Consider the following 61569-nt stretch of genomic DNA (forward strand, 5'->3'; position numbering starts at 1 on the left):
ACTGAATGTTTAACGTGTGTCCTGTGGGGGTTTGTATGTACACTCTAGCTGATTGTCAAAGACAAGAAGAGGATATCGGGCGAGCTGGCTGAAGACATTGGTGAATATGATTATAACAACGCTAATGACACTGCAAACTTCTGTCCACGGCTGCAGGTACACACACACACGTGCACACCTTTACTATATAACTGATTAACTTTGTTCAGCCTAACATCACTAATGTAATATTTTTTTCTATCCCCATGGTGAAATCTGTCAGCTGGAGGACAGTGATGATGATGTGGGTGGCTTCGCAGGATCAGATGACTCTCAGCCCCTGACCGACAGGCTGGACCCCGACGGTGTCTCCACATACGGAGAAGACTGTCTGGTGCCCGAGCCACATAAAGTAAGAGTAATTCCCTCTGAGGTGTTATTATTAATAACATAAATCTAAACCTAACAGACAGAGTCAACTTTCTCACTGTTGGGTTCACTTTCAAAATATTATTTCTACATGTTTATTGTAAATGAACGAGGCGTGTAGTTAGGGTCGGCTTCCTGTGAGGATGAGAGAAAATATTTACTCGAGGGTATTATGTGCTGGAAAAACAATGTAAAGGAAACACACCGTAAGACCTGTGAATGGCTGACATTTCTCGTTCTCTCTCTATCTCTCTCTGTCTCTCTCTCTCTCTCTCTCTCTCTCTTTTGTCCAGATCAACATCATTGAGATTAATTACGCCAAAACGGCCAAGAAAATGGACATGAAGCGCCTGAAGAGCAGCATGTGGAGTCTCCTGACAGATAGCCCAGAGAAACCGGCCAAGGTATCCTGCTACACACACACGGTGTACATATCAGTAATAATAACTCCTCCCTGATCTGAGCTGTCCTGTTCATTTCATTTCACTTTTTTTTTTTTTTTTTTTTTTTAAGGATTCTGAGAACGATCAGCCTACAGAAGTCCCGGGAGAAAAATCCTTCAGCCAGTCTACCAGAACACTCTTACAGAAGTAAGCAGAATAACATGCTACACAACTACAAGTACACAAACGACCCATGTTCCCTGCTAACGAGCTGCTACTGTAGAGAGTCATGAGGACAAATCTGAAGGCATTTGATTGAAAACAAATCAGATAAACACAGGATTAATCCTCAATTCCACAAAAATCTGTTGCATGTTTGAAGGAGGTACTGCTCAGTCCCTGCCCTGTGCCGCCTCATCCATTAAATCTCACAGAACATAACTCGGGAGAGGAGACATGACCCGTGCTGCAGGATCCTCATGCATCTTTCACAGTCCTCAGCCCTCTGCAGCATGACCCGCAGCTCTCCTTCACACACTCCGCTTAATTATACATGACTAGAAAATCTATAATAATTCATGTCCTTGGCTCGTTTCCTGTTCCAGGCTGCCCAACACCATGGCCAATAACCTGTCTGTGCCCTTGGCGTTCGTCGCTCTTCTGCATCTGGCAAACGAGAAGGTGAGTCCTGAAAAATAAGCCACAGCTATTAATTTTGTGCAAATTTCCACACAATAACGTGTAGCGTCGGCCTCTCGCTTAAATTAAATTTGTCAACCCTTTCTGCAGTAAAACATCAGCACTTGGCATCAGTGAAAGTCGTTACAAATAAGAAGAATTTAAATAACCTCATCAGAAGTTGTTTTCTTCCTACAGAACCTGGAGCTCCACAAAGTGGACGACATGTCGGACATCATCATCAGACAAGGACACTGAGGACACGCCCACATCACAGGATATTTTATTGTTTTAGGGATTTTTATTTTTTCTACAGTGCAGTGTTTTATTCCACATGTAAGGAGTAGCTGTTTTACAGTAAACAATGTTTTTGTAATTTTGTAATAAAAAAATTTTAAACTGTGAATGAAGTCTGTCATTCAGAATCATGTGGAAAATGACCTAAAGAGAGAATTGGAGGAAGCGGGTCTTCATAGGGAATAAACCTGATCTTTTTATCATGTTCACACTTATCCATCAGCTCTAGGGAAGTCCACTTGTTCTGACACTTTTCTACTCTTTCATGTCTCATCTTTTTAATTTAAACCGTATGTTACATTTTGATGTTTTTTCCTTTTATCTATGTTTAAAATATCATTAAATCTTTGAGTATTTACTCGCATTTTCATTGTGTAAATTACTGTGTTTCTAAATCTGCGTAAATAAACAATGTGTTTCAAAGCCGGTATGAACCGGTAAGCCGTTTTATTTGCTTGTGCTAACGGTAATAACCAATCAGAAGCTGTTGTTGTGCTTGCGATGATTGATTTACCGTTTATAGTGCTAAAGAAAAGGTATCTAGCCACCCAATCAGATTAATGACTTTTACATATGCTAATATAAAACCTGTTACAGACCAGAAACCAGTTAGTGACAGTTCATCTTCATATTCTAATTTGTTCAAACTAGAAGTTTATGAAACAGAAGCAGCTCATTTGCATATTCTAACGAGCACCTACGACATCGTTAATTAAAAAGCAGATTCTGCTTGTCACAACTCATTTGCATATTCTAATTAGTTCTAACTACATCCTTTATACAAGTTCCTCAAAAGAAAACTTATGTACAAAATAGTTTCAGGATGTTTGCTTAATTTGCATATGATAATCTTCTCAGCGCCGCAGCCAATAGAAATCATTTCAATGGATGCATGTCGTTTGCATATTTCTAAGGCTTCTGTTCCCTGCTAAGCAGACTAACGTAAACGATCTTGTCGAGGCAAATCTTCTGCACTGAAGAGCACGGAATGGTGACGTGTTAGGAGGCGTGGCGTGATGAAGTCACCGCAGGGCAGAAGACTCGGTGACGCAAACAAGAGGACATTAATTAGTTTTTTGTTTTTTTGTTTTTTTTGGTAATATATCCGTTTCTCTGTCCCGGGTGGAGTTACAGGTTCCAGCTTTGTTTGGGTGTGGCGTACCACCTAAAATATTTATAACATATTAGTAATACGTATTATAAAAGTAATAAAAAAAACAAAACGAATGTCTCAATATTCATATTTTTGCCTATTTGCTCATATTCAGTAATTTATTCAGTCGATTATTTGTCATCTGTAGAATGAAAACATCATATTAAAAATAATCTTCCTGGTTCAACCTGTTGCTCAGCCGGACACTCGCCTATGGGGTACTTTATCTCCTACCCGTATTTCGTTATGTGCGCTGCTATTGGCTAGTTTGACCATCCAGTCAGCGAACCGTAAGCAAGGAGTGCGAACTTTGAGTCAATCACATATAAGAAGGCGGGATTTTGGGCGCGAGAAACTCCTTCTAGTGGCTGAAATTGCACCCGTTTAGCGGAGGAATTCAGGCGGACGAGGTAGAACGCAGAAACCAGGAAGTTTGCGACGCGCTTTGAGTTTTTGATAAAGTGTTTAAAGTTTGACGATTTGTAAACATTTAGCCGGTGGAAATCCGGTGTTTAATGTGTTGTTTTGCTGCACTTTACTGAATCAGCCGTGTCGTTTGGTTTAGAAGATGGGAGTTGGAGATCCAAACAGTATGGTAGGGCCACATTTTAACTTTTACTGCTTATTATTGTGATTATTATTATTTTATTGTTATCATTATAATTATTATTATTTTTGTGTTTGTTTGCTTGCTTAATTGCTCGTTTTTCTTTACATTTGATGTGTGTAATCTTGCAGATTGTGAAGGTTTAATGTACCTTCAGGGTTTAAGGGAAGTTTTGCTGAAGTTCCTGTTTTGTCTTCATCGTGTGTTAACAACACAAATCAAACGGCCCATTTTGTCTCTCAAGTGAACAAAAAAGTAAATCCGAAGTTCATTTCCGTTTGACACTTTAAATAAAGAGAGATTTGTTTACGCAGGCAGATTGTGCGCTTTGTGTGGAGAAGGAATATTTACAGCAGGTGTAAGGCCTGTGTGTGTGTGTGTGTGTGTGTGTGTGTGTGTGTGTGTGTGTGTGTGTGTGTGTGTGTGTGTGTGTGTGTTTGCAGTACTGTAGTAAAAGTCTCCTAACAAGACTATATCATACCGAGCCATACACTTGTATGGCTTGTCTGTTTTTGTTTGTTTGTTTGTTGTGTACAAAGCAGTGATGAAACCACGCCTCTTTTTCACATAAAAGTAAAAAGTGACTCAGCTATTTTTTTTCTTTTTCTTTTGCTCAGCTACCAGATCATCCGCCCAGAACATTAAACCACACTCCTGTAATTATTCACTAAAATGTCTTTAATTATATGAAGTAGAAATTGAATCTTAAACTAATTCAAGCAAATCAATCTGCTGCTGGTTCTGTTTGTTTGGAGTTTTTACAAAATTCATACAAAAGAAGTCACAAGAAAATTGATGACGTGAACTACAATTTATCTTTAATTTTATCTTAATGTTTTCTTAACGGGGTAAATCTTGAGATTCAATTATTATCTAGTTGGATTTTTATGAATGAATGAATGAATGAATGAAGCAATTAATTAATTAATAATCCTAAAATATATTTTTTTAAATTATACAATTGTGCAAGTCATGCAAAGGTTTTCTTGTTTGTTTGTTTGTTTAATTCTGTATTTTTTGTTACATTACATTTAACTTGTAGCTGTTTGTTCTGTTTGTTGTTTTTTGTATTATTTATATAGTATTTCAAAAATAATATTTTTCTCAGATCTAAACATGAATAACTCTTCTTTCTAATGTTTTATTTTAATTTATTCATTTGGTCCTGACCCTAACATTCCACAATATTAATCTAATGTGGGTCATGTAACACTAAACATGCCTTCTTTGAGATCTCTGTGTATTTTTTTTGACACCTTGTCCACACACCTGAGTTTCGTACAACTTTATTCATTGTATTCATTCATGTGTTTGTTTGGATAACAGTTGCTTTCACAGAGACATTAGGTACGGTGTATTGCCTATCTTGAATTAACGTTTATTCCAGTTTCATTGTAACACAATGTGTTTTTTTTTTTTTTTTTTTTGACGTTTTGACCTCAGAGTCTCTGCTCATTCATGCTGCTCATACGCAACATGTCTAACCTTTATATTAAAGCCTTCATTTCTATAGCAACAGCTTGTACACAAGATCTCAAATAAACCTACTAATAAACAGATTTCACCTTGTTGCTCGGGTGAAGTGTCTTTGAAACACACAATGTTCGTGTATCAGTTATGGAAGAAGTCTACAGTTCCAGCGCTTCAGTTAGTCAACTTCTCCTTCACACCGAGCTCTAGAACATCTCAGCCGAGTGTGTGACGACTGCTCTGTGGTTCTGTGCTAGAACCCATGCAGATCCGTTCCTGTTACCAAGATCCTCAGAGGACAGGCCTGAGTTGCCATGGCAACAAAAAAAAAAGAATGTATGAGAGTTAGTGCTTGTGTGTACAGGAGAAGGAGCAGATCAGTGTGTGAGCTTGAGGAACAAGTGCTTTGTAAAAGCAGTGATGACATGAGGTGAGTTACGTGAATCAGGTGTGCTACAGACCAGAAGTAAAGGAAGAAATGTGGACAAGCGAGCTGCATCTCTCTCTCTCTCTCTCTCTCTCTCTCTCACATTCTCTACATTTCACTGTAAAAACACTGACGTACATCAATACATCACACTAAAAACTTGATAGATTGAATCGAAGTACTTAAATGTTTTGAAAAGATATTTAAGGTGGATTAAAATTTTATATATATAATATATATATATAATTACATACACACTACAGAACATTTTAACATTTTTTTTTTTTACTCAACACATTCTCTCTGTCACACTCTCTCTCATGCTCTCACACACGCACGCACACTCAGTATCAGATGTTAGACGATAGCTATGGTATTGACACACACAGAGCTGCAGGTAGTGACGTTTCTGAGCTGGTTGGTTTCCCGGTTACTTGCCCCTGTTGTTTACAAAGGCTCGGCTCGGTGTAGATTGTTAAACACACTCTCACGCACACACCATCATGTTCTCGCAAAGTGCGTACCTGGAGAACCCATATGCTGCTACTGACCCGGTAAATAAGGAGCTTTTCTGTGGTGTGTAACTTGAGCGCTCACCTTTATGGCTTAGTAGGTAATCTTGAGTGTGTGTGTGCGCGCTAAATGTTGTTGCTGTCAGGCCTGAGGAAATATATCGGGTAGCTTTGAGTGTGAATTTCTGCTTCAAGCAACACGGTGTGAAATTCTCAGCTCTTTAGCTACATAACACTTGTGCGTCACACCATCACACATGGCCTGTTTGTCACAAAATGGTTTTATTATGTGTCCAGTAGTAACTGCGCGCACACACACACACACACACACACACACAAGATGTTGCTGTAAGTATAACTGTAGTCAGTAAGAAACAGACAGAAGTGTCCCCTCTCACGTTGTGGTGCCAATATTTACACTCAGTAAATAAAGTTCACTTTCTTTTCCCACCATGTTAATTTATCTACATGAACTTTGACCTCGGAATTTGTGAGCCAATAAAAATACAAAGCAGAAGAAGCCGTGCTTTTTAGGCATTTTACATAATTTTTTTGGTTATTTGAGACAAATAAATATTTTTGGTTATTAGTGGGAAAATAACTTTCATGTGCTTTTCACATTATCGATCACATCATTATGCTTTCGCCATGTTTTCTTGACACAATGGACCATCCTGTTCCTGTTCTCTCCTGCCCTCTAGTGGACAGGGCTTTAACTCCTCCACATGGAAGGAACAAATGTAGACGTACTGCCGACTTTATTTATTACTGTCAGTAGAGTTGAGCTTTGTATTAATCAGAGAAAGTATTAGATTATTATTTATTTAATTGTTTTTTGTTTTTGTTTCTTTTTTCAGGAGCAGGGGGCATCGGCTTCGGTGCAGGAAACAGACCAGGTTAAGTCGTTGCAGTCTCAGGTGGATGGTGTGAAGGACATCATGACTCAGAATGTGGAGCGGATCCTGGCACGTGGAGAAAGACTCGATGACCTGATGGACAAATCTGAGGACTTGCAGGCCGGGGTCAGTTACATCAACCTAAGGACAAACTGACACAATAATCTTAATAATAATGATGATGATAATGATCCTGGACGTTTTTCTTCTACAGGCGCAGAACTTCAAGCACACATCTCAGAAGGTGGCTCGCGCTTACTGGTGGAAGAACGTGAAGCTGATCGTGGTGATGGTGGTCCTGGTAGCCCTCGTCGTCCTCATCATCGTGCTGCTTGCTACAGGAGTGATCCCCACAAGTTCCCAGGTTGGCCCCACAACCAAACCACCAGGAAAATAACCCCTTCACACTTGCTCATACACAGACCTACACATCATACACAAACCTGAAAGCACACGCACACTTAGATTAGTCTTAAACCAGTCTCACTCGGACCCAGCGTCTTGACCGCCCAACTCACAGGACACAGAGTTTTAAACTTCATGCAGCCCTGAAACGTCTCGGATCAAAACCCTCAGGAGTCAATCTCCACGAAGATCAAACAAAACGTCCCAAAATTCCTGATGTTGATTTTACGATGAAGCTTGTAGCATTGAGCATGTTTCCTGACTCACGTTTATTCCTTTACATCAGCATCTGGTCATCAGGTTTCCACAAAACAGTCAAGTTTTTTCACCTAAGTAATAAAATGACACACAATAACATGCTGATTATTTGTGGAAAATAACTCCACTTTTTTCTTTCTTTAAACATCCAAAATTTTATAGAAATACCTACTAATGAAATCTGAATCTGAGACACAGATTTCTAAGATTACACTTTGAAATGTCTTGAATTTCACACAGATAGCTGGAATTGAAGATTTTGCACAAAATTATATGTTGAACATATCTGGAATCTTTAAATTCATGAAATTACTGAAATGAAATTTGTAACATACAAAGTAATAGCTGGGGATTAAAGATGGTTTAAAATGAATGCACAACAAATTAAATAACTTTTTTTAATTCAATTTTAAGATTTAAACTTGAAATAAAATTTGAAATTGAACAATTCAGAAATTTCTCATGATATCAAGGAATTTAAGGATTTTTATTTGAAGTTACAGTTAAAAAATATCCAGAAGTTCTAAGATGATAAATGAAAATTTGACCATTAAGCGATGGAATTTATAATGAGTTAAATACCCTTTAATTAGATTTGACTGATTTAAACCAAAATCTAAATGAATCGCTAATGTTGAAACTAAAAGCTAAAATTAAGTTTTGAAAATAAATGACTAATAATTTGAAATTGGAAATGAATCCTGAGGGCTGGAAATAAGTTTCTTAAGATTTAAAGTGTTTGTCATATGTGCAGTAAGGAAACAAGTTTCCCAATACAATGACATTCTTTCCTTGCTAAATCTTTCTTTCTCTGCTTATTAAAACTGGAGGGAAACTGAAGCTATTTTTAAGTTAAATGTTGAGCATATTGTCACTTTATGCTGAAAGGTCACTTGTAAGGTGTTACATGTTAATAATTAAAAAAGAAAACCCATAAATTCAGAAATTTGTACATTTTAAACATCAGAAAGTTTTAATTTTGTGTCTTTGCTGTGGAAACCATTTACTAGTGATTTGAGTGTGTGTGAGAAATTGTCAGAGGTTTGCCAGAGTGTGTGTGTGTGTGTGTATGTGTGTGGGGGGGGGTTTAAAAGGAAAATGTTTTTCCCCCTAACAGTGTGTGTAACGTTTGAAGGCCGAAGTTAAAAAGATACGAACAATAGCGCAAATGCACTTTGCTTCAATGTAGAGATTGAATATTGTCTCCGATTTTGTTTTAACATTCCAACCTCTGATGTAAAAGGTGATCTTTCACTCATTTTTGTTAAGTTATAGTTTTAAAAAGAGGGATCTCTAAACAGTTCATATTAGTGGCAAGTTTTGATTTACAGCTTTGATTTGAAGATATTATGGCTACATTTACTATTAATAATATTCTATATTAGTAACAAACAATCTGATTAGAGATCGTATCAGAGCTACATTACATAACAGTAGAGTCTTATTTTCCGAGCTTATATTTTTCTATATTTCTACAAATCAGTTCTTTGTGGTTTTACTTTCGATTTGTGGAAATCCTGTGAGGTCAAAATGACTTCTTTTTGTAAATATGTAAGTCTTTTTTTTTTCTGTTGCAGAAAGATTGTTTTGCCTAAATCTCTTACTGTAGCATCCAAGCTAGTGTTAGTATCTTCCATCTCAAAGGTTATTTATTGTTCCTGTTCCATATAAATCTGTTTTCTGTGCCTCGTTGACTTTGTCATGACTCGAATCAGACACATGATCATCAGTAAGACACACTGCCTCCACACACCTCACTCTGACTGAGTGAAGAGTTCAAATGTTAACGTTAATGCCCGACTTCATCACTGAGATGTGTGTGAGTGAGAGAGAGAGAGAGAGAGAGAGATCAGGTAGTGTGTTAAAGGTTCGAATTAAATACTCAACCACTTCTTTTGATGGGTTTTTGTTGTAAACCATTAGTTATAAAAACAAGCCTGTAGAGCTATTTAAAAAAAATAAACAATCAGTACGTCATTAAAGCTGAATCCTGTGTGTTCTTTCTCATATTTATACAAATAACTACACAGAGACTCCTTCCTTAAATAAGAAATTCAAATGAAACGTTTCATTCATTCATTTCCTACCAAACCTCTCTGGTTACGGGGAGCCTGTGCCTATCTCAGGCGTCATCGGGCATGAAGGCAGGATACACCCTGGACGGAGTGCCAACCCATCACAGGGCACACACACACACTCCCATTCACTCACGCAATCACACACTACGGACAATTCAACCAAATCAACCAACCAACCATGCCAACCAAATCAATCAACCTACCATGCATGTCTTTGGACCGGGGGAGGAAACCGGAGTACCCGGAGGAAACCCCCGAGGCACGGGGAGAACATGCAAACTCCACACACACAAGGCGGAGGTGGGAATCGAACCCTCAACCATGGAGGTGTGAGGCGAACGTGCTAACCACTAAGCACCGTGCCCCGAGAATTTCTCTGTATAGAAATTCAACAGTAACACACCTTTTAAGTAAAGCATCCGCTTGAATGAATTCATTATTATTGAAATGGCAATGAGTGCTTTAATCTGAGTTGATCTTATTGAAAATGATTCATGACCAATCAGAAGCCAGAACCCACTGATGAACCCATAACAGACAATCAGAATCAGGTTTATTGGCCAAGTGTGTTGACATACACAAGGAATTTGTTTCCAGCTGTAGGTGACACTCAAAAGTACAGACATAAATAACACTATACATTTAGCTTGGACTATACAAGTACAAATACTGTACAAGTCCTGGGGAGTGGGCACGGGGCACCAATTATTTTTTCTGCTGCTTTAACTGTGTTTTCCAGTCTATTTTTGTACTGTTTTGTTGCTGCACCAAACCGGATGATGATGGATGTGCGCAGGACAGATTCAATGACTGCAGTGTAGAACTAAATCAAACAGCTCCTGTGGCAGACCAGACTTTCTTAACTGACATCCTCTGCTGGGCTCAATAGGCCTACCTGTAGGCCTATCTCATCACGCTACAGACTGCAGTGATGACCTCCTAAGCAGCTGTATTCTTTAAGCACCTAAAAAGTAACCTTACTCTGAGAGCTAATCATACTTACTATAGTTAACCTATATCTGTAATATTACTCCTCTCTGTTATTAGTGATAACTAACCCTTAAACATGTCCGAATTTGGAAGGAGAAAACAACTTACCCGAGACGATGAGTGAGCGCTTGGATGCTGATCCGCCATTTCGCCAGTGGTTTAAAAGAGGGCGAATTCGTGGAATCGATTCATCTTCCCTCGGATAGTAATGCCTGTGAATGTGATGACGTATTTTTGACAGTTGTTTCGCAGACCGTTTTCGTATGTGAAAAAGAGGTGTTGTGAAAATAAGCGTTGCGTGTGTAAACTGTCATAGTCATACATTTTGGAGTCGTATTTGAACAAACACACAAAATCTCGTATCTGTCGTGGCCGTAAATTTTGGGATCCAACTCAAAATTAAAATTTACACACAAATGCTTTGAATTACGTACAATTATTATTGACAGTGTTTTTATTCCATACTTTCCCAGTACATCTCACCTACTCTGCACACACGAGTCAGGTGTGTGGCTGAGGCTCAATTAATGTTCAACTCCATTAAGTAGGGGATTTTATTCACTTTAAATAAAGCGATTCTCTTTAATGTATGCAGACTCATACATAAATTAGTTGCAGCAAAAATGCTGATTACCGATGTAATTTTCCATGAATCTGCTATATTAGCGATTAAAATCTTACTTATCTAGCTAAAGTTAGTAACTTAGTTACTGTAACTAACACACCAAAGCCGTTTTGTTGTTTTATACATAGAGCAGTTACTGTAAATTGATTATTTAATAATTTTGTTACAAAACATATATTTTTCACAATAACAGTCATGTTTATATTTTATTGTACGTTGATGGCTTAACTGTAAACAGCACAAACAATGCAATAAATATTTTTGAAGAAAAATCTGCTTTGTCATTGAACCTGAGAAAAACTTTGAAAATAACCATAATGACACAGTCTCCATGCTACAATAATAATGATAAAAGCAAAGTTTTTCACTGTGGGGACTGTATTATTTGTGTCCCCCCTTCAAAAATTGCTCATGAGAAATTTTATATTTATTGTCCCCCCCACTGTTAAATGAAATTTACGCCCATGACGTCACTGACATGGAAACAAACAAAAAAAACAAGCAATAATGAATATTGTTTTAGAAGGATAAATAGATTAAGTAGTCATGCCACAAGTAAGAGCACAGCACTGAGCTCAACATCTCGGAGCATGACGTGAGGAGGGCATTCAAGAGAGTGAATACCAGGAAGGCAGCAGGACCAGATGGTATCACAGGTCGGGTTCTGAAAGCCTGAGCTGACCAGCTAGCACCGGTGTTCACTGAGATATTTAACCTCTCACTGGAAGTCTGTTGTTCCCTCATGCTTCAAACAGTCCACCATTGTTCCTGTCCCGAAGAAACCCCAGCTTGCCTGCTTCAATGATTACTGCCCTGTAGCCTTGACCTCAGTAGTGATGAAGTGCTTCGAAAGGCTGGTCAGAGATTTCATTACTGCATCACTATGAGACACACTGGATCCACTACAGTTCGCGTACCGACAGAACCGCTCTACTGAGGATGCCATTGCTCATCTCCACACCACGATGAGCCACTGGGTCTGCAGAAAAGGGAATTATGCAAAAATGCACTTTGTGGACTACAGTTCAGCGTTTAACACCATAATTCCCTCCACACTCACCTCTAAGTTGGAGGTCCTGGGACTCAGCCTGCCGCTGTGTCAATGGATCTCCAACTTCCTGACAGACAGACCACAAGCTGTATGGGTGGGCAAACACACCACATCCACCCTCACCCTCAGCACTGGAGCTCCCCAGGGTTGTGATCTGAGCCCCCCGGTGTACTCACTGTATACATATGACTGTGTGGCCACTTCCAACTCCACCACCATAATCAAGTTTGCTGACAACACTGTTGTGGGGGTCCTGATCTCCAAAGATGGCCTACCTACAGGAGACTAAAAACCTGGAGAGATGGTGCCAGGAAAACAATCTTCTCCTGAACGTCAGCAAGACTAAGGAGTTGATAGTGAACTTCAGCACAAAGAAGGAGCGATCATACCAACCGCTAAACATCAACAGGACCCCAGTAGAGAGAGTGGACAGTTTCCAGTACCTAGGTGTTCACACCACATACTGTAGGACCTGTCTTGGTCCTGTCACATCAACACCCTGGTGTACCACCTGGGACTTCAAACTACCCTCTTAGGTGTTAAAGACTTTCTACACCTTCACCATTGAGAACGTCCTGACGGGTAGCATCTCTTCCGGGCTCGGGAACAGCACCATGCAGGACAGGCGAGCCCTCCAGAGGGTGGTGCTGTCAGCTGAACGTACCATACACACCGAGCTCCATGATCTGCAGGACCGGACCAGGGCCAGGAAAATTGTAAAGGACCACAGACATCCCAACAATGGGCTCTTTTCTTTGTTGCGTGCAGGGAAACGCTTCCGCTCCTTGAAAGCAAACACAGAGAGAATGAGGAGAAGCTTCTTCCCACAGGCCATTCAGAGTTTAAACCAGGAAACACTCAGGATCTAGTACTGGACCTCTACATCCATCTTCACTGTTTTTCTGCACACTTTTTTTTGCACTATGACACTTTAACTCTGGACTGTCACTTTAACTCTGGACTTACACAGCACAGTGCCACTTTATACACACCATACTGAACATAAACACTTCACAATCATTAAAAACCATACGCATTTATGTATATTTATGTATATGTATATACACTTTTTTCACATATATTTTCATATTTTATATAGTTTTTATATAGTTTATACTTTTTATTTATCTATCTAGTTTTGTTTTTGGTTTTATTTTTTATCCCTAATTGCATAACTTTTATGCTTAAATACCGGACAGATGCAAAAATTTCACTGCATGTCGTACCCTGTATGTATGTGTATGTGAAAAATAAAATTTGATTTGATTTGAGTTAAAAAAAAGCAAGATGTGTTTGATGGTGTGATTAAATTTAACACTAAATGTAAATTTAAATTTATATTTAAAGTTAAATTTAATCCACATGTTGTGAACATGATGTTTGAGAAGTGGTGTGAGCCTTTAGAGCTGTTTATACACCCGAAAGGTCAGCGTGATGTTTACACTGAAATAATGTTGTTGTTTTTTTCCCCCAAACTAGACACAGTATTTGTTTTGTCCACTAGATGGTGTGCAAGTGCTTATCTAAATCAGAATCAGAATCGGGTTGACACACACAAGGAATTTGTTTGCAGCTGTTTGTGACTTTCAAAAGTACAGACATAAATAACACTATACTATACAAGATAATACGGACTATACAAGACAATGCAGATGTGATACAATAGACATTATGAGCATTAAATATGAATACAGAATATATGATTGATCAGATATGTACATAAAATGTGGAGTGCAAATAACAATATTGTGCAATATTGTGCTTTTTGTACAATAGTGTGTGTAACATACACAGTAACATACAGCAGTAGTGTGTGTAACATACACGGATGATGTGATGACTGACAGTTCTAATAATGCAGTACGTATGCTATGAAGCAGGGAATATGATTATGGTGAGTTGTTAATCAGGGTGATAATGGGCCTGTGGAATGAAACTGTTCCTGTGTCTGGCAGTTTTAGTAAGCAAAGCTCTGTAATGCGAAGGGTCAGTGGTGATTTTTCCTGCCTGGTTTCTGGTTTCTTCGTACAAGTCCTGGGAAGTGGGCAGGGGGGCACCAATTATGTTTTCTGCTGTATTAACCGTGTGTTGCAGTCTGTTCCTGTCCTGATTTGTTGCTCACCAAACCAAATGGTGATGGATGTGCACAGAAAAGATTTATTGACTGCAGTGTAGAACAGCATCAACAGCTCCTGTGGCAGACCGTACTTCCTTAATTGGTGTAGAAAGTACATCCTCTGCTGGGCCTTTTTGATGATGGAGCTTATGTTGAACTCCCATTTCAGCTCTTGGGAAATGATATTAACCAGAAACTTGAAGGCCTCCACAGGTGACACCTGGCTGTTGGATATTGTGAGGGGGAGTAGTGTTAATGGGGCTTTCCTGAAGTCCACTATCATCTCCACAGTTTTGAGGGTGTTTAGCTCTAGGCTGTTCTGACTGCACCATAGCACCAGCCACTTCACCTCCTGCTGGTATGCAGACTCATTGCCACCTTGGATGAGACCGATGAGCGTAGTATCATCTGCAATTTTCAGGAGTTTAACAGTTTGGTCACTTGATGTGCAGTCATTAGTGTAGAGGGAGAATAGAAGTGGGGAGAGGACACATCCCTGAGGAGCACTACCGCTGATTATCTGAATGCTCACCTGTTGTCACTGCCACTGACAGATGGAAGGGGGTATAGTGAGCCTTAGGAGTTTGGAGTGGAGAATTTGGCCAATACCAGCTGTTCAAAGGTCTTCATGACAACAGATGTCAGAATGACAGGCCTGTAGTCATTCAGTCTAGCACATGCTTTGAGACAGGAGGGGGAGACCCCGTCTGGGCCAGGGGCGTTCCTTGTCTTCTGTCTCTGAAAAAGCTGATTCACATCCTCTTCACAAATCGTGAGTGCAGCTTGAGTGCTGGAAGGAGTTATTAATGGGGTTCCCAGAGGTGTGATGGGGGAAGTCAGTGGGCTGGGTTGGATGGGAGGTATGAAGATGTTGTTCTCAAAGCTTTTACATGTATAGTTCTGCAAATGGAAGATGAAGTGAAGTTTTTATGAAATTCTGTGATGCTTGTTCTCCAAACATTCCTTTGCACACTGTGGCCAAAGAGTTCTATTTAAACCTCATCTGTCCACAGGACTTTTTCACAAAATGTTACTTCTGATGATTCTTCCATGAAGGTCATATTTGTGCAGGTGTCGCTGAACAGTTGAACAGTGTACCAATTCCCCTTTTCCACCAAAAAGAACCGGGTGCTGGTTCAGAGCTAGTGCTGGTGCTGGATCAAAGTGGGTTCCACTGGCGAACCTTCTAAAAAACCGGTTTGCTTTTCCAATGGCTAGAGAGCCGTCACAGAGCCGAGTCTGACGTCACTGTATACGTGTCACATGTCCCAGCAACTTTAGCGCAGCGGCGGCAAACACAAACACATCAACAATAGCGGATGTTGCTTTACTGTTAATGCTCATGGCTTTGTGAACCTACATTAACATCCAAACGTGGTGAATCCAACGTGTACGTGCAGCTCCATGTAATCTGTATAAACGGAGGTTGTTATCGAGAAAGTACATAACATTATATTATGATTAACACAGAAAAAAGTTAGCCATAGCATGTAGCTACCTACTATCATGTGTGCTGATAATGTGTCATATCGCGGTAACGTAAAAGTGTATTAAAACATTAGTATACTTAAGGTACATTATCAAATGCACCAACAGTAGCCCTGCCCACATCCCCTGCCACAAGCGGTTCTTAAGTCTAGACCAGCAACATTTTGGTGCTACATAAGAACCACTTTTCCTGGTTCAGAGCCGGTGCTTTGGCGGTCGAAAAAGAAAGAACTGGTTCTAAATTAGGCTCTGGCTCCGAACCAGCACTCAAACTGCCTCAGTGGAAAAGGGGCACAAAACTCCTGTCTGCCAAAGGTTCCTGGAGGTCTTTTGCAGTCAAACTGAGGTTTTGCTAGACCATGGACAGGTCAGGACATCCAAATTTACCCTAAGAGCAGACCGCAGGATGGCTAAAGAAGTCTTCAAAAACCCTAAAATATCATCACAGGACCTTCAGTAAGCTCTTGCAGTTGATGTGAAAGTGCATGAATCTACTATTTGAAAAATACTGAACAACTTTAATTGTCATGGGAGGTGTGAAAGGAGGAAACTCCTGCTGTGAAAAGCATGAGGGCAAGACTGAAGTTTGCCAAAGAACACAAAGACAAAGGCCAAGACTTCTGAAATAATCGGCTTGGACAAATGAGTCTAAAACTGAATTATTTGGAGACCATAACCGAGGGAACAGTTTGGCTTAAACCAAGTACAGCATTCAAGCAAAAGAACATCATACCAACTGTGAAACATGGAGGTGAAAGTGTTATTGTTTGTGGAAGCTTTGCTGCAGCAGGAGCTGGTAAGCTCATCATCATAGGATCCACTATGAATTCTACATTGTATCAGAAGAAGCTTGAGGAACATGTGAGAGCATCCGTCAAAACAATTGAAGCTGAAGCAGAACTGGACCTTGATGACAATGACCCAAAACATACCAGGACTCGCTGAAAAGTAAAAAACTGTAATGGCCGAGATCTAAGTCCTAATTGAGATCATGTGTGGTGATTAGAAACAGACTGTGCATGCAAGAAACCACTCAAACATCACACAGCTGTAAGAATTCTGCATTGAGGAGTGGAAGAAACTTTCTTCTAGTCCAGGTGTCGGCAACCTTAAACACTCAAAGAGCCATTTTGACCGGTTCCCACAGAAAAAAAAAAAACACAGGGAGCCACAAAACCCTTTTGACATCTAAAATGAAGATAACACTTCATATATCGTTTTTTACCTTTAGGGAAAGTATAGAAAAAACTGTAGTGTGTTGCATTTATGAAATCAATGAACTGCTACCGAGTAAACAAAATTTTATTTCTGCAAGCACACAAAAATATATTGAACAGTTTGAAAAGATTCTGGGTTGAAGGTTACTTTCAAATAAAATGTTCAATGACTAATTGAGTCTTCTTCATTTTAAACACGGTTTATTTTAATGTTACAAGAGCATCATAATCTTAGAATTTCATTTTTTTTTTTAAATCAACTAACTAAAATAGAATAAATTTAAATTAAATATTTATTTTCCAAATCTACAGGGAGCCGCAGCAGAGGGATGGATGAAAGAGCCACTTGCGGCTCCAGAGCCACAGGTTGCCGACCCCTGGTCTAGTCAATGTCAGAAAGGTAGATGGCTACAAGAAACATCTCACTGAGGTTGTTTTAAGCCAAATGGGGAAACACTAGCTATTAGGGCACAGGGTATCCGAAACTTTTCCTCATTTTTGTTGATTTCTTTTGTTTGTGAAATATATATACATATATACATGTATACATATATATACATATATACATCAAACTGCCCACTTAGGAAGCAACACTGATTGGCAATCATTTTCACATGCTATTGTGCAAATGGAAGTCGTCACTTTTATTGTCACATCACTACAGCACATGTGCCTTGGTGAGTGAAATTCTTAGGAGCAAACTCCAGAAATTGCAGAACAATTATACAGATAAAGATATAGATAATGAGTTGACATGTGAAAATGTGCAATTTGCTCATACATATAGTCAGTACAATATGTGTGTACAATATGTACAATTAACAAACAGATAATGAAATCAACAAGTGAACATGTGCAATATGCTCCTACATATAGTCAGTACACACAGTGTACTATTGGGCATCCTTACAGTAGCACTACACAAGCAATATGTACTTAAATATGTATGTGTAGATATTTACATAAATTATATATAAAATACTGTAAGGTGCAACAGGTTGTACAGGTACAGAAGTGACATGGATGTGCATCAGATGGTATCTAGTGGTAACAGATGGATTATGCTATTTAATGCAGTGTACACGTATAGTCCAATGTGTATAATGCAGTATATATGTATAGTCCAGTGTGGATAGTCCGAAGTTACAGTGTGTGGCATACCATATTGTGAAAGTATGCTGTACGGTGTATTAGTTGTGACTGTTAATTAGTCTGATAGCCTGAGGGAAAAAGCTATCCCTCAGTCGGCTAGTGCGGGATCGGATGCTGCGGAGACGTCTTCCTGAGGGAAGCAGAGAGAGCCGTCTGTGGGATGGATGGCTTTCCTTATACACCACCTGGTGTAGATGTCCTGAAGGGAGGGAAGCTCACCTCCAACAATGTGGCTGGCAGTTCGCACGACCCTTTTCAGGGCTTTACGGTTGCCAGTGGTGCTGTTTCCAAACCAGGCAGTGATGCAGCCCATCAGGATGCTCTCTATAGTGCAGGTGTAGAATGTTCTGAGGATGCTGGGGCTCATTCCAAACTTCTTCAGCTGTCTCAGGAAGAAGAGGCGTTATGTGCCTTCTTCAGTACTGCGTCAGTGTGTGTGGCCCAGGCGAGATCCTCGCTGATGTTAACGCAGAGAAACTTAAAGCTGCTCACCCGCTCCACAGGTGTTTTTGATGGTGATGGGTTTGTATTCATCCTCTGTCTCCTGAAATCCACCACCAGCTCCTTGGTCTTGTCAATGTTGAGTGAGAGGTGCTTGTTTCATAGACAACAGGTGGAAATTATAGGCAATTAGCAAGACACCCCAATAAAGGAGTGGTTCTGCAGGTGGTGACCACAGATCACTTCTCAGTTCCTATGCTTTCAGGCTGAAGTTTTCGTCACTTTTGAATGGCAGTGGTTTCACTCTTGTGGTAACAGGAGACGGAGTCTACAACTCACACAAGTGGCTCAGGTAGTGCAGCTCATCCAGGATGGCACATTGATGCGAGCTGTGGCAAGAAGGTTTGCTGTGTCTGTCAGAGTAGTGTCCAGAGCATGGAGGTGCTACCAGAACTGTCTTCTTCCAGTACACCAGGAGACATGGAGGAGGCCGTAGGAGGGCAACAACCCAGCAGCAGGACCGGTACCTCCGCCTTTGTGCAAGGAGGAACAGGAGGAGCACTGCCAGAGCCCTTCAAAATTATCTCCAGCAGGCCACAAATGTGCATGTGTCTGCTCAGATGGTCAGAAACAGACTCCATGAGGGTGGTATGAGGGCCCGACATCCACAGGTGGGGATTGTGCTTACAGCCCAACACCGGACAGGACATTTGACATTTGCCAGAGAACACCAAGATTGGCAAATTCGCCACTGGCGCCCTGTGCTCTTCACACATGAAAGCAGGTTCACACTGAGCACATGTGACAGACGACAGAGACTGGAGAGGCCGTGGAGAATGTTCTGCTGCCTGCAACATCCTCCAGCATGACCGGTTTGGCAGTGGGTCAGTAATGGTGTGGTGTGGCATTTCTTTGGAGGGCCACACAGCCCTCCATGTGCTCGCCAGAGGTAGCCTGACTGCCAATAGGTACTGAGATGAGATCATCAGACCACTTGTGAGACCATATGCGTTGCGGATGGCCCTGGGTTCCTCCTAATGCAAGACAATGCTAGACCTCATGTGGCTGGAGTGTGTCAGCAGTTCCTGCAAGACAAAGGCATTGATGCTATGGACTGGCCCACCCATTCACCAGACCTGAATCCAATTGAGCGCATCAGGGACGTCATGTCTTGCTCCATCCATCAACACCATGTTACAGCACAGACTGTCCAGGAGTTGGCGGATGCTTTAGTCCAGGTCTGGGAGGAGATCGCTCAGGAGACCATCCTCCACCTCATCAGGAGGATGCCCAGGCATTGCAGGGAGGTCATACAGTCACGTGCAGGCCATACACACTAATGGGCCTCATTTTAACTTGTTTTAAGGACATTACATCAAACAACTGTTTTGTGCTTGTTGTGATTTTTGTCCTTACTCTATTAGATTTAGATTTAGCCTGGGTGTAGGACCGAACTGCAATAAGTGTCACATGTTTCAGGATGCAGATTCTACACACCGTCTGTGACAAAGAAGGACTCGTGAAAATCCATGCACTGTTTGAGACGCTTCGTATTCTGTCACTCGTGGGAGAAAGAATAAACCTATTGTTCCAGGAGGATAAGTAGCTTTCACAATGCTGGTGTCATGCGTTGTCTGTGTGTGTCTGTGTGCGTGTCTGTGTTTCTCCCAAGAGATTGTATGAGACACAACAGCATGATTCAGATATAGAATCATTTACTGTAATTTCATTAGTGACATTTCTGGAAATCCCATTTACACACTCACTTGCTGTGTGTGTGTGTGTGTGTGTGTTTCTTCCAAGAGAGTAAATACACCATTGTATTAGACTCAACAGCATGATTCAGATACAGAATCATTTACTGTAATTTTATTAGTGACATTTCTGGAAATCCCATTTACACACTCACTAGCTGTGTGCGTGTGTGTGTTTCTACACTTCCTGACTTACCCTGAACTTTTCTCTTGCCCTTTTTGTTTTCTCATAAATAGTGGATTAATATTCTTTTTGTATTAAAAGAGAAAACAGCCTCTATGACCCAGATTCCGCTTATGAAATTTAGACAAACTTTGCCAGTTCACTTATTTCACCACATTACAGTCACTTCCACACTCACACACACACTACAGCATGTCCACGTTTTGTAATAATGTTACTACACAACCACTTTCTGAAGAAACCACACATCTATAAAGGAAAGCATGCATGTTTCTTCTAACTAACATAGCAGAAGGAGTTCACATGAAAATGTTCAACATAAAAGACTGAACATGGGCGTAAATTTCATTTAACAGTAGGAGGGACATTCATTCATTCATTCATTTTCTACCGTCACGGGGAGCTGGTGCCTATCTCAGGCGTCATTGGGCATCAAGGCAGGATACACCCCGGACGGAGTGCCAACCCATCGCAGGGCACACCAGGGTTTTTCCTACATCGAAGATTTTCGGCGGTAATTGGTCTGTAATTGGGTTTTGTGAGTGAAGCAGGCTACTGCTTCCGTCTTCTTCTCCGTCTTCAGTTCTGTCTTTGCTCTCTCCCTCGCATCAAAATCAACTGATCCTAAAGGTCGGAAGACCGAATCCATGTTTCACGTGGTGCATTCGGAGAATATTTTTGCTGAATTACCGCTGGGTGTGAATTGCAGTAAAAAAAAAAAAGTTGCCTTATCTTCTCTTACAACTTGTGACAAGCATCCCGCACATGCAGCTGACATAACTTTAAATAAATGCAAGAAAAAAAAGAAAATCTACCCAGTTATGAATTGTTGTGTGTGTGTGTTGACAAAGCTTTCGTGATGTCCTAACAGCCAGGATTCCCACACAACACGTCCGCTAAAGTCCGATTCGCGACCTAATGACTCCTTTGAGCCGATTCATTATAATGAATGTGTAGCCGGTCTGCCCTTCTGTGTCGTATCTGGCTACCGTTCTGCGTTGTGTTCTTGTGCAATGTATAATAAGAGGCCGGAGTCGTCTGCTGATTCAATGTGGGCTTTATCCAAAATTGCTGCATAAATCAGACCAAAATTGCTGCATAAATAACCATTGCACACTCGTCGCCTGCCCCTGCTCGCTCTGCTCAGTTCTCATTCAGACTGAAGCAAGAGCATAATACAAGAGACATTGTATTTCACAACAACAATATATAGATATAAAATATAACAATAACAAATACCATATGTAAATTATCTAGGAGAACTCAATTACTTATTACATATGTTTCAGAAATAACAAAATACTCATTAACAATATGAAATACATTAAGTCAATTCAAATCATCAACATCTTAAGAGATATAATTATATACATACACATATAACCAATACAAGGTTATGCACCAAGAAAATAAAGAGATGGTTCCATACCTGCATAAATCAGAAACATGCAGTTATAACCGTTGCACACTCGTCGCCTGCCCCTGCTAAACATTCCGACACAAACACGAAATTAGCAGCCACGCTTAACAGGCCAACTTCTATGCTAACGGACAACGTGACACTGCATTCCTTTAATTACAAACAACTTCCGCCGCAGGTAAAACACATTCGGACACAAAAACAGCGTTTTATTGTACATATAAATATATATATATATATCTTCCGATATTAAACAAACATGGAACCATTATTTAACAATAACGTTTTATTATTTCCACATTATAAACAGGGCGCTCAAAACACCAACCTCGCTCTGCTCAGGTTTCATTCAGCCTGAAGCAAGAGCGCGCAGCGCTGACGTCACAGACGAAACGCCCACAAAACTTAAAGAAATAAAATAACTTTACTGCTCCCTTTTTATTTTTCGAATACCTCATTATTGATCCCAACCAAAAACAAGGATTTTGCGTGAATTAAAAATAAATGAATTAATGCACATCTCTTAACACCGGTTACACTTGGTTAAAGCAATTGGTTTCCCCGTCAGTGTCTGAATCGGTGTATAACAAATCATTATTTCATTATTTCTTGGAAGAACATACACATCTGAAATGAGAAAGTTTGCTTACCCCATTTAGCAAGAGTGTTTAGTAAAATTTAGCTTTAATAATCCCTAAACCCTACAAATTACGGGTAAAAAAAAACAAACAAACAAAAAAAAACACGGTAGCTGTGGTTGCCAGAACTTTACCGTCAAAAATACGGTAGAAACGTTATTGGTTGTACAGGATTGCACCCGTTGTGCTGTATATTTTACGGATTTTTTTTTTTTTTTACGGTTTATAACTGTCTAATCAAAGTTGTTATAAAAGCAGTTTATACCTGTCAAATTACAGGGTTTAAATTGTAGTAATTACGATTCATAACCATCAAAACTGTTTAATTTAAATGTTTATTTTGTAATAATTACAGTTAAAACCTATAATTATTTCACAAAACAGACAGGAAACTATTTAAACTAAGGAAAAAACATTAAATATGTAAATGTTGTTATACTATTTTTAATTATAAATAACCATTGAATTCAAAGCATCATTTAATCTGGAAGCTAGAAGAGATAGAAGTTACATTTTTAAATATTCTGATTTTACCTTTAAAAAACTATTAAGAGTACTTTCATTCTAATTGATGAACACAAACCTAAATCAAATCATCAAAACCCATCAAAATCTATTAATAGACTCGGACATCAGTGTGGTCCCATGTATTTTTTTTAATAAAGACTGGCAGGCATTTAAAACAACATTAAAGTGTTTTTCTGTTCTCGTGTTTTAACAGAAATATACAGTCAAGTTTACAGAAGTAAAATTCATACTCAGAACTGAAAACATTTCTGCTACCTAACTGCCACTTTAAACTGAGCTTGGGAAGATACAGTAGGTAAAGTTTCAGATAAACATTTACAGTAAGAACTTCCAATGCAGAACAGAACTAAAGTGCTTACAGAGTATAGTGTATTGGTACCACTAAACTTGTGGTTACAACTCAAGTCATTAACATTTCAATGTTTATAAATTTTAAACTTGGAAACCATTTGCAGGCCACCTTTACAAAGTCTCTTGAAGCCACTCATGATCAGAAAGGTCAGAGATTAGGGTGAAGACTCTTGGGTTCACTTTTGTGCCCTTTTCGGGATTGATGTTGAAAAAACACCTTGAAAAGAAAGAAAAAAAACTTTGAAACTCTGTAAATATTAAGTGAACCTTCCCTCCTAGGTGTCTTTACATACCTTTGCAAGAATTCAAGCACTGACGACAGTTCAGAAGGGTATTGAATGATGAAACAGTAGTAACTGCCAAATATGTGAGAATGCTGTTTGTGGACTACAGCTCAGCATTTAACACAATAGTGCCTGCCATACTTGTAGCGAAGCTTCAGACTCTGGGACTAAACAGATCTCTGTGCAACTGGATTCTGGACTTCCTGACAGGCAGAAGTCAGGTGGTGAGAATGGGCAGCAATACTTCATCCCTCTGATCCTCAACACCGGTGCTCCTCAGGGCTGTGTCCTCAGCCCACTCCTGTATTCCCTGTATACACACGACTGTACAGCTACACACAGCTCCAACGTCATCGTCAAATTTGCTGATGATACAACTGTGATAGGCCTGATCACCGACAACGATGAGACGGCCTACAGAGAAGAGGTGAGCACCCTGACCAAATGGTGTCGAAAGAACCACCTCTCACTCAACATTGACAAGACCAAGGAGCTGGTGGTTGATTTCAGGAGACAGAGCAGAGAACACAGACCCATCTCCATCGACAAGACACCTGTGGAGCGTGTGAGCAGCTTTAAGTTTCTGGGTGTTAACATCAGTGAGGATCTCACCTGGTCCACACACACCGACACAGTGCTGAAGAAGGCACACCAACGCCTCTTCTTCCTGAGACGGCTGAGGAAGTTTGGAATGAGCCCCAGCATCCTCAGAACATTTTACACCTGCACTATAGAGAGCATCCTGATGGGCTGCATCACCGCTTGGTTTGGAAACAGCACCGTTGGCAACCGTAAGCCTCTGGAAAGGGTCGTGCGAACTGCCAGCCACATTGTTGGAGGTGAGCTTCCCTCCCTCCAGGACATCTACAACAAGCGGTGTATAAGAGAAGCTCGGAGGATCACTAATGACTCCAGCCACCCGTCCCACAGACTGCTCTCTCTGCTCCCCTCAGGAAGACGTCTCCGCAGCATCCGATCCCGCACTAGTCGACTGAGGGATAGCTTTTACCCTCAGGCCATCAGACTAATTAACAGCCATAAATAACACAGAACACAGCATATTCAACAGTTCAACACCGGACTATACACACATGCACACACGCACACTGTATTCGTACTGCATCAATACACATGGGACTATACACACACACTGCATCTAATCTAAAATAACAATCTATCTGACAATAAGCTATCGGTACCACAGGACATTTCTGTATCTGTACAGTCCGTTGCACCTTAACATGTTACATAATATTACATGTATATAATACTTTATATATATATATATTTATTTATTTATATTTATACTTATACATACATATATGTATGGTTATATATATGTCTAGTATTACACTGTGTGTACTGACTATGTATGAGCACATTGCATCCTTTCCACATTTTCCACATTTGCACATTTCAATGGTACTGAGCATTTTGCACATTTTTTTCTAACCTGTCTGTAAACTGTTCTATTTATGTTTATGTTATGTTACTACTGTATGTAAATGGTTCTGCAATGTCTGGAGCTTGCTCCCAAGAATTTCACTCACCAAGGCACATGTGCTGTGGTGATGTGACAATAAAGGTGACTTGACTTGACTTGACTTGATATAAGTCAAACAGTAGCGATGAAAGTAGTGATGTTATCGTTCACAATCTTGCGGTACACACTGAGCATGAATCGAACAGAAGCATAACAGGAACGTCCTGTGCATGGGCATAAATTTCATTTAACAGTAAGGGGGGACATTCATTCATTCATTTTCTACCGCTTATTCGAACTACCTCGGGTCACGGGGAGCCTGTGCCTATCTCAGGCGTCATTGGACATCAAGGCAGGATACACCCTGGACGGAGTGCCAACCCATCGCAGGCACACCAGGGTTTTTCCTACATTGAAATTTTTTGGCGGCCGCCAAAACGATTTTTTGTCCCGCCAAAGCCTTATTTGATCTGTAGTAATTGGGTTTTGTGAGTGAAGCAGGCTACTGCTTCCGTCTTCAGTTCTGTCTTTGCTCTCTCCCTCGTATCAAAATCAACTGATCCTAAAGGTCAGAAGACCGAATTCATGTTTCACATGGTGCATTCTGAGAATATTTTTGCTGAATTACCGCTGGGTGTGAATTGCAGTAAAAAAAAAAAGCCTTATCTTCTCTTACAACTTGTGACAAGCATCCCGCACATGCAGCTGACATAACTTTAAATAAACGCAAGGAAAAAAAAATCTACCCAGTTATGAATTGTTGTGTGCAGGCCCATAGCCTGCACACATTATGAGGTTCAAATACTTCATTTTGGTGACCTTTTATGCACTAATTTGTGCTGGATTAGCTTGTCTGCTGGTATCTTAATGAGCATGCCTTTTGATGCACCTAAATTATTTACTGCATTGTTGTCAAATTGCTTCCTCATGTTCCACCTTTGTCAGTCCATAAGTTTAAAGACCACACTAACAACAGAATAGATTTAATGAACTTTACTGAAGTTTTTCTCAGGTTCAATGACAAAGCAGATTTTTCTTCAAAACTATTTATTGCATTGTTTGTGTTGTTTATAGTTAAGCCATCAACATACAATAAAATATAAACATGTTATTGTGAAAAATGTATATAAAATAAGTAATGTTTTGTAACAAAATCAATTATTAAATAATCCATTTACAGTAACTGCTCTATGTATAAAAACAATAAAACGGCTTTGGCGTGTTAGTTACAGTGCACTATGTAACACGCTATTGTAAACAAGCTAACGTTAACTAGATAAGTAAGATTTTAATCGCTAATATGGCAGATTCATGGAAAATTCCATCGGTAATCAGCATTTTTGCTGCAACTAATTTATGAATGAATCTGCATCAACTACATTAAAGAGAATCGCTTTATTTAAAGAGAATAAAATCCCCAACTTAATGGTGTTGAGCCTCAGCCACACACCTGACTCGTGTGTGCAGAAAAGCAGGCAGTGGGTCAAACCACTGTGAGGAAGGGGAGGGGGGACTCAACTGTTTCTAAATGCAGTTTTTGCGTTTGTTTTTCTACTTACACAATTATTTAGGTATACATACATATATTTTTCACAATAGAGAGTGCGATATTTTTAAAATAATTTTTTAGGAGGGGGACAACCCTCGGATGGGGGGGGACAACCCTCGGATGGGGGGGGCATGTCCCCTAAGACCCACCCTCCCCTCCCCTCGGGATTTATGCCCATGTGAAGGAGGCGGAGCTTATGGACGCAATAAAAGTCATTAAATGACTACTAGAATCCCGAAGGTGGCGCTCTCTGCTGGACAGAAGTGAAAGTGTCCTTAAATGTGACAACATATACTTCTTTTATAGGGTGCCATTACTTTTGTCTATTTGCGAGGAACATAGATGTTTCCAAAGATCATCCCTAACTTTCCGTTTCCAGATGTGAAGTAAATATGCTGAACAATCAGAAAGTTTTGTTTTTTTAAGGTAAATTAAATTTGGGTCTATACTCTGTTTCGTTTAGTAATAAGTACAGCAGAACATCATCCTGCTGCAGGAAATACCAGAACAGAGCAACACCCACGTTAATGTAACGTCTCTCTTCAGTGCTTTCTCACTCAGGTTTTTTCCACAGCGCCAGGAAATAAAAAGTGAAAGTGTGAAATCAGCTCCACTAATTACCCCAGCTCCATTAATACCCCCGCAGTGACCATGATGATGTATAATGCTTTGTAATCGTGGCAGAAATAGAGTTGCTTCTTGTAATCTGATCCGGGCAGCTGGATGGACCTGTTAGTGAGCATGAAAATCTCTTCCCTGCACACACTTGCTGCCTCGCGCACATGGGGGACGGGTGGAGGGGGGACGGCGCTCGCGCTGTGAAACGGCTGCAGGGGAAAAAGTGGTTGCCAGATTGAGCCAGATTTCTCACAGTGTGTTCGGTTGCTTTTGTTCGTACTGCATTGTATATAATAATAATAATAATAATAATAATAATAATAATAATAATAATAATAATAATAATAATAATAATAATAATATTTATAGCATTGTCATGTACATGGTAGAATAAAAGTAAATAAATAAATAACACATGGTAAAAATACAAATAAATAATATTTTCATTATTATTATTATTATTATTATTATTATTCAGCATTATTTATGTAAGTCTTATATAATAATAATAACAATAACAACAACAACAACAACAACAATAATAATAATAATAATAATAATAAAAATGTAATTAGTTAATGCTTTTAATTAGTTTAATTAGTTAATGCATTTTGTTAGTAAATAAATGTTAATGTGAAAAAAAGATTTTAAAAAGATCCCTGTGTTTTATTAGCATTCCAAGACAGAAGCACATGTTTAAATCAGAAATAAAATTTATAAATTATAAAAATTATAAAGATATAACCATGACAACAAGAAATGTTACCATGCCGCAACCATGACAGCTCCTAGCATGTTATAATAATAATAATAATAATAATAATAATAATAATAATAATAATAATAATAATAATAATAACAATGATAATAATGATAATAATGATTATCATTATTATCATTGTTATCATTATTATTATTAACAACAACAACAACAACAATAATAATAATAATAATAATAATAATCATCATCATCATTCTAACATGTAAAAAAAATGTTAATTTGAAAAAGTGTCATATTTTTATTTTATTCACAGTAGCATGTTCATTTAATCTCTTTTCATGAAAATTCCTGTGAATTTTAGTAAATTAATTCCTGTGTATTTTAGTATTTTATGTCAATCTGGCAACCGAAGACAAGAGGCTGCATCACACACGTGTGCGACCACAGAGCAAAAAACACCCTTTAAAAAATCAAACGCAGAGCACTGAGCTCCAGACCTAGTGAGAACTCACTCTCTCTCTTACACACACACGCACGCACACACACACACACACACACACACACACACACACACACACACACACACACACACACACACACACACACACACACACACACAGAAATAAGACAGAAAACTAGGACCAGAGCAACTGGAGGTCATTCTGGTGTCCGTTAGAAGACGTTAGTGACACAGAGAAAGCAACATGGTGAGTTCTGTTCTCCTTTTCTGTCGGCGGTTTTCTATTTCTTAATTTGAGGGTGTAAGACCACACCCTCCTTTTAACTCAACACATACACACATAGACACAGAGAGAGAGAGAGAGAGAGAGAGAGAGAGAGAGAGAGAGAGAGAGAATCTGCTGCCTGTGTGAAACATAATAACTGAGTAATTAAGGTTACATAAGGACTGGATAGTAGTTCAAGTCTCCACACACACACACACACACACACACACACACACACACACACACACACACACACACACACACCCCGCTTGGTTTATTTACTGCAACTGATCTCATGCTTCAGAGAGAAAAATAAGATTGGATAAAAGATAGAACACTGAGATGGCTCTTAGATAGTATGTGATGAGCTGCAGAATACCTGAGAAAATTCCAGCTTCAGAAGAGAGGGAGAGAGAGAGAGAGAGAGAGAGAGAGAGGGGGAAAGAAAGGAAGGAAGAGACAAGAGGAAATGTTTTGACGGGTACGTCCTGCTCTTGCCCACTTTTACACTCACTATATTCATTGTATTCCCTGGATATGTTGAAAGGAAAACTCCACCCTCAGACACTTTTACAGGTTTAGAACACATTATTCCTGTCAAACGCTTCATACAATTTGAGGTTTGGAACACCTCCAGTGTGTAGTGCTCTATATAGTGATTAGTGTGTGGGGTTTGGAACACCTCTAGTGTGTAGTGCTCTATATAGTGATTAGTGTGTGGGGTTTGGAACACCTCTAGTGTGTAGTGCTCTATATAGTGATTAGTGTGTGGAGTTTGGAACACCTCCAGTGTGTAGTGCTCTATATAGTGATTAGTGTGTGGAGTTTGGAACACCTCCAGTGTGTAGTGCTCTATATAGTGATTAGTGTGTGGAGTTTGGAACACCTCCAGTGTGTAGTGCTCTATATAGTGATTAGTGTGTGGGGTTTGTCTGATGTAGACTGATGCTGGAGGACAGTGTATTGTGTAATGACCAGTGGAAAGTGCACCGCTGTGCCCTCAGTGAACCTGTAAAAGCGTTCATGGTTATGGGTGTATGTGCATAATGTATCTTATTATTATTGTTAACTCTCACACTCAGACATTTCCTGTTTTTAAGGCAAGGAAACATTCATCATTGATAAGTAGCGAGGCAGCTAAATGTGAAAAATTAGGCCGGGTTGGCTGGGATGTTCATAATTCTACCGCCTCTTAGTCTGTGCGCAGTTCCTCTGGGTGGACACTTATCTTTCTGTGCACATGGCAGCATTTATGCTGCGTGTTTGGGCATCTAACGATCGTGCTAATGCATTGAGAGGTCACATCAGGTCAGTGTGTTAAAAGGCTTATGCACAGTCAGAGGGAGTCACAAACCCACTGCAGTCACATGGAGCACAGCATGTGAGGTCTGGGTGGCACCGAGTGATTAAGAACTGCTCTGTCTTTTGTTTAGCTTGAGAAAGAGAGACACGACACACACAGGCAAATGTCCAGAATTGCATTCCCAGAGTTACAGCAACCAGCCTAGACGACATCCAGCTAAAGTCTTTCCTTCTGTCCTTGCCGAGTTTCAGTCTTAAAGAAAAGAGAGGTTTCTGCTTTATCACACCATTTTAGCTGAACGAATTACTAGAATTCGTTAGCATTCAGTGTCGTCCATTCACTTAATAGCATGTTCAAGAAGCATTTTGTTCTTCTTCTCAAACCGCAGAAGGAGTTTCACAAGACAAGCCAGTTCCTGTTCTCACTTGCATAATTCAATTATAAACAGTCACTCTGTCTCTCTCTTTTTATTTCCTCTGTAAATAAAGGCAGTAAAAAACATGCCAGCTTGCCTTGTCACAGACAAACTAGAAAATGTTGACCTCTTGAAACATTATGAAACATCTCAGAACAGCAAAATTCACCAGATCAAACCATTAGACTTTTACTGTCCCACTGTACAAACACACAGTCCTGTTTTATTTTATTTCCTCTTCCATTACCAGCTTCCCAGCATCCATACACTGTTCCTTTTTCTTTTCCTGTCCATCTTCATAACCTCTAATTTTCTGTTTTGTCTGGTTCTCTATGTCTGGATCATCTCATCCTGTTTCCTCTCTTAGTGTCCCATCAATTTTCCTGTCTTTTCCTTTTTTCTGGTTTCTCCAATTTACCATCCTGTCCTACTGTATTTCCTGCTTCCTCTTTATTTCACATGTCTCTCAAGTTTCTTGGTCTCCTGTTATACTTAACAGTCTCGTCCCTTTTCCTGGTATGTAGTTACTCTTTATTACCGTGCATTTTCTGCTTCTTGTTCACATCCTCTCTTATTGTCTCATCCATTTTCCAAGTGCCCAGTTACCATTTTGTCCTGTTTCTTGATATGTTTATTTTCACCATCCTGTCCTACTGTATTTCCTGCTTCCTCTTCATTTCTTACTTTAAAGATCTTATCTAATTTCTGGTGTCGTGTTACTCTTACTGGTATCATCTAATGTCCTTACACATTTTCATCTTGTTCTATTTCCTAGTATCTCATTATGAGATACCATATACCATCACGTTTCCATTTATCTGTTACATGTTTCCATCTTGTCCCTTTTGCTGCTTATATCCCACTTTTATGTTGTGTTTTTTTGGTTGTGTGCGTGTGTCCAGGAGAACGGGCGAAGCCAGCTCCAGCAGGCTCAGCAGGATGTGGATGAGGTTCGTGATATCATGTTGGAGAATCTGACCAAGGCCAGCGAGCGTGAGGGGAAACTGGGAGACCTGGAGAACAGAGCTGACCAATTACTGGAACAGGTGAACGAACTATTTTCTGAACTTTCACAAGTAGTAGATTTGTCCTGTTTTCCTGAGAGCGCTCCTGATGTCCTGAACTGTTTTATCATTATCTATTCTTAGCCTTTCTTTTACGTAGATAGGTCACATCCTCTTGCCCGTCTTTTTCGCTTGTGTGTGTGTTTTTTTTCGCCAGCTTTCTGTACGGAAAACGGGAAGGCCAGTAAACACACTAATCATGCTTCCTGGCCCCTCAGCAGACTATAGTATAGTTAATAAACCTTTCCACAGATCCGAAGCCTAACAGGAAACGTGAAATTCAAGTCTATAAATACACTGTAGGCTGGAGTTTATGGGGAGAGAAGAATGTAGAATTTACACCCTGATTTTCTTTTTTTTTCTGGATACAGCTATTTCCTTTTGTGATTAAGAAAAGTGTTTGTGTGAGGTCAGTTAGTTTCCACAGAAGTTTGGAGATAAATATTAAGTTTACCAAATTATTTCCTGCTTCTGTAAAAAATGTCCTGCATGCAAACCAGGAAAGGAGGCTTGGTGTAGGATAAAATGCTTTCAACGTGTCTTAACATTTTGCTTCTCTTCATTCAGAGCAAGGTTTTTTCCAAAACTGCAAACCAGGTGAAGCAAAAGAAGCAGTGGGAGCACATGAGGATGAAGGTGATCTTGGCAGTTATTGTCGGAGTCGTGCTGCTAGTGGTCGTCACTGCTGTCACAGCCATCATCATGAGCACATCGAAGGGAGGTTCCAATTGACCTGGAGACAAATGTCTTTGTTTCGGCGGGTTGCTCAGGAAACCACAGTCGGGTCATATGTTAAACGGAGGTGGCGGGACTTTTACTAAAGCACCATATTTGTCCTGTGCTAAAACCTCAGAGGATCTAAAGGTACTCGTTGGACTTGCTGTCTTTGCTTCCATTTCTACATAAAGTATCATCCGTAAGTGGCTTCTGTGACACATTGAATGTGAATAGTTATCCAAACAGACGTGTATTGGAGGATCAGTACATTGATCTGAAGGTGAAAGTGAAGAACTTTTCTGTCGATGCTGGTCACACGGTTACTCTTCATACTGAGGAATAGGGGCTGTAGATAAATTTCAATGTGGCGGAGAAGTAACCTCACACAGTCTGTAGAGTCAACACACTTTTAAAAAAAAGGTTCCATGTAACACACTAAAGTTTGCTCAAGTGTAAAACCACAAACCTTTTAGTCCTCACTGATTATGATGATGAAAACAGCCATTTGTAACAAGTATTCTGCTAAAATGCTACTAGGATCTTGTACAATCTGACTACAATCTGACAATCTAACTGATTTTTAAAAAACCTTCTCACAGGAGCCTTATGTTCTAAGAATGAAAGAGAACGGACAGGGAACCTTTTTTCTTAAGAGTGCAAGCTCATTATAATTATAGCATTAAATATTCTTTTTGTCTGTAGAAGTTAATTAACCTCCAGAAAAGGCATTGTTGTTATTCAGCATTGCAAACATTACAGTATCTGATGTTTCTGATGGTTCTATATGTGCGTCTGAAAATTTGTGCTGCTAATATAAAGCATCCTTTTTTTGAGAGTTGTCAGTTTATTTGTAAGACTGATGTTTTATTTTGTCTTAATATAAAATATATAGATTTCTCATTACTGTGGTTGTTTGTTTGTCTTATACGATTTCAACAAATTAATAGAGGTAAAGTCTGGGTTTTAACGTCGTTTTCAGGCTTGAACAAGAGTCAGTGCTACAAGAGAGATGTCCATTTGGAGCTTAGAAATAAATCAAACCTTGAATCTAGATACTTACACGGACAGGAAGCCAGAGAATGAAGCTCTAAGCCAAAGTGATATAACATATCTGCCCTAAGAAGGATATCTGATGGTCAAATGAGAGAGACAGGTCATTAATCAGGTCAGTGCTGCCCCCTGCAGGTCAACCACAGGCTTAACTTCTTCAATCAAACCGAGCCAGAAGTGGTGCAGGATTAGAACAGAGAGAATTGAGGAGAAAACAAGAACTCAAGAACTTGAGGGCAGGATGATTGTTTTAAAATGCTCTGATGAGTTTCTGCAGTTACAGAAAGTTCTGCACTGTTGAATGATTGAATCAGCCCAGGACACTTAATGACCCTACGGTTGGCTCACTGACATGGTGTGAAGCGCATCTGGAAGACAGAAGTTTACTCACCTGTACAGATACGTAACCACACTTTGTCTTGCAAATTGCAACCATCTCTCTCTCTCTCTCTCTCTCTCTCTCTCTCTCTCTCTCTCTCTCTCTCTCTCTCTCTCTCTCTCTCTCTCTCTCTCAGGTTTCCTGTTATGCAAGAAATACCAGAATTATTTCGCTTATTTGTTCTAATAGAAAAATACTTTTTAAACCGGATAATTGTTGTTGGTTTTTTTTTTATACATTTCTTGAATTTCTTTTCTTTTTGTATACAGTAATACATAAGACATAAAGTAAACAACTAAGACGAGGTAATATAAAGAATGTCAGTTGCCTAGGGCTTTAGCACAGTACTGTAAATGAATGATGTAGAAATTGTGTATTTTTTACATTACACTTTCATTCTGCAAATCAGTGGGTCATTTTTCCACTTTATATCAGCTGCTATTTTAAGTGAACATAAACCCTGTTGGAGTTGAAGTTTATAAAACCCATCAAATCAAACAAATCAAGTGCTTTCAGATGATGAGTTAAATCTGGTTTGCTGCTCTCAATCTGGCAACCGGTGACACAGGTAAGGAACCACAGGATTAAAAAAAAAAAAAAAAACACATTTCCGTTGAAGAACAAAGTGAGCTGTGAGAAGATCAGAGAGAAGATCTGAAAGGAAACAAGCGACAGAAATCAAACTGCTGAGAGTCTTTCAGACCCTGTTTAACAGAACCTGTTCAGACAAGATCACTAAGCGGTTCAGACAAGAGGGAAACAACATGGTAAAGTAATATTCACTTTTATAGTAGTCACTTTACTTTAGTTTCCTTAGCTTTGTCTGCTTTCACTCTTCATCAGTATACACAGTAAGATAAATTGCTATGAGATACCCGAAGCATGTAATGGTATACATGTCTGTATAGGTCTCGCACAGGGTTTATATCCACCCTGAAATATCTGATCATGAAGCTTTGTGCTTCTCTTATAAAATATTTCTACTTTAACTGAATCATGAGTGCACATGAATGCATTTATCTAATTATATTATATAAAACCTCAGAGCAGGGGTGCAGGCATTCCTAATAATTTGTCAGCGAGTTCCTATCTACAGTATAATTTAACAAAAATATTTAATCCAGTGTCTTTTTTTTACAGTAGGAATTATGAGAGTCTTGGAATAGCATGTTCATGTCTAAAGGACAGATATAGGTGTGGCTCATGTGTGAAGTGTCTTGGCAAGTCTCAAGATATTTTTAGCTGAAAAGGAATTGTGGTTTGTGCGGTTTAAATGTGGGCATGTAAAGGGATAGGGTTAGAAAATATTACACATGAAAAGTCAAAAAAAGTAGGTGTGAAATATCATATGCACATATGTTAATAAAATAATAACAATGAATAATTTTCAATATGTGGAAAAGGAATCACAGTAAAATGAATCATGTGAAAAGAAATGAAGTGCATGAAAAAATGACATGTACAAGATAAATCAAGTTAGTAGTTACATAGATGATTGAATGATATGAGAAATTAAAAAAAATAATAAGTCATGGCCTAATAGGGGCAAGTCGTGGCCTAATAGGGGCAAGTCGTGGCCTAATGGTTAGAGAGTCTGACTCGTAATCCTAAGGTTGTGGGTTCGACTCTCGGGCCGGCCACGACTGAGGTGTCCTTGAGCAAGGCACAACCCCCCAACTGCTCCCCGGGCGCCGAAGCATTGATGGCTGCCCACTGCTCCGGGTGTGTGTTCACAGTGTGTGTTCACTGCTGTGTGTGTGCACTTTGGATGGGTCAAATGCAGAGAACGAATTCTGAGTATGGTTCACCATACTTAGCCGTATGTCACGTCACATATAATAAAAAAAAATTACATTGTAAAACAAATTTCTCAAAAATAAAATGAGTCATGTGAATAATCAATTATGAAATAAATGAATCATGTAAATAGTCAAATGAAAAATGAATCGCCTGAACAATGAATCGAACAAAACATTAATCATAATAGTGGGAAAAATCATGCAGAATTAATTCATGTGAAAAATTATGGTGTAATCGAATGAAAAATGAAATCAAGTAAAAAAAAATGATTAGTGAGTTTTAAATGAAAACAAAGCCAGTAGCTAATCTTCCTGGAGTTATTGCAAGCTGGTTCAGCTAACATTGTCGAATAATTTAAATACGTTACAGAAATCATATTATTAGACCATTTTCTTCCTGGAGGAGGCTCTCTTTGCCTTCTGTCAATTCATTTATTTATTTGTTTGTTTGTTCCTGGTGTGTTATGACCTCAGAGCATCACAAAGTGTGTGTGTGTGTGTGTGTGTGTGTGTGTGTGTGTGTGTGTGTGTGTGTGTGTGTGTGTGTGTGTGTGTGTGTGTGTGTGTGTGTTCAGGAGAAAGAAGAAAGCCGGCTGCAGCATCTTCTGGAAGGTGTGGAGGAGACAAAGGGTATCATGGTGGAAAACTATAACAAGGTCATAGATCGTGGCGTTAAACTAGATGATTTGGATGAGCGAGCTGAAGCACTGCATGAGAGTGTAAATATATAATTCCAATCACTCAATTTTAGGATTTAGGCTTTTTAAAATTTACTAAACAGTTCAACCTAATAACATCTTTTTTTCCAGAACAGAAGTTATGAATCAGTGTTTATTTTTGCACCAAATAAATGATGTGTAGCATCAGTACAGACATCAGAGGCTCATACAGAGCTGAAGCTGTGACTGGAAAAAAGGGAATTTGAATCATGATTAATTTTGTTTGTGTTGTTCACAGAGCTTAAGGTTTCAAAAGACATCAAGGAAATTGAAAGTGAAGGCAGAAGCTGAGAACTCGAGCATGTCCTTTAAAAACTGGAAGATGATCGCGATCATCGCTGGAGTTGCTCTGGTCATCATCATCATCATCATCATCATTAGTTTATCATGGCCATCATAAGAACGAGGAGAACAGAGATTCGAGTTCAGAAGCCAAGAAACTGGAGAAGATCTTGTGATTAACTGCTATTTAAACCACTCAGGAGTGTTTTGTAGTTCTGTGATATTGCGTCAAGCCTTGACTTTTCTACTTTTGTACTTTTATACTTAAGGACCTGATGTGAGTGTAGTTTTCTGTAATGGTATCTGGACAAACTTTTGTTTATCTACAGGCGACCCAAGTGTTTGTTTCATAGTAATGTGCAGTAGTGTGGATGAACTGACTGTATGTACACATCAGATCTGCCCTTCTATCGTGAATAAAACCTCTTCTTCTCATCCTGTCAGTATTCAAAGATTTCAGTACATCTGCTCTTACTCCATATTGTTCTGAGTACTGATATATTTCTGAGACTGAAGTCACCTCTGGCTTTTTCATTACAGATCTACGTTTTTGTAAGGTCCTGTTTATATTTAGATGAATTGAATGAATACATTGATGATAAAAAACACTGACAGGTGAAGAGAATAATATTATCTCTTCACAGCAAACAGTCAGTTCTTCAAGTTAATGTGTAGGAGCATGAGGTGAGAGGTCAATCCACCTCTGAGAAGTGAATGCAATACATTTACGGCATTTAGCAGACACCCTTATCCAGAGTGACTTACAACTGAGGGTTAAGGGCCTTGCTCAGAGGCCTAGCAGTGGCAGCTTGGTGGACCTGGGGTTCGAACCCATGACCTTCCAATCAGTAGCCCAACACCTTAACCACTGAGCTACCGCATCCCAGCAATAGTAAGAACCTGCCAGAAACCACTGCAAAAAAAGAGATGATCCTGAGAAACTCCACACCCACAGTTAGCTGAGATCAAACACAGGACCGGGTGATGGAGGAGGGAACAGTGTCTCATTACATTGGTGCCAACGAGACGATACGATTGGGGTCAACCAGCCGGAAGAGAAAATGTGGTGTGTGGAGTATGTGGGTGAAAGTGAATGAGATGAATGTTTTGTTGTGTAGGTGATGTACTGTGTGTGTGTGTGTGTGTTCAGACTGTACATTTCAGATAAACACAAAAAAAGGAACAGATGGAAGAGGAGGATGTGGATTATTTATTGGTCAATAAACTGTTTGAAGGAGTGTCATGTCACTTTTAATTAAACTGACTTTAATGTTTGTTCTCCTATGAATAACCTCAAGTGACCCCATTAGAGTCTACGAATTATTAAATAATGTTAATCATTATTTTCCAATTTTATTTCAGTTTAAATGAATAGTAATAATAAGCAGGTTGCTGTGGTACAAGAATAAATCCTTTGGTACAGGAATAAAGGCTGTTGAAGGGAAATAATCACCTCCACAAGTGTCTACTGTTGAAGCACATCTGATCTCTTCAGGAAGCTGATTCCAGCTATAGGTGGCGTAATAACTAAATGCTGACGCACCTTGTTTTGAGTGAACCCTTGGTATCTCTACCTGACCTGATCCTAATGATCTGAGTAGTCTGCTTGTTTATATTCAATTAGAATATCTGTAATGTATTTCGGTCCTAAGCCATGAAGTGATTTATAAACGAGTAACAATACTTTAAAATCTATTCTAAATGTAACTGGAAGCCAGTGTAAGGACCTGAGGACTGGAGTGATGTGCTCAGATTTTTTGGTTCTGGTCAGAACCAGAAGCAGAAGCAGAAGTCAAAACCAGAAGTGATATTGTGTTGTGATACAGCGGGAAAAAGGTAGTGAGGGTTTTTTTTTTTTACTTATCTGCTTGGACTTCTGCTCTGTCTGCTTTGGATTTTTGTGAAATTCTCAGCTGGATTTTTCCCTACTGTTCAATCTTGTCAAATCACGTAAGGGGTGTGTTTGTATGTTTTATTGCTAAATGACAGTTTTTAAAAACATCCTGTCAATAACGTCATTATCCACGTTAAAAGATGGCTTCTTTGGCAACCAAGAAACACAACGATGAAAAACAAGGTGATAATTAGTTGTAGTTTGTCATTTTGTAAAACTGCTTATGATGTGGAAGGTAACAAGCTCTGGGTTGTTTTGCTTAACTCCTTAACTTCAATAAACATAAATAAGGAGTATTTTGCAGCTGCATCAGTCATTATCCAACGGAAGACTGCTGGACCAGACAACATTCCTGGCAGAGTGTTCAGGGAATATGCAGAACAGCTAGCAGAAGTTTTCACTGACATCTTCAACAATTCCCTGAGCAGTGCTGTTGTTCATACATGCCTCAAGACAACCACCATTGTCCTGGTACCTAATAAGTCTACAGTGTCCTGCAGTGTGTTTACAATGTGGTGCCCCTCAGGGCTGTGTGCTCAGTCCACTGCTGTTCACTCTGTTGAATAAGTTTGCTGATGACAAGACTGTGGTGGGTCTCATCAGCAAGAACGACGAGTCAGCATACAGAAAGGAGGTGCAACAGCTAACTGCCTGGTGTAGAGCCAACACCCTGTCTCTGAATGTTGATAAAACTAAAGAAATGGTTGTTGACTTCAGAAGAGCACAGAGTGACCACTCTCCACTGAACATTGACGAAACCTCCGTGGAGATTGTCAAGAGAACCAAAGTCCTTTGCATTCATATGGCAGAAAACTTCACGTGGTCACTTAACACTAGCTCTATCACCAAGAAAGCCCAGTAGGGTTTCTACTTCCTGCAAAGGACTGAGAAAAGCCCATCTCCCTCCACCCATCCTGACCATGTTCTACAGAGGAATCATTCAGAACATCCGGAGGAGCTGCATCACAGTCTAGTTTGGGAATTGCACCTTCTCAGATTGTAAGACCCTTCAGAGGATAATGAAGATAGCTGAGAAGATCACTGGAGTCTCTTTTCCCTCTTTCATGAACATTTGCATCACACGCTGCATTCGCAAAGCCAACAGCATTGTGCATGACTCCACACACCCGTCACACACACTCTTCACCCTCCTGCCATCTGTTAAATGAGAGGAGTGATGGGAGTGAGGGAAGTGAGGGGATCATCGCCTTGCTGTTGGTTGATTTCACATGGCTCTCAAGTGTCATGCCACACATTGTATTTCTCACACAGAAAAACTTACTATTTATCATATATTTAATATGCCGCAGCACCCAAAATGTATCTGTCTGCACCGCTCTCTCTATGGAACCGGGCAGGAATCAAGCGCATCTCTCCTGGAGTTCTTAGTCGAGCCTGACACTTATCAGCCAATCAAAAAAGAGGCTACACAATAGCCAATCAGAAAATAGCACTATTGCATCTGGGTACGCTTTAACGCAACAACCAATGAAAAAGCATATCCTGGAATCCTCGTAAGGATGTAAGACATGATCTCCTGTTTTAATGTTACAACAAATTCACAACTTGTTTGACACAAACAATGACATTCTGACCGCTGATAGAGAAAGTTTCCCAGATAATCAGCATCAGTTTTTAATGAGTGTCTGTAACTTAGCCAACAGTTTTACAGCCTGTTCGCTGACAACACCTGCTCAGAACAAGTAGTCTAGGCCAGTGATTCTCAAACTGGGGGCCCTGAGATGGTGTCGGTTTTATGACATTTTATAAAATAATGAATTTACCATAAATTAAATCTCAGAAAAATAAGGCTACTAACCACCAGCACTACATATTAAGTTTTGGAATGTTTTATGTCATTTTGCTTGTCTTCAAAACTTGAGAGCCCTGATTTCAGCCTCATGCAGAGTGTTTCACAGTAAGGTAGACCGTGTCAGCAGTGATGCAGTCTACATTTGGGACTAGCTAAAATGATGATGATGATGATGATGATAATGATGATGATGATGATGATGATGATGATGATGATGAATTCGACCTCAGAAGACTACAGAGGGTAGTCCGGACTGCTGAGCGAATCATTGGCACAACTCTCCCCACTCTTCAAGACCTGTACTGCTCCAGAGTGTGCAAAAGAGCAAAGAAAACCACCCTGACCCCTCACATCCAGCACACTCCTTCTTTGAACGGTTGCCATCTGGTCGGCGCTACAGAGCCCTGAGCTCCAGAACGACCAGACATAGGAACAGTTTCTTCCCTCAAGCAATCCACCTGATGAACAATTAACACCATGGAACACACAATACATAATATTTGCACTATGTATACCTCAATTGAACATTTCATACTCGCACTCTGTACATACAGTACATACATACATACTGTCTTAATGTTTATGTTTACTTCAACTGCACATTTCTCAATTGCACATGTGTACATACAAATTGTATATATTGTATACTTATTTGCATATGTATATTTCATGCTTATTTAAACTGCACATTTCACACCTGTAAATGTGTACAGTACATACAATTTCATCTATACTACATATGTCATTCTGTTACACTGTGGAGATTATGTTACTAAAACAAATTCCTCGCATGTGAAAACATGCCTGGCAATAAAGCTGATTCTGATTCTGATTCTGATGATGTGATAACATCACCGTGATAAGTCATTAGGTGCCATGAAGATTGAATAAAACCCTTTGAAAACCCATCGTAGAGGAGGAAATGCCAGAGTGAAGCAAGACTTTTATCTTGGAGTTATTGAGCACTGAGATTTTTCCCTCGCTGGGGATTCCCCCACATCTACAGAAAATGAAAGTGAAAGTCTAAATGCTAAGAACAAGGCTAGGTATAAAGAGTGTAAAGCTCCTCCTCCTACACACGCATACACACTACCCTGAGGATACACAAGCAACCAAACGCGCACACACACACGAACGTTCAGGGATGTGAGAGGAAAGAGTATACAGTGTTGCCAGATTCACTGCTTTTGTGAGGAAACACACATGAGGAGCCCGACATAAAGAAAACTATTGTTTATATAATAAAAATAAAAAAAATTCTCCAAAACGTATTACTTGATTTTGGGAAATATGGGAAATGTGCATTTAATAGTGTTTACATTATTTTTTATTTCTAGGAAGTTTTAAAGAAAGAAAGAAAGAAAGAAAGAAAGAAAGAAAGAAAGAAAGAAAGAAAGACCAAGTCCTTTCAGTTGATAGAGTTAGAGAATATTGTTTTATATTGTTTTAATGCAAACCATTCAGCAAAACCTCTGTAAAAACAGATAGCTTTAATATACTGTTAATGATATATTGGTGTATATATGCTAAATGTACACTTTATTGCTTTTTAATCCAGATTAGATTATTACAATTTAAATCTAAGGGCCTTTTTACACCTGGTCACTTCATGTGTTTTCTGTGATCCGATAGCTATCCGATCGTAAAAAGACCAGGTCTTTTACGACCAGGTGTAAATGCCCTCCGAAACGGTTTCGAGACGGATATAAATCCGATCGCTCAAACCACTTCAGGAGGTTTGTCTGGGACGCATTTCACGTGTAAATGCATGTGGTTGTTCAAGTCACACACGTCAGCGCTAAACTCCTCCCAAACGGAAGTACGTCACTCGCAGGTGACCCGCGAATCGTGCATCACGCCAGAAACAAATGTGCTGGGTCCCAATCTTTCACCCAGGTGTCTCGTTGGGCCTTAAAATGAACTGCTGCTGACAGCGAAAATGCAGCAAACAGTAAATGCTGTTTTTTTGTAGCGACCGCATACACCAAAGCGTGTTCCATTTCAAATACCCCGGAAATGAGGTTAAATATATTTGCATATTGGGTGGGAGTAGAAAGATCGGATTGATATCCGATTCGCCAAGACGCATTTATGTGGCCTAATGTAAATGGAACAGTTTTAACAAATCAGATAGCTATCGGATCAGAGAAAACACATTAAGTGACCAGGTGTAAAAAGGAGCTCAATGCTCACACTGAGGGTGCTCAATGTCATTTCACCCGACCATGATGAGATCCAAGAGTTTGACATACTGACATTAAATATATCAATCTGGCAACCCAGACAGGGTTGACACACACATACACAGACAGTTTAAAAACTTTTCCTTGAACAGTGACAGTTATGATTTGAGAGGCTAACACACATTATACGCACGCACGCACGCCCACCCATACACGTGTGTATAAGGAAATAAGATAAAAGGCACTTCCCTTCGGATCTGAGCTGCTGGAGTTTCAAAGCTGCCTTTCAAAAGTCCTTCAGAAGTAACAAGAGATAAAAAAAAACGGACCGTCATGGTAGGTTTTTCTTTTTTTTCTTTTCTCTTATTCTCTTTTCTTATTTTATTCCTCAGTAAGCTTTATACTGTTGAGTCATTTTGCCATAGAAGAGGATTATAAACATGTTTCAGTGTAGAGCTGCTGTTTACATACGTGTAGTTCTTGTTGTAATCTGAACAGATTTTGTGAGAAGTGTGAGAAATCACAAAACTCATATCTGTTCTACTTTTCAAACTTTCTGAATAAACACATGTCTCTCACACATCTTCTACATGTCGCTCACACATCGGACTCCACTGTCCTGGAGCTGGTTTTTTTTTTTTTTTTTTTTTTTTTTAATGAACACTGCAAACCTCTGCTCCATTCACTAGTGTGCTTTTGTTTGCTGAATGAAACAGTAACACTAAAATAATCCCTCTTTGTTCTCAAAAAAATGTATGGTAAGAGCACTTCTCCTTTCTACACTGGAAGCTGTGAAATCTTTATTGGAAAATAACACAGCTGTTATCTCTCTCTCTCTCTCTCTCTCTCTCTCTCTCTCTCTCTGTGTGTGTGTGTGTGTGTGTGTGTGTGTGTGTGTGTGTGTGTGTGTGTGTGTGTGTGTGTAACATATACTGATGATGTAATGACTCACAGTCCTGATAATGCAGTACTTATACAGTAGATATGATGCAGGGAATGTAATTATAGTGAGTTTTTAATGAAGGTGATTGCCTGGGGAAACAATATGTGTTGTGTTTATATCCAGGATGAAAAACAAAACCTTCTACCCAAGATTAAGCAGAATGTGGAGGACGTTCAAGCCATCCTCCAGGAGAACATGGAAAGGGCCAAGGACCGCTACGAAAACCTAGATGAGCTGGACGAGAGAGCGGACAAGCTGCTTGCATGTGTGCGTGTGATATGAATAATAATCTTACATGGATACTGAAGACTTTCTTCTGCTGTTATTGTAAATCATAAAGACTGTACTGTGCCTCATCCCAAGCTTCTGCCAGAAGAATAGTGTTTCCCCTTCAAGTATTTTTCACTTCTTCTGGTGATGTAGAGTCATAATCAATCTTGTAATTGTTCTTCTTTCATTGCAGAGTACTCTTTTTGAAAGGACCATGAGGAACCATACAGAAAATCCATGTCAGGAGAACAGAAGGTGCTCGAGGAAGGTATTTTTCTGTGTGATTTTTTGGTTCAGCATCACTGTCATCATGTCCATCATCATCATTGGAACCCAGAAGCACTGGCTCTGAAGAGGATGAAAAGAAACTTTAATTCCTTTATCGCCTTTGGGATTCTGTGTTTCTTCAGACACCTGTCGCCCCTACAGAGCTGACTGTCATCCACTCCCTTTCTCAAACACTACACTGTTTAGACATGATCCAAAAGATTCAAGCTTAAAGCTTTTAACACAGCAATGTAATTAAAGCCAGGGAAGAACACCAGTCCACTGATTTTATTGATCTTTACAGTCCTTATGTACACACACTGGTCAAACATTTCACCTTTAGGGTCAATGTCTTGGGGGATGTGGTAGCTCAGTGAGTAAGGTGTTGGACTACTGATCAGAAGGTCATGAGCTCAAATCCCAGGTCCACCAAGCTGCCACTACAGGGGGCCCCAAAACAAGGGAAAGAAAATTTTTTTAACCTAGCTAGCTACCATGACCAAAATAATAATAATCAGCCTGATAAAGCATTTGCAAAGGCTCACAAAAAGCTAGCTTCCTTTCTACTTTGATATTTATTTCATTTTTCAATTGTAAATAATTTAGATTTATTCTGCAGTTGTTTTCACTGCTTGATGTTTATGTTGCATAGAGAAATGTTTTGTCTTTTGCTTTGTGTTCTTTAATTGTGTTCTTTGTGTTCTGATTTTATTTAGAATTTTATTCTCAAATCAATGTGCATACGACTCCTTGCTAATATCTTAATTAAATCATAAAGGAATAAATAAGTTTTCTCACATGAAAACAAACGTTTCATGTCTAACACAAAAAATACTTTGTTTGAAGTTAAGTTTGCAAATGTGTCTTTTGAAGAATGGCATGGAAATAAAATTTGTAAGAATATCAGCAATCCACTTACAGTAGCATTATTATTATTATTATTAATAACAATAATTACAACAACAGCAATAATAATAGCTAGATTTGTAAAGTTTGTCGCAACATTTGATGTTGGCTCGACGAAGCAAGTATTCACAAAGGCTGGTGCTTTTTGGAGGCAAGTGGACTAGCGTGCCAATACTTGTGAAAGCAATTATTTTCGAGGTGATTGGATACGAGCATGCGATGTTAGCAGAATACACGTGGCACAGTTTCCCTCCTTGTGCTGAGCGTCTTGATATGTCACATATCTACGTTGTGGTAATTCTGTAATTCCACTACATTTGGGGGTGGGGCTGCACGTGACGTCATGTGACATCAACAAAATACCCGTAAGGCAGTACCCCTCATTGTGCTGAATGTTTTGGTATATCACATGTCCATGTTGTGCTAATTTTTTATTTTGCTCATTTTGGGGGCGGGGCTGCACATGACATGGTGTGACATCAGCAGAATACCCTTGAGGCAATTCCCCTCACTGTGCTGAGTGTTTTGATACATCACGTGTTTATGTTGTGGTAATTCTGTGATTCCTTTTATTTTGGTGGCTGGTTTGGAGTCGAGTAGCTATTGAGAGTTTGGACAAATCATGTGAGTGCTGGTACTGCAGTCATTTTAGGATTTTACTTAATATTATACTACATAGCACAATACATTCGATTCTTAATGTTGAATGAATCAGTAGCATGTGGCGTTAACCCGAATGCCTGTGACGCCGTTCCCCTCATTGTGCTGAGTGTTCTGATATGTCACATGTCAATGTTATGATTTTGCTTATTTTGGGGACGGGGCTGCACGTGACATCACGCGACTATGGCAGAATACACGTGACACAGTTCCCCTCATTGTCATTACATGTCCACGCATACTTTGGGGGCGGGGCCGGCGCGGAATGTTAGGTGACGTGATCAAAATACCTGTGAGGCAATTGCTCTCAATGTGCTGAGTGGTTTAGGCAGGCACTTACTTCCAGGTATTTCAGAACAGCATAACAGATATTGCGTCATCGGGTAGGCGTGGCCTATTTGATAACCTAACCCCTAACCCTAAAGTTTTTGGTTGTTTATTTGTTTTCTAAAATAATGACTGTTTTGTATTTCGTAGTATGCTGTTTTTCTTTGAAAGAGGGCATTTTTCCAAGACCTCCGGAAACTCGCCCACTTTACATCGAGGTAACGAAACCCCTCGAATTTAGTGAATGCTGAGTGGTTTAGTGGCGTGACGTCACGTGGTGCCAAGAAACGTCACCAGAACACCATTATTACTCTGGATTGTGCCAATACTTTTGGAGTTGAGGGTTTGGACAATTTGTGTGAATATTGTACTGGGATTCTACTTATTATTACACTACATAGTGCAATACATTCAATTCTTAAAGGTAGGGTCTCCGATTTTTGAGAAATGCTTCAGAAAACTGAGCCGGGCCGAAAACTAAACTAAAAACAAAACAAACGTGTACCCAATGAGCAGAAAGGGGCATGTCTTTTCAATATGTGCGTTAAGAGTGTTCAGTGCGCATGTGACATTAGCAAAAAGCGGTTTTAACATTGACGTGGAGGATAATAACAAATAAAGAAAGCGAAGAAAGGCTTATGATAAGGCAATAAGTAGGACCCGTGTTAATATAGGATCAGTTTTCACAGCGCTGGAGAGAACTGAAGGAGCGGGAAGTTGGCCGCAATCGAGTATCCCGAGTCAATAACTCCTGAGCTAAACGCTGTTACTACGCAAATAACACCTGTTTTCTGTCATAGTAGTTGCCTGGGTTATGTATGTATGTGTGGGTGGAGCTATCAATACAGGGGTGGGACCCATTTGGGTTGGGGCATGTTTGTTTTGGTGATTTTATATGTCAACATTGGCTTTCAAAAATCGGAGACCCTACCTTTAATGTTAAAAGATAGATAGATAGATAGATAGATAGATAGATAGATAGATAGATAGATAGATAGATAGATAGATAGATAGATTAAAAAATATCTATCTATCATTTTCGATCTCTCACTACGGAAAGATCGAAAGCCTTGTGCAGAGAGAGGTCCTAAAGAAGCTGTCCAAGTTCGGTGTAAGTATAATAATAACTAGAACGTACATTTCCCAAAGAAAATGTGAATGGTGCTTGCACATGGCAAGTTCCCCTCATCATGCTTTGAGTGTTTTGATATTTCACATGTCCATGTTGTGCAATTTTTTTATTTTCACATGACATCGTCAGGTGACGTCATCAGAATACCTGTAAGGAAGTTCCCCTCATTGTTCTGAGTGTTTTGATATGTCACATGTTCATGTTGTAAAAGGTTTTTTGATTTTGCATATATTGGGGGCAGGGCTGCGGCACAACCGGAAGGTCAGTCGGTACACCAATTTAAAACTTTGTTCAGAGTATCACCCTAAAGGAGCTGGCCGAGTTTGGTGTAGATAGTTCGAAAGCTTGCCGAGTTATAAACCTCCAAAGTTTATAATGGGAGTCTATGCACAATAGTAAGAATGCTGCTTTGCAAGCACCATTAATAATAATAATAATAATAATAATAATAATAATAATAATAATAATAATAATAATAATAAGAAGAAGAAGAAGAAGAAGAAGAAGAAGAATTGGTGGGCAGTGGTGGCTCAACTGGTTAAGACTGGTTGTTGATCGGAGGATTGGAGTTCAAGGCCCGGCACAGCCAATCTGCCACTGCTGGGCCCTTGAGCAAGGCCCTCAACCCTCCCTGCTCCAGGGGCGCTGCATCATAGCTGCCCCTGCACTCTGACCCCAACCTCCTCAGTTGGGGTATGTGAAGAAAGGAATTCCACTGTGCTGTAATGTATATGTGGCGATAATAAAGGCTTCTATGCCCCGTACTATTCTATTCTATTTCTATTCTAAGAAGAAGAAGCGAATAAAAAGTGGGCGTGTCCTGTCCCACCCACATATAATGTTCCGACACCCATGGATTTCAGGAAGCAGGAGCGTGGTCAATGCTGTAAGTAAAACGCGGAACGGAGTCTAATTTATTAGCGCATTCCTCAAGCAGAATGGATTCAACTGGCGGCGTTCTGAAAAGTAATAAAAAAAATAAAGACATATGCGCTGAATAGAGACAGTAAAAGTGGGTGGGTCCAATATTATTGTCTTAAAAAGTGGGTGGGTCCTGTCCCACACACATATAATGGTTCCGACGCCCATGAATTTCACACATTAACAAATGAACAACAAATAAGAACGAATCACCCGCCGCTCGTCCGTTACAAACCGAAACTCTACACCGGAAGTGACGAATCCGTGTAGCAGTGGCTGCCTCGCAATCAGCTCCTGGGTCAATCTAAAAGTGCACTACACAGTGCGTGGATTGCGGTGTTTGTTACAGTTTATAGTGCACTTGTATAGTGAGTTAGGAGGCTTTGGGAGAGGACCGAGTGATGATGATAATGCAGAGTTAGCTCCGGGTTTATCCGTGAACACAGAGCCGACTACCCTCCGGTAACACAGACTTAATGAAAAATTATAACCAATCATTCATTTGATGTATATTCACTTGTTTTTACTGTCTCTTTTATGACAGTTTGTTAGCCGAGTCGCTAATTTAGTAAACTAACTACCGTGTTTGCTAATATGGTTCTAGTGCGAGGAGTTTACATATCGCTCATAAAATAAAGTGTCTTCTGTACTTTTATAAATCTCCTCAGTACTGAGCTGTAAGTGTGTGTATGTGTGTGTGTATGTATATGTATACACATATATATATATATAGTGTGTGTGTGTGTGTGTGTCCGTCCTCAGGACTGAGCAGTAAGAGTGTGAGTGCATCATGAGCTCATATTTTGATGAACATGACTGTGAGCCCACAGACCCAGAGGAGCAGTACAGAGAGAACGCACTGCTAGAGCTGGCCAGGTCATCATCTACACTTGCACACACAAAAACTCTTACACACATTTTCAGCCACACACATCTTCTGCTTAGTGCTGTGACATTACTGTAACACCTTGCATACCAACACCTCACACCTAATACACATTATGACAAAGCTTTCATTCACCGTCTAAAACGGTACCAGCATGATACTGTCTGTGTGCTCCTGTGCATGGTGAGCTCCATGAACACACGATGTGTTACGGTTGGAGTAGAAGGACACTACACTGCATCGAATCTCCTCGATATCCCAAAATCAGTGTCTGATCTCACTAATGCTCTAATAGCTGAATGAACACTCAGCCACGATCTAGCAGATGAATGGAGGTGGTTCTAGCAGCAGAGTCTGTTGAGTATTGATGTACATGGTATTGAACCGCAATGTCTAACAAACTCATATGGGTGTGATGGGTACGGGGGGAACATACATTTGGCCATATAGAGTATTATGCTATTAGAGAGACAGATTCAACAATGGGTTTTCTTTCAGAGATGTTTCTCTATTTATGTGTATGCTGGGTTTTGTTTTTCCCTCCAGGAGTCTGATTCATGGTTTGGATGTGGATTTTGGATCTCTCAATGTTTCCGAGTGGGATCAGCGTCTTCCTCCTCCTGCAGCCAAAAGTATAGTGCAGAATCTTCCTCTGATCGTCATATCCCCACAGCAAGCAGGTAACATCAAACATCATCAGAAGCAGATCATTATTACGACAGGTTCTGGTGAATTTCTGGGCTGTGCAGGACTTCATCATACCGCCTTTTCCTCCTGCAATAAAGAGTCCAGTGGAGATGACTTTGGCTTTAAATTTTCACTTTGTTTGATCGATTTAGACAGAGCCTGGGGGAAGTGTCTCAGATATCAGAATCAGGTTTATTGGCCAAGTGTGTTGACACACACAGGGAATTTGGTTCAAGCTGTTGGTGACATTCAAAAGTACAGACATAAATCACACTATACTATACATTTAGCTTGGACTATACAAGACAATACAGACAATGTGAGACAATACAGACAGTATGAGTGTTATATAGGAATACAGAATTTATGACAGATCAGTAATGTACATAAAGTGAGAGTACATGGTAGTGCAAATAACAGTATTGTGCAATATTATGGTTTTGTACAATATACAGCAGCAATAGTGTGTGTAACATATACTGATGATGTGATGACTGACAGTCCATAATATTCAGTATATAATTAGGGCGAGTTGTTAATCAGGGTGATTGCCTGGGAAAAAACTGTTCTTGTGTTTGTCAGTTTTGGTAAGCAAAGCTCTGTAGCGCCTGCCAGAAGGGAGGAGCTGAAAGAGGTTGTGTCCAGGGTGCGAAGGTTCAGTAGTGATTTTTCCTGCCCAGTTTCTGGTTCTTGTATGGTACAAGTCCTGGGGAGTGGCCAGGGAGGCACCAGCTATTTCTTTTGGCTGTTTTTACTCTTCTGTTTTGTTTCAGTCCTGTTGCTGCATCAAACCAGATGGTGATGGATGTGCACAGGACAGATTTAATGACTGCAGTGTAGAACAGCATCAACAGCTCCTGTGGCAGACCAGACTTCCTTAATTGACGTAGAAAGTACATCCTCTGCTGGGCCTTTTTGATGATGGAGCTCTAGAATGTTCTGACTGCACCATAGCTCCAGCCGCTTTACCATCTGCTGATATGCAGACTCGTTGCTATCTTGAATGAGTCCGATGAGCAGAGTATCATCTGCAAATTTCAGAAGTTTAACAGTTGGGTCACTTGACGTGCAGTCATTAGTATAGAGGGAGAATAGCAGTGGGGAAAGGATACATCCCTGAGGAGCGCCAGTGCTGATTGTCCGAATACTGGAGGTAACACCTCCCAGTCTCATCTGTTGTTTCCTGCCTGTTAGGAAGCTGGTAATCCACTGACAGATGGCAGGGGATATAGTGAGCTTTAGGAGTTTGGAGTGGAGAATTTCCAGAATTATTGTATTAAAATTAATATGCTGCCTGTATTTTGGAAGTTCAAGCGTTAGTTTTGCTCTGTTAAAGTCTCCAAGGATGATAAAAAAAGAGAATCTGGATTTTCCCCCCAGTAAAAAAGAGAGCAGCGGAGGATTCAAAGTCTTTGTTTGTTCTATTAAGAAGAATCAATTAGTCAGTTTTGTTTGACAATAAGCGGAGGTTCGCCAGGTAAATCGATGGAAGCGCAGTTCTAAATCCCCTCTGTCGTCGCTTCACCAGCACGCTTCCCCCACCGGCGTCTCCTCCATGTACCATAGAGAGCAGCTGCATCTCCAACCAAGAGCTCCAAAAGAATTTTTGGGTTTGTAAAAAATGGTGAAAAAGTGTCGGGTGTAAACTGCCTGATGTTAAGCAGTTCTTCTCTAGTGTAAGTTATCAGGGTAGGGTAACCAAACACACAGACAGTAAACAAAAAGAATGTAAGTACTAGAGAGAGTCGTGCCGAGGCTGCCATCCGTGGTGCCATCTTGAATCGATCACGTGTGTGTGTCTCACAGATGATCTCTGTTTGATTAGATAAAGGGTTGAAGTGTCCAGTGTGTCTACTGGAGTTTGAGGAGCAGGAGACAGTGCGAGAGATGCCCTGCAAACATCTGTTCCACTCCAGCTGTATCCTACCCTGGCTGGGAAAGGTGAGGAACACACACACAACCAGACAGTAAGAAGAGAGAGACAGAGATACAGGCAGGCAGACAGACACACACACACACACACACACACACACACAACTATTACTGTGTGTATTCTTGAGACTTGATGAGACTGACATTCCACCTGTTTGTTTCAGACCAACTCTTGTCCTCTGTGTCGACTCGAGCTGCCCACAGACAACGCCGACTACGAGGAGTTTAAAAAAGACAAAGTGAGCAAACATGATGCATAATCCAGTTCACTAATTCATCTCTCTCACACAGTCATGTTTTATGCAGTAATCATTTCAAACGTCATCTTAATCACCTCGTGTCTCTTTGTTCCACACCCTGTCCTGTGTGTGTCAGTGTGTTTCTGCTCTCACACTCCTGATTCAGCTCATTAACACTCCTGTCCTTGGTGCACATGGGGGGTAACAGCAGCTTATTGTGAGAAACACTTATTACACAGCACTCAGTGATGCTTAGTGTTACGGAGTGTAATTAGTTTAATAAGGAACTTGTCACGATGATGATGCTTATTTCCCCTCACACGCGCGCACACACAAGGCTATGTGACTTTTTAATACCAGTGGAGTGACTGTGAGGTGTTTGTTGCCCTCTGTGTGTTGCTGTGGCATAATGATCACAGTCCCATAAGTAGTGGTGTGTGTGTGTGTGTGTGTGTGTGTGTGTGTGTGTGTGTGCGCGGGTACACATGCACTCATTAAGCTCATAATGAACAGACTTACCTATGATTTACCTGAATAACTAACAATAATAAAATGATAATGTGTGTGTGTAGGACCGGAGAAGACAGAGAGAACACCGTCTGGAAGATCTGCATGGGGCCATGTACACATGACACACACAGACACAAACACTCTTACACACTTTAAATGCAGGGCTTAAATCATGACATGTGGCTTTGACATGCTGCTGTCTCTCAGATGCAAGTGAGATGGACCAGGTTTCTATAAATCAAAATTATATTAAACTCCAGAGTTTGTTTGATCGTGTACACAGTTCTTTCGATTGTCTTAATGTTTTGTATGATTTTAGCAGAAAATGATTTGAGGCTTTTATTAAAACAGAAAATTGTGCATTGTGAAACCTCTGAAAGTTACGTCACAATCCTGCTATATATTTTTGTGGTTTCTTGTTATAAAAAATAAATAAATAAATAAAGAGGAATAAAAAAACTGAGTGCTAAATTGTTTGTACTGGAATTACAGTGGAAAAATCCAATTAAGTGTGTGAATCATTTTCAACTGGGAAAAGAAATAATTGTTTATCTATTTCATATCATTTATACATGTTGCATATCATTTATTTTTTTAAAAAAACAACAACTTTGTTTTCTAATTAATCAGTAAATGTTTCAATGTTTATAAATATAAAATGAATTGCTATAAAATATTTACTGTGCATTAAATTAATTCCAGTGACATTTAATACTTCAATAGTAATAAACAACAAAGGATAGAAATTCTGCACAAAACTCCTTAAGTAAATGTTAATTCGAATAAACATTGATAGTGATCAGGAGATTGCACAAGCATACTTGGAAATTAATCTCATTCTGATTTCCTTGTAAACTGCAGAGAAAAAAAGGACAAATATATATATATATTTATTCATCATTCAGATTGTAATCGAATAGAAATATCTTATCAAAGAAGAAATCAAAACAATACAGAAATTCTTTTTTTCTCCCCCCTTTTTCTCTTTTTTTTATACACAAAGTGATTTATAAAATAAAAAATACTTTCTGCACCGGTTTATATTTCAGATTTGGAATTTTGATACTTTTATCCTAAATCTTATTTTTCTGAAGAGATTTTGCTGATAAAAAAAATACACGTTGAAATACATCAGAAACTGTGTAACAGGCTGGAAAAAAAAAAAAAAGTGAGCATGACTGAGATGACTGAAATGTCTGGGCCTTAAAAAAAAAGTTGGCAGGCTATCAGCTGTGAAGAACTCTACTGTGTGTAGAATGATTGTCTGGCAGACATACGAACACAAGTGGCAGCTTGTTTTGTTTTAAAAAAAGGAAATAATTCAATTGAAAAGCGTCAGACTTCAGTTACTTGAACGCTGGAAGCAACTCATCACAACTCTATTACTCAATCATTAAAAAGGTGTTTACCAACCTGGACGGTAAAACCACAAGAAACAAAGTTTGGACGCATAAAACCACAAGAAACAAATGAAACCACAATCTTGGGGCGGTCACACAAATCAGTGGCTGCATACGCTGTGGAGCAGACAGACAACAGACTTGTCCTCCAGAGCCGGACCACAGAAATAAAAGAACCCAAAATGTCTTTTCCTTCTGTTAAGATCTTCCTCAATGCTGGTCTTCTCGAACTGGCCACACGATGCCAAATGCGAGGTCATGAAAGCAGCTGAAACTGGCACTGGCCAGTCGTACGCATCAAGGCTTGCCGCCCTGTACTTGACACTGATTGGTCAGAAGCTGTTTAATTTTCTATAACTGCAGCTCTGACTGTAGTGCAGAATTCTATTTGTAATGTCCGTATCTACAGCAACAGTGCAATCACAGGGATGTGTACTTTTTGACGCTCCAAAAATGGGATCGTTGGTATTGGTTTTGTGTAAAGAGACTAAAGTTTATGGAAGGAGTCTCCAATGTCAAAATGGATAGACGGAGGTCAACAGTTCCCGAGAAGCAATTAAAGAAACGCAATCTTAATGATTATAACGCTAATTATCAGTACATCGTTCTCACTCAGCTCTAGCTGAGGCCACACAGATGATCCTCTCTACACCAAGAATGTAAACACGTTAATTGGAGTCCCATCATCGGACCGGAAGCTTCAGGAGGTCCGACAGCGGGAGCCCTCAGAGGCCCTGGAGACGGTGTGGTGACAGAACATGACAGAGAGAACGATCAAACCCACTTTGGTTTCTGAAGCGACACGAACAGAAGATTAAGGCCACAAACAGCTTCCCGGTAAACACGGAATCCCAGGATCCAGCCTGGACGCCAAGACACGGATTTACTGTTCAGTCATATGTAGAGCGGTTCGCAAAAGCACGGCTGTACACTACGTTTGCTAGCGGTAATTTCGTTCGACGTTGTTATGGTGACGGCTTTGGCAGACTGAACACAAATATGGCAACAGAATGAAATGTTTCAAACATAATAGATCATTGGCTAAAGACAGAAAGAGGCCTCATGGGTAATTTATGATGGATGTCTTGTGGAAGATGACACGAGTATGATCGATAATACAGAGATGAAAAAAAAACTGATATGTTTTAACAAAATCACACAGGCATAACAATAACAAAACTTATGATATACAATATATATATATTAAAAAAACAGGCATAAATAGTATTGTCTCTATAAGGCAGTGATTACTAACCATCAGTGATTTTATCGGGTTGTGCAACTACTGGATTATCATCAGTACATGATAGAGTTTGTAAATTTCTACACTTCGGTATATGACGCACCTTAATTGAAAAACAGAACATGGTTCATGCATGATGTGCAAAGTTTTCCAGACAGCAGCAAGCAGCACCAGGCCACTACAGAAAGAACGGCCCTTGTGCGCAAAAAAAAAAAGAAAAAAAAAAGAGAGACAGGAAACACGCATCAATCCAATCACCGACAGACAAACCACCAGCAACAGCAGCTACGCTGAGCAACATGAGCCATGTTTCCTATTTGACTCACGAATCTTTCCTGTGTGGAGCGCTGAGGGCAAATCAGGAGAAGAGAACAAAGGACAAGCATGAACAGTGGAGTGTGGCATGATTGTGACTTGCACTGCACTGCTTAGGACTTACATGGCATTCAATTTGATCCATAAATTTAAGGGCAGAGCCTTAGTTAGGCCACACCATCACTGTTCTAATTAAAGTGGAGAATAAAGAGGGGTTTTTATATCGCTCTTTTACAGATTGCCGCTCTAACAGACTTTGATGTCACCGTGGAAAGATACCACAAGTGCTGACAAACACAGTGAAAATCAGTTTACACTCATTCATCATGGACGCACTGAAAATATTCAGCTGAAATGTGTCAAAGTTTTCATTGCGATGTGTCGGAGGCTGAAATTTTATTCTAGCACTCTTACAAAAAAATTGTCAACTGATATGAACTGTAAACATGTGTAATGTTAAGTTGACGTGTTGATTTTCTCCCTTACTTGTTCTGGTGAGTTCCCTGAAAAAAAAAAAATCTGGATGTGAGATGAACTAATGTGGGATTGAGGAAGGGGGTGGGGCTTCCAGGCCACTGCTTAGTATTACGCCTGTCAATCATAGTGTTTTTTTTTTTTTATTGGGTAAAAAAAAGCACTAAGCAGTGCAGTGCAGAGAATTCTGGGACTTAGTTCAAGGCAGCAGCAGCTGTGAGTGTGTGTGCGTGTATGTGTGTGTGTTAAAGCATAGCTATGTTCTCAGGCATGCAGTTCAGTTGTGTAGACGTGGTGCTGCTCCTGCCCGGAGTCTTCAGCTCCCTGGAAACTCCGCCCCCAAGGGGGAGGTTCCTCTGCAGTCCAGCCATCAGGGTTTCTCTGGTGACGGAGCCGAACTCGTAGGTGAACGTGCCGTAGAAGACAAGAATGAGGACGGTAAAGACCCACTCACAGATGGCAGCGGCGTGCTGCAGGAAGAAGCTCTCGTGGATGAAGAACGCACCGCCTGATACCAACGGTTAGGGAAATATATACAACAACAACAATAATGTTTTAATATTTATTCAATTGTTTATTTATACTGTTTATTAAGATTTATATATTTAATTCCTATTTATTTTAATTAGTGCTTTTTTTTAACAATTCCATAGTTTGTAGTTTGTGTAAATTTCACAATTTTTTAAAATTACGTTTGTTTTTCATATTTTATACTTTAAAATTCCCTTTATTTACTAAGAGAATCAATTACACAAATCAATGAATTATTACAAATACATTATATTGTAGAGTTATCAATTATTTATCTTATTAATTTATTGCCTGTTACAGCAGTAAGAGATGAACATTCTGCTGCCTTCAGCATTTCCCATGTCCTGTGGAAGACTAACTTTATTAACTTTTAAATGTCCTATGAAGGGGAAGGCTTGGAGTTGAAAGGATACTGAGGATGAGGGCGATCAGAGAGACGCTGGAGAGAGCCACCCTCACGTGGGCCATCAGGTAATCGAGAGGAGTGACGGCGACGCGGTACGTCAGCACACACTGCAGACACACAAACAGTATGCCGGCGGGAAAGGCCACGCCTGCACCCACATAGTGCAGAGTCTTAGCGTGGTCCACCTGCAGGAACACGGAGACGAGGCTTGGCATGTGTCAGAAGGAAACCGCAACTGATTACAAACATTAACACCATTCAGATTTTCAGCACACACCTGGAAGTTTCCCACCATGACAAGTCCCACAGCGTTGGTGAAGCCGGTCACCAGGCCACTCGTGTTGGTCCAGCAGTGATGACTGTGCTCGATGATCTGAGCGTAGCGCAGCAGACACACCATCACCACTGTACACACAGCAGCATTATGTCAGTCTTCCTACACATTCTAAACACTCCTGCTTCACTAGAAGGTAAGAAAACTGTTCCTAAATACATGAGATATGAGTGGAAAGATAGAGTTTTAAGCCATCTGTCATGTTTATGAAGATTTCCTACAGAAATTTGTGTTCGGGTCAGTCAGAAGCAGGAGACATCCGAAACCACTTATCGGTCACGTTACCACCACGTTTGCAGTTTCTATAATGATGTGTGTCCCAGTAAACACACAGTACGTGTGTGGTGTCTGAGCATCATCAGCAGCAAAGGTATGATGAGAACTTCCTGTGTTGACAGGAAACATGTTTTGGAATTTTCCAGACAGCGTGAGCCGCTTTGAAATTCAAAACCCAAACAAAGCGTTCTATCCAAAACAGCAGCAGTGGTGTGTGTGTTTTGTAATAAACACCCCTATAATGTCCAGATGCATCACTTCCCTTTTCCATTAAGAGCGCATCTCTCAGCACTTTACTTTCTTCAAAATCCATTCACTTCATATTTATGTTTACTGTGTGTGTGTGTGTGTGTGTGGTGTGAGATGAGGCAGCACTCTCACCCATAAGCGCTCCCACATTGCCAATGAGGCTGAACAGACAGCTCTCTGGAGGATATGATCCGCATTTACTGCAACACAAAACACAGTCAAGAACACCATCATTATCCACTCCCCCCCGTCTGTCCATCTACTCGGCCACACACTTGTCCATCTGTACACTCATCCACCCACATAATCATCTCTCCATCCAGCCACTTGTCCATCCATCTATAAACTTGTCCATTCATTTATCTCCTCCTCTACAAACATCTGTCCATCTGGCCTGTCTCTTTAAGGAATGGCACAACAGATGGACAAGTGAACAATTTGTCTTCTCATACATCCACTCAAGCACAGTATAAGTCTCTCAAGCATCCATCCATCCTCTCATCCGTTCACTCATCTCCCCATCCCTTCCATCGACTTATCAACTCATCCATCCATCCATCTTCCCACTCATCTATCCATTGATCTACTTAGCCACTTGTCAGTTCACCCAGCTTCTGTTTCCATTTAGTGCAAGCGATATTAGAATTCTGGCCTGAACCTTCTTTTTAATTATTTAGGGAAGCTAAGCTCAGCACTTTGCAGGTCTCTCTGTGTGTGTGTGTGTATATACCTAATGAGTGGGATGTCCTGGATGGTGCAGCAGGTTTTGGGGAAGCCTGGTTCAGCCTTTTGCTCTGAACACGTCTCATTGTACGACCTTCAGTGAAAAACACAATAAAGCATATACAGCAACACACAGCTGTAGTGGAGTAACATGGAAATAAACTGGTGCTGATTAACACAGGTGTGAGCTCACCAGTTCTCCACGGGACAAACGTGGTGGTTTGTCACGGCCATGGCATACCTAAACACACGGAGAGAGTTAAATTAGGATCGGTCATGATGCACGCAGCTGGAGTGAACAGCAGGTTTGACATCTCCATACTCACACTATCCATATCCCTGTGATGGAGAAGGCGGCTAGGCTGACGGGCAGTATGATCCACGCAGTCATGAGGCTGATTCTCGGTCCTGCGCATCAGGGGGACAGAGATGGTGGGTGCAGGGGTGCGGCGGGGGTCGAAGAAGGTGAGGGGAGGAAGAGAGGATGCTGATGGATCGGGAAACGCAGTGGATGGACATGAGAGAAGGACGGAGACGCGGCGCTGCTTTCTGCTCACCACCAGGTCCGGGGAAGAGGAAAATCCTGTAAAATTATACGTTCAGGAAGCGTTTAATAAAAACAGTAAACAAACAGAAGCAATTTAAAAAGTTTTTGTAAATAAGCATTAATGGATACAAGACACATTTTACAGTAAAAAAAACAACAACAACAACAACACACACAACAGAAATGCTCCTCAGGCATCATGCAAACCTTTTAAACTGGAGAAGAATGGGTAAAAACCCCCCACAAAAAATAAAAACCGTCAGCTAGTTCTTTTTTCCCCAACCACATTCCGCCAAATTCCACCTCCTGCTCCACGATAGGCTTCTGAGATCCCTCGTTCTGTAATATAATTGACTCATCTTACTCACTGCTCTCGAAGACGGGCTATTGGCCAATCGTGGCCCAAGAAACAATACGGGTATAAAAACAACACATACGCCAAGCTGAGAATATCGACTGTAACTAACTTTACGAAAGATGCTCGAGGTTGGGATTTACAGCAGGTTCTTGTCTCAACCAGCTAATCATCACTTTTCGTTGTGGTGATAAATAGTTAACCCCCTACTTCCATTTTTTTGTCGTTTGATGAGCCACAAAACACTTTCCGCATTCTCCACCCGAATAGCTCAAATTAGCTAGAAATGAGTAATTAACACATTTGCTCAGTAGTGTCGCCGATATAAGAGTTTTTAAATTATACAGCAAAAAGAAAATGACACTATAATTAAATATAAACTAGTTGTAAACCGGTCCGAATGCTCTTGATGTCCCGACAGCTAACTATCGCTAGCATGCTACACTGTATAATTAGCCGACTAGCTTCTATATTTCTTCACTTTTGCACTTCTTTACTAACAAATGGCGTGAGCTCTGAAATGAGCTGTAACCTTCAAAAATCAACACAATTCTGAACATACCTTACGGGCTGTTATTCTTTTGGTACGTACCCAAACAACCTTGGTGGTGTTGCTTTAAAGCTAACGCATACGTCCGTCTTGTTTCAATTGTCCGCTGCGCCTCGTGGGAATAGTAGTTCTACAAGCCGCCACATGCTTTCAGTGAAACAAGGTGTAAGACTACATTACCCATAATGCATCACCTAAAATCTTTTTGCAATATATGGGTATTTATTGAGCGTACAGCAGTGGATCAATAACGATACTTTTAATATAGAAAATAAAAGCGTACGATTGTTAAATAAATAAATGCTTTATAGCTTTTAACGGTTGTTTAATGCGTTTACCTATTAAGTTTAAGTGATTTTATATATTATTTTATTATATTATTATATGTGTGTGTGTATATAATCACTTAGTTAATAGTTATATTAGTTAAATATATAAATAATAGTGTTTTTATATATATATATATCTATATGGGATGTGGTAGCTCAGTGGCTAAGGTGTTGGGCTACTGATCGGAATGTCATAGGTTTGAACCCCAGGTCCACCAAGCTGCCACTGCTGGGCCCCTGAGCAAGGCCCTTAACCCTCAGTTGCTCAGTTGTAAGTCACTCTGGATAAGGGTGTCTGCTAAATGCCGTAAATATATATATACGTACATACACAATGTTTTTTTTTACATTTGAATTACTCCAATTAAAAACTACAATTTGTGTTTTTTTATTTATTTATTTATTTTTACCATATAATTCATGTAAAATCTCTGAGTCTCCTGTTATTAAGAGAGCACGTGTTGTTAGACACTTTACTGACGCACATTCAAATAAGTGTGTAAATCAATGGGGATGCAAACTTTTAGATACTATTAAGGAAAACTGCTGACAAACTCGGTTGTTGGTCTGTGTGCAATAGTCCTTCAGGTTTTAAAATAAAATTTTAAGATTTTTATTGTCTCAGACACAGCACCAGGCTTTAAAAATAACACACTGGAATAGTCCTATATTTTACTTAATCTATTTCGTTTGACACTTCAGTGAGTCTCTGCATGCTCATGCTGTAGCCTTACAATCTGGTTGCTGGCTGAAGGCAGCTGGGCTGATGGGCAGGATGATCCACGCAGTCATGAGGCTGACTCTCTGCCCTATGCATCAGGGGACAGAGACAGAGTTTGCAGGGGTGTGGCAGGGGTCAGAGAGTGTGAGGGGGTCATAAAGGGTGAGGGGAAGAGAGGATGCTGAAGGATAGACATGCAGTGGATAGACATGAGAAAAGGATGGAGACACGGACTTGCTTTCTGCTCACCAGTAGGTCCAGGGAAGAGTAAAATCCTGTAAGATTATACGTTCAGAAAGTGTTAAACAAATAAAATAAGCAAACAGAAGCAATTTAAGAAGGTTTTTGTAAATATGCCATATGGATATAGACATATTTTCCAGTATCAACTACATAAATGCTCCTCAGGCATCATGCAAACTTTTCAAACTGGGGAAAAATAACTGGACTGGAACCTGATGTGGTCTGATGTAGGCCAATCACCTGAAGGTTCGATGTGTTGGAGTGCATTTCTGGACAGCGTGATCGGAAGTGTGACCTTATTAATACTCAAATGAGAAAATTCCGTTCAGTCACCTTTGGGAACATAGCTTGAAGGACAGCTTAACAGGGTGACAAGATTCTTATATTTGATTAAAACAGATCTTTGCTTTTTTTTTTTAAATAATTAAACTTTTCTTAATGTTTTGTTTATTTCAGTTGCCAATTTCTGCTCATGTAAAAGTTCATAATAAGGTTTTTTTCATGCATCACTGAAGCTACTTTCAAGACAGCATGCCATTTTTCCCATCCCTTCATTAAAAACAACTTCTAAGGCGATCAAAAGATTCAGCATCTTTTCATCTGACTAATTAAAGGAAATCGTCAGTCATTCAAAATCATAAAATGAAGACAAAGAGAAACCCTTAAAA

At 39.9% G+C, this 61569-nt stretch overlaps 5 protein-coding genes across 10 annotated transcripts in view; 4 read left to right on the plus strand and 1 right to left on the minus strand.

The window, feature by feature from the left end:
• Positions 1-2130, plus strand: part of ncaph (non-SMC condensin I complex, subunit H) — a 6342-nt gene extending 4212 nt beyond the window's left edge. For all 3 annotated transcript variants that reach the window (XM_047818013.1, XM_047818014.1, XM_047818012.1), the window contains exons 13-18: positions 49-156; positions 263-391; positions 702-812; positions 922-998; positions 1397-1472; positions 1668-2130. In XM_047818013.1, the coding sequence (XP_047673969.1) occupies positions 49-156; positions 263-391; positions 702-812; positions 922-998; positions 1397-1472; positions 1668-1727 (561 nt within the window). In that variant the 3' untranslated portion in view covers positions 1728-2130. The remainder of the gene's footprint in view (positions 1-48; positions 157-262; positions 392-701; positions 813-921; positions 999-1396; positions 1473-1667) is intronic.
• Positions 2131-3289: 1159 nt separating this feature from the next.
• vamp8 (vesicle-associated membrane protein 8 (endobrevin)) lies at positions 3290-9476 on the plus strand. Its single transcript, XM_027141298.2, has 3 exons — positions 3290-3514; positions 6793-6957; positions 7046-9476. Exons 1-3 carry the CDS (start codon positions 3488-3490, stop codon positions 7226-7228), a joined length of 375 nt encoding a protein of 124 aa, XP_026997099.1. The 5' UTR covers positions 3290-3487; the 3' UTR covers positions 7229-9476.
• Positions 9477-28654: 19178 nt separating this feature from the next.
• Positions 28655-33309, plus strand: vamp5 (vesicle-associated membrane protein 5). Its single transcript, XM_027141897.2, has 3 exons — positions 28655-28889; positions 31528-31671; positions 32257-33309. Exons 1-3 carry the CDS (start codon positions 28887-28889, stop codon positions 32419-32421), a joined length of 312 nt encoding a protein of 103 aa, XP_026997698.2. The 5' UTR covers positions 28655-28886; the 3' UTR covers positions 32422-33309.
• A 14547-nt stretch (positions 33310-47856) lies between these two features.
• rnf181 (ring finger protein 181) lies at positions 47857-52676 on the plus strand. 2 transcript variants are annotated; one of them, XM_027140490.2, is made up of 6 exons: positions 47857-47916; positions 48714-48827; positions 49384-49517; positions 51350-51465; positions 51621-51695; positions 52268-52676. In XM_027140490.2, the coding sequence occupies exons 2-6, from the start codon at positions 48742-48744 to the stop codon at positions 52325-52327; spliced, it is 471 nt and encodes a 156-aa protein (XP_026996291.1). In that variant the 5' UTR covers positions 47857-47916; positions 48714-48741; the 3' UTR covers positions 52328-52676. The 2 variants fall into 2 exon arrangements, with proteins under 2 accessions (XP_026996291.1, XP_026996283.1); XM_027140482.2 differs by lacking the exon at positions 47857-47916 and adding an exon at positions 48135-48413.
• Positions 52677-53082: 406 nt separating this feature from the next.
• tmem150aa (transmembrane protein 150Aa) lies at positions 53083-59755 on the minus strand. 3 transcript variants are annotated; one of them, XM_047817947.1, is made up of 8 exons: positions 59651-59755; positions 58483-58739; positions 58350-58397; positions 58164-58250; positions 57566-57633; positions 56852-56979; positions 56582-56759; positions 53083-56145 (listed from the first exon to the last, which is right to left on the minus strand). In XM_047817947.1, exons 2-8 carry the CDS (start codon positions 58545-58547, stop codon positions 55883-55885), a joined length of 837 nt encoding a protein of 278 aa, XP_047673903.1. In that variant the 5' UTR covers positions 58548-58739; positions 59651-59755; the 3' UTR covers positions 53083-55882. The 3 variants fall into 3 exon arrangements, with proteins under 3 accessions (XP_047673903.1, XP_047673904.1, XP_026996193.1); XM_047817948.1 differs by having other exon boundaries at positions 59621-59742; XM_027140392.2 differs by lacking the exon at positions 59651-59755 and adding an exon at positions 58911-59059.
• Between the last annotated feature and the right edge of the window lie 1814 nt (positions 59756-61569).

The sequence above is a fragment of the Tachysurus fulvidraco genome, chromosome 9 (assembly GCF_022655615.1).
Source record: "Tachysurus fulvidraco isolate hzauxx_2018 chromosome 9, HZAU_PFXX_2.0, whole genome shotgun sequence".
NCBI lineage: Eukaryota > Metazoa > Chordata > Actinopteri > Siluriformes > Bagridae > Tachysurus > Tachysurus fulvidraco.

Bases quoted from the DNA above. Each gene is read 5' to 3' on its own strand.
- vamp8 (XM_027141298.2), top strand. From the start codon at position 3,488: ATGGGAGTTGGAGATCCAAACAGTATG. The intron at 3,515-6,792 runs GTAGGGCCACAT...TTCTTTTTTCAG, and splicing joins TTGGAGATCCAAACAGTATG to GAGCAGGGGGCATCGGCTTC. The intron at 6,958-7,045 runs GTCAGTTACATC...TTTCTTCTACAG, and splicing joins CTGAGGACTTGCAGGCCGGG to GCGCAGAACTTCAAGCACAC.
- vamp5 (XM_027141897.2), top strand. The intron at 31,672-32,256 runs GTGAACGAACTA...CTCTTCATTCAG, and splicing joins CTGACCAATTACTGGAACAG to AGCAAGGTTTTTTCCAAAAC.
- rnf181 (XM_027140490.2), top strand. From the start codon at position 48,742: ATGAGCTCATATTTTGATGAACATGACTGTGAGCCCACAGACCCAGAG. The intron at 51,466-51,620 runs GTGAGGAACACA...TGTTTGTTTCAG, and splicing joins TCCTACCCTGGCTGGGAAAG to ACCAACTCTTGTCCTCTGTG. The intron at 51,696-52,267 runs GTGAGCAAACAT...GTGTGTGTGTAG, and splicing joins AGGAGTTTAAAAAAGACAAA to GACCGGAGAAGACAGAGAGA.
- tmem150aa (XM_047817947.1), bottom strand. From the start codon at position 58,547: ATGACTGCGTGGATCATACTGCCCGTCAGCCTAGCCGCCTTCTCCATC. The intron at 57,634-58,163 runs GTATATACACAC...TTTGTGTTGCAG, and splicing joins CAGGACATCCCACTCATTAG to TAAATGCGGATCATATCCTC. The intron at 56,146-56,581 runs GTATCCTTTCAA...CGTTGGTATCAG, and splicing joins TCTGATCGCCCTCATCCTCA to GCGGTGCGTTCTTCATCCAC.